Source organism: Ahaetulla prasina, chromosome 2 (assembly GCF_028640845.1).
Source record: "Ahaetulla prasina isolate Xishuangbanna chromosome 2, ASM2864084v1, whole genome shotgun sequence".
Lineage (NCBI taxonomy): Eukaryota > Metazoa > Chordata > Lepidosauria > Squamata > Colubridae > Ahaetulla > Ahaetulla prasina.
Genome location: NC_080540.1, coordinates 250,825,572 through 250,879,690, shown reverse-complemented (window position 1 = coordinate 250,879,690; position 54,119 = coordinate 250,825,572). Strand labels below are relative to the sequence as shown.

General features: G+C 37.3%; 1 protein-coding gene across 1 annotated transcript; it reads left to right on the top strand.

The window, feature by feature from the left end:
- The first annotated feature begins 2,511 nt into the window (after positions 1-2,511).
- On the top strand, positions 2,512-49,038 carry LVRN (laeverin). Its single transcript, XM_058165983.1, is given in 21 exon segments — positions 2,512-3,660; positions 10,841-10,983; positions 13,257-13,396; positions 13,398-13,412; positions 16,198-16,324; positions 19,883-20,037; positions 23,861-23,974; positions 25,128-25,265; positions 25,915-25,980; positions 26,076-26,141; positions 28,757-28,917; positions 30,273-30,346; positions 32,526-32,665; positions 34,447-34,502; positions 38,495-38,648; positions 39,551-39,645; positions 42,733-42,840; positions 43,299-43,469; positions 44,526-44,666; positions 45,299-45,347; positions 48,463-49,038. Coding segments are annotated over 21 exon segments (2,892 nt in total). The 5' UTR covers positions 2,512-3,028; the 3' UTR covers positions 48,610-49,038.
- Positions 49,039-54,119: the final 5,081 nt, after the last annotated feature.

Genomic DNA, 54,119 nt, shown 5'->3' with positions numbered 1-54,119 from the left:
TCCCCTATGTCATTGATAGGTAAAAATAAAGATTTCTTTTGTCTGGTTTGGTTCACTCTAGGCAGCAGTGGTCATCTCACTTTCTTAATTGACAGACCCAGCATTGTCCAAAGACATTTCCATAGTGATGTGGCCAGTATGACTATGTGCCAAAGGCACATGAAATGCTGTTACCTTCCCATTGAAGTGGTACCTATTTATCTATTTGCATTTGCATGCTTTCAAACTGCTAGGTAGGCAGGAGCTGTGGCAAGGACCAGAGCTCACCGCGTTGCATGGTATTTTGGTCTCAAACCACTCAATACCACTCCATAAACTTTGGATTGATGTGTTGGCTTTAGTCTTGGATCTCTCCTAGTTTCTTTACATCATCCCAGTTGAAATGTGAAGACTCCTTTGAAAACATCAAAGGAATCCCAATATGATCTGGATTTCTCATAATACAGCTAAAACACAATATTAGGCATTGTAGTTATAGTTTCCAAATCCTTCAACAAATATTCTTGACCCAATCAGAGCTTCCATGGACTGCACATGGGAACAGAATAGGAATTAGAGAATAGGAATGAATGATTTTCAATGAAAAGATGTTTAGAATGAAGTCCCCAGGATTCATGTTGGGACCAATATTTTTTAAATTATTCATAAATGTTAGGGGTAGAAAAAATTGTGTAAAGTGAAAACTGTAATATATCTCTCCACATTGGTTGAATTAATCTTAAAATAGGGAATGCTGTTCAATATAAGCAAATGGAAAAGTTGAAGATTAAACATAAAAAGATTAGACATAAAAAGAAATGCAAATTACATATACATATTTAGTAGACAAGGACTGATCGGGAAAGGATTTCAGAAGTGTGATGCTGCTGCTGCTGTTACAAACAAGAAAAAGTTGAATAATCTGGAATATAGTAATTCTATGATGACTGGTACGTAGTATACAGTTCCAGTTATTATACCATAGACTAATAAAAGTCAGCTTTAGAGAATTAAAACATTTCAAATAATCACCTTTCTATATAAACCTATGACCTTCCTGGTTAAATGCTGGACTAGATTATTCTTTAGCCTAGAGGGGCAGGGCCCTTTAATCTCAAGCAATTAGGAATGACTAAGTTTGAATGTTCTGCCAGAAAATGGCCCTGGAAGGCAGACAATAGTAGTTGCCAGTTTGACAAACAGCCATACTTTGGGGTGAAGCACAAAATATTTGGACATTAATGTATTTTTAACTCTTTTTCTTCCAAGAAACTTTTTCAAAAATTCACCAGACAGGATACTTGCTAGACCTTGTGATAAGAGCAAAAAGAGATTATTTTTGAGCACAATACCCAATTGGATGTAAACATTTAAAAAAAAAATGGAGGAGGAGTTCAACTAGAATAAGCCACTAGGGAAAATTGTATAGTTGTATAGTGCCACTTCACTAATAGAATGGTTTACTAAACATAAGGCGTTTCATTTCTGTCAAATCAATGTTTACAGTTTGATTATGTCTGTGTACAAAGAAAAATAGTGATAGAACTTTAGCTAGCATAAGTTTTCCTTCATTTTATTTATTAAATATAAGGCAAATAAATTCAGATGTACCCTAACTAATTTAGAAAGAAAGACCAAAAAAAAAAAAAAAAGGGAGAGAAGAAGCCTCCAATTAAAATTTCCCTGGAAAGAGCCCGTAGCACTTTTCCCTTTATTTCATCATACTGATAATCAAAATGACCCCCTAGGAAACTATGAGATATGGTAGAGTTCTGAAGGTTTAAATTAAAAATCTTTTAAGATGTGGAATGTATAAACAGTCCAACGTAGGTGGAGCATGTATGGCATAATGAAGTAAAGCAAGGACACAGCTCCGGAGAAAGTTTGAAAAAAGGAAGACCCGAGTCATCTCTGTTTGCTTTTCAGGAACGTAATTCTCTCACCAGACTTCAGAGGCCCCTGCCTGCTACATAATATACAAATAGTAATCCACCAGGCATTCAGCTGGAGAAAGCTATTACAGAGATCATTGTTCTCACATTCTTTGTCATATCACATCTTCAATTTCACTAGTAGTTATGAAGCATTTTTTGAAAATATTTCACCTCTTCACAATAAACTTTCTTTACCCAAAGTTCTTGGATTTTTTTTTACCCTCATAAAGCAGAAGGTTTTTTTTTATTTTTTTTTAAATTTATTTTGTCGAGTACATATTAGATAATATATATAAGTATAAGCATGAATTGAATACATAAAATGATTACAATTAAAGGGAACATTAGGACAAGGACGGTAGGCACGCTGGTGCTCTTATGCTCAAATGTTCTTCTCAAACGTTCAAGTTACAGTTTGGTAAAAGCTGTTTTATATGCCGTAGAGCTGGTTTTTAGACCTTCCTGGACCAAAACTGCTCCAGCATCCCTTTCTCTTTCCGTGAAGAGTCCCAGCTGACACGTTTAGGTACATTCTCTATTCACCGTCAGCCCACTTCGCCTTCCACTTTAGGGCGCCTGCCGCCGTTTCTTCCTAAGGAAAGGAAAGGAAGGCTGGCGGATGAGAAGCCTCCCCCGCCGCTGCTGGGTCACAAGCCGAGGAACGCCACCCCCAAAGGCTTCCTCGGTCTTCCGGAGAAATAGGATAGCCGGGGATCCCGGGTGGGGTGAGAGTGGGGTTGTTGGTACTACAGAGGCGTTGGGATGGGACTATGGGTGCGGCAGGATTTGCGCCGTTGAGCGCTTAGTCAAAGAGCGCTCTACTTCGAGAAGATCTCGGTCTGGAAGCTCCGCGATGCAGCCCAAACTGAACCGAACTGAATACTTTCTCGGCCAAGTGTGGTTGCCGATGCCTTCGGTCCTAAGTTTCTAAAGAGGCCCCGAGGCGCTCCCCCCCCCACACTTCTCGGCTGTTTGGCGAAAGAGGCGCCCCACCTCTATCCCTCCTCCCTCCCTCCCTCCGGCTTTTATTTCGCCCCCCGCGTCTTTCAGGCGCAACTCTTCGCTTTTTTGTCTTTCTTTCTTTTCCCCAGCGGCGAAGGAAGCCAGGCGTTGACATGAGCGCCAAACTGCGCTCGGGTTTCTACCTGGGAAAGAAATCGGCGCTGCTGCTGGCCCTGCTCCCGGCCGCCTTGCTGGTGGCGCTCCTAGTGTTGGCGATCCTCTACGGGCGTTGCGCGCGGGGACCGAAAGAATTCGAGCAGCCGAGCCCAGCCGTTCCGACGACGCCCTGGGCCAACGCCAGCGCGGAGCCCACGGCCCGGCCCCCAGGACCCTGGGACCAGCAGCGCTTGCCCCGGCACGTCACGCCGATTCACTACTCGCTCCTGCTCTGGCCTCACCTGGCGCCCGGCCTCCCCAAGCCCCGCACGCACTCGGGACAGGTGAACATCACGGTGCGGTGCCACGAAGCCACCTCCGCGGTGCTCCTGCACAGCGCCGAGCTGACTTACCGGAGCGCTTCAGTGTGGGGTCCGCTGGAAGAGGCGGCCGCCAACTCCACCCGCAGCATCCCGCTGGGGGAGGTGTGGACGGCCCCTGGGAACCAGTACCTGGTGCTCGAACTGCTGGAGACCCTGAGAGCGGGCAGCCTCTACGAGCTGCGGTTTGCCTTTCAGGGGAAGATTCAGCCGGAGCCGGAATACTTCGGGCTCTTCCTGAACACCTACAAGGACGAAGGCGAGAAGAGGTAAGGTCTTGTTCCCAAGGATGCTGCTTGAAGGCTTATAATAGGGCCGGTGAGAACTCGCTATTTTGAACCCTATCCGGGAAAGAAAGGCAGAATGCACATCTAAGGAGTTATTCTAAGGCCACCCTACCATTATCGTCAAGAAGATAAATATAAGAAAAAGGATGCCCTGTTTCCAAAATAGAATGAAATGAATTTCGGTGACAATGCATCCAGCTGGTTGACTGTTTTTCAATAATAAAGGGTATTAAGTAACACTTCTGTGATCAGCTGATACTCCCTGTTATTGCCCAAGACCTTTTGTAACTGCTGCGCTGTTGGCTACTTCTTGTTCCTTCTTGGAAGAAAAAGATACAGGATGGGACAATGGTACAGATTGATCATACAGGGCCTGCATTTAATGTATGTGTGGTCCAGCCAGCTGTATTGATTCTGCCGTGAAGCACCCAGTTTAGAACATAGAGAACATAGAATAATAGAGTTGGAAGGGACCTCAGAGGTCTTCTAGTCCAATTCCCTCGAGCAGGAGACCCTATATCTGTGATGGCGAACCTATGGCACGCGTGCCAGAGGTGGCATGCAGTGCCCTCTCTGATGGCATGTGAGCCATCGCCCCAGTTCTGCGCTGCTGCGGATGCATGCACACCTCCCACCAGCCAGCTGGTCTTTGGGTCTTTGCTGCGCATGCGCAGGGGCAGACTGCCACCGGGGGTGCATGTGCATGGTGCATGCAGGGGTGTGCATGCATGCACAGGTGTGGGGCACATGCATGGGGCCATGCACAAATTGCATTTTGGGGGTTCGGGCATGTGTGCTTTGGGCACTCGGTCAGGAAAAGGTTAGCCATCACTGCCCTATATCATTTCAGACACATAGTTGTCCCATCTCTTTTTGAAAGCCTTTAATGATTGAGCAGCCACAACCTCTGAAGGCAAGCTATTCCATTGGTTGATTGCTTTCACCTTTAGGAAGTTTCTCCTCAGTCCTAGGTTGCTTTTCTCTTTGGTTAGTTTCCATCCATTGTTTCTTGTGCCTTTGGAAAATAGATTGACCCTCTCATTTTTGTAGGAGCCCCTCAAGTATTTTATTGTGAGTTGTGAGCGCTATTTTATTGTGAGTTGGGAGATGTTTGGCAAAATTGATTAAACGGAAAAATGGGCATGCTTGAATTTGCTTTTTAAATCCTGTCAGCACTTCTCTAGATAAAAAGTGAAAGATTGTCAAAAAGGTCACCAGTATTGTAGAGCTGGGGCAATTTTTGCACTGTCAGTTTGAAACTATCTCAACATTTCCAATGGAAAAAGCATGTTAAAGAAATGTTGGAAGAAATGTCCATCTGGGTTCAGTTCCAAGTGGGGAGAAAGACACTGGAAACATGGAAGCTGTTTGGAAAGATGGTTTAATGGTGGACAGGACCACATGGTTTGAGGTCCTGGGCAATCAAGCACCTGGGTAAGAGAGGGAGAGAGATGTATACCATCTCTTGGGCTTTGAACTTGCTTCCTGTTCCTGTGGCAAGAAATGTATCCTGATTGGTTGTCATGGGGCCATGCAGGGGTAACTTTGTAGGTTGTCTTGAGTTCCAGGCTTGGTTGAATCTTACTGGGTGATGTAATGAAGGGGCTTTGGGCAATTCCTATAATGGCTTAATGGCTTTGTCCTGGTTTGGATCTTGATTGAGGGTTAATTATATCAGCCTGGAGCTGAAGGTCTTTTGTAGATAAGATGGCACCAAAATATCTGCTGGGCTAAGTTTCTGTGTCCCTGAAGATTTCTATTTCTCTTTTAGGGGAAATATTCTGCCTCTTTAATATTTCGTAGAATATTTCATTCTTCTAGGAGAGGGGTGGGTGCTAACTTTCTACAGAGGCATGGATGACTTTCCTATCTTTTTGTAGTTTGGTTGTACCAGTAGGATGAAAGGTGGATGTCTCAACTCTCTTCTCCCTGAGATCCTCTGCTATTTGCACCCTGGTGCCCCCACAATTTCTGTCCTAATGTAGCTGCTTAGTGATTCCTGCTGCCATTGCCTGTCAGTCACATGGATAGATTTACCTGATGTTTTCCCACAAAACCCTTGCATGTGAGACAGGTAAGAATTTTACAGGCTATGCCATCGTTGAAGAATAAACAAAAAAGTAGAGAAAAATAAAGTGGATAAAAATGAAATAAATTCAGTAGTGTAAGGCATGTGACAAGGCAGTCAGCACCCTTTCTCATTTAGAAGGACCTCATTCTCACAAATGAGGTATTTATTTTGTTAGATTTTTATGCTGTCTTCATTTTATAAGGAACTCAAGGTGGAGAACTTATCTAATATTCCTTCCTTCTCTTAGTTTCCCGACAACAACAAGAACCTAAGAAGTGGTTTGGGCTGAGAGAGAGTGACTCACTCTCACTCTGCCGCTTTTTCAAGCATGAAATGGGACTAGAACTCAGAGTCTCTTGGTTTCTAGGCCCACACCTTAACCACTACTTGGTTTAAAAAGGAGAAAGGAATGTCAAAATAACTTGTAAGAATTGCATGCAAAAACAGGGCTGGAGGAAACAAACTTGTAAAGCTGCAAGCATTGCAGATAACATTTCAGAATAATCTCCCATGGAATGTTACAAAAGACAAGAGCGGCTGTAGCAAATTACAATCTGGGATGGACCTGGTAGTAGGAAAGGAGGCCAGAATGAGCAGTGACACATTGCAAGATGCACCAAAGCTGAAGTCAAGATGTTTGTTATTTATTTGCACAAGGCGAGCATTCTTTTTATTTGAAAACTTGTTGAAATTAAAATAAATCGGCTTTCTTTTTCTGCAATGCCCTTGACAATCCATGTTGTTTTATCTTCTGAGCAATGAGACATAAGGTCAACTCCTCTCCTCATTTGGCAGCATGCTTGCTGTCCAAATAGCAGCGTGTTTTGAAACATGTAAAAAACTAATCCACTCTTTCCTATCCTGGCACTCTCTCTGACTTGTGTGGTTATTCTTTCCTGGAATTGTCATCTAACACATCTGGAAAACACTAGGTTGGACCAGGCTCATCCTTTACTTCCTTGAACAAATAGAAATTGTGAAGTATTATAGGTGGGGCTCATATATTCTGCTAAATCCTGGTGCATTGAGCATGGTGTGTTGACTAATCTAGAGTTGACCGGATTCCTGTATAATGCTAATACATAAAATGGAACTGGGTAACTTTTTTGTAATCAAAAGTAATACAGGTACTCCCTATTTAACAACTATCCTGCTTGACAATTGTTTGTGATCCTGCTGAAAAAGTTACAGTTGTTGCAGCATCCCTACCATCATGTGATTGAGCTTTGAATGCTTCACAACTGGCAGGCATTTAGCACCATTGAGGCATCTTGCAGTCATATTATTGGGTCCTTGAGTGGCTCAGACTGCTAAGACAGTCTGTTATTAACAGCAGCTGCTTGTAATTACTGCAGGTTCAAGCCCCACCAGGCCCAAGGTTGACTCAGCCTTCCATCCTTTATAAGGTAGGTAAAATGAGGACCCAGATTGTTGGGGGCAATAAGTTGACTTTGTATATTATATACAAATGGATGAAGACTATTGCTTGACATAGTGTAAGCCGCCCTGAGTCTTTGGAGAAGGGCGGGATATAAATGCAAAAAAATAATAAATTGCCGTTTGCAGATCTTCACAGCTTCTCAAAGCAAAATCAATGAAGAAGCTGGTAGTAAAATTGCAAAGTATGTTCATGTGATGTTTCGCTTAATGACCATGTCACCAAGCAACGGTCTTGCTGGTCCCAAATGTAGCAGTTTAAGGGAGGACTACCTGCACTAACATTTTCCCCCCCTGAAACTGAGAACCACAATTTAGAGCAAATCATACTGCATACAGTATGTGGAAAGGGAGTTGGTGTTTTGAAGGAACTTTTGGGAATTCCTAAGAGAGAGAGAAAGGAGGAAGAGGGAGAGAAAGAAGGAGAGAGAGAGAGAGAGAGAGAGAGAGAGAGAGAGAGAGAGAGAGGGCGGGGGGGGGGAAGTCTGTCTACACAACAGTTTGATGATGTTTCTCACATCAAGATGGTGGAAAATTGTAACTTTATTTTTCAACCGTCAGGGTAAGATGGGTGATGGTGGTTTCCAGGACTGCAGCTTAACCACTCCTCTCATAAATCATGATTTACAAATGACACTTTCTGGGTTTATGCAACGTTACACTAAAATCAGACACAGCATGGGAGTTTCCTGCCTGGGGACATTAAGCATAATATTTATAGCATAACACTTATTAAAGCTGCTCTGAAAAGAGCTTAACCATGTAAAACATAATCGCCATGGTGTGTGGCATGTAAAATATGATTTATAGTTCACCGACCTGTCTTTCCTACTGTAATTTAATCAGTGAAGCTGCCATGCCTTACTATGCAAAGCTTCAGAACTCCAGATGAATACAAGAAACTTCCTATATATGAAATTGTCAGGGAGCCCATTAAAGTACATTTAAAACTGGGTAAGTTTCAACTATAACATGAACCATAAGGCGTATGGAACATATTGCAATGGAAAAATAATGACTTGAAGCTACAGATTGTCTCCCCCAGCCCTCTGGCTCTCCCACTTGCACAGATAAAATAAGATCAGCTTGAGTGCTGCAAGATCAGTGAAGTTTCTGCTGCCCCCAAAGCCCTTTTAATGCTGTTGCAGCAAAAACCATGAGGAAACCCTAATCTCTTCACATACAAATTGGTGTGGGTGTGAGTGGAGGGGGTGGGGTTGGGGAAGCCTCAACAAGGAAACTTTGCTAATAAATTGAGAAACTGCAGGCATTCCATGCTAATCCAGCACTCGAGTTGCCAGTTTATCTTCATGTTCCATCCTCCTCTTTAACAATGGAACCCTCAGCTGGTCTGTCTTGTTGTGAGGGTGTGGCTTTGGTTTTACAATAAAATAACTTTTTTTTACTTCCACACAAAGCTTCCCTAAAACTTGTTCATGAACCAGCTCTCTTAGATTTCCCACCCCGAACCCCAAAGAATCTTTTTTATTGGTCGGTGTGTGTGTGTCCTGTTTCTTGGAAAGAATAAAGAGTTGCAATTGATGTACTCCTTTCTTTGGCAAATTTCCATGACATCTTTATCCATAAAGCTGTGTGTCTGTGTGTATATATACACACTGTATATGTGTGTGTGTGTATATAATTTATGACTAAAGAGAAAGTAAAAATAAGAATGAAAAACTGGGGCATGTTTAAAAGACTTTGCATCAGAGGTGGGTTTCAGCAGGTTCTGACCAGTTCTGGAGAACCGGTAGAGGAAATTTTGAGTAGTTTGGAGAACCGGTAGTAAAAATTCTGACTGGCCCCACCCCCATCTATTCTCTGCCTCCCAAGTCCCAGCTGATTGGGAGGAAATGGGGATTTTGCAGTAACCTTCCCCTGGAATGGGGTGGGAATGGAGATTTTACAGTATCCTTCCCCTGCCACTCCCACCAAGCCATGCCACACCCACCAAGCCACACCCACAGAACTGGTAGTAAAAAAATTTGAAACCCACCACTGCTCTGCATGTATTTTTTTAAAAAAACCTTTGTCCTTGATTACATTTTCTCATTTTTTGTATTGGAATTAAGATTGAAAAGTGAGGGTTTTGACCTAAAAAAACACAAGTAGGTATATTTAGCTTGAGTCCATATGCTTTAAAGCATCTCCGCTTTCCATTCACCTAAAGAGAAGTAGCATTTCTGAAACCAAGAAGGACTCTTCATTTCTTTAGAAGAATTTTTAGTTAAACTAAGGGTTAACAAATTTGCTTTGAGAAATAGCATTCATAATGCCAAATACAATGGCATGTGCATTGTAGAATACAGTATTTCAGCAGCCTGGATAGTAACTCCCCTTGGACTTTATTTATATAATGTTTCGTGCCATCTACCATTAGAATCTTCAAAATAATGGAGCATGAAACCTTTGTATGGAACATGTTCATTTCTTTGGGTGGTAAATTAGACTTGAAGTGGCAAGTCGGGGGAGACAGGTGCATTCCCATCTCCAACTTGGGACTGAACAGGCTGAAGCTGAGTGCCAAGTTAGATGCACTGTTTGCCCACCAATGTTCTCGATCAATTCCTAGGAGATTTCCTACCTCTAAATTGGTAGGAAGGGAAGCAGGAAGGCACCACCCCTGAAGGGATAGGGCTATGATTTGAGGGTCCTTGTGGATCCATGGTTTCTGATACAACAGGTAAAAGCCTATATAAAAGGGCCTTTGGTTGGTATAACATTTAAACCTTACCTGGTTCCCATCACTGAAATATATTGTACTTATACTATTGCCCTGTGTTTATAGTTATTTATAGTTTTGACCAATAAACTATACTTTCACGACTACCTGCTCCATCCAGAATCACTGCAACCTACTGGATCATATATGAAAAAAATATTTCTAGTGGCCACCATTCATCAATCAATGCAATCCCTGGTATCATTCTCCTGTTGTTCCTTGTTGCTTCTGAGGATCTGCTTCAAGCATGGTCCAGCTGCCCATTGCCTAAGAAAGCTTTCAGTATTGCCTATAGCAATAGGCAATCATGCATTTGAATGCCTTGAGTTATGACAGGTGATAATCAGTGGTGTTTCCTGTTCTGTTTCTGTGATCTGTCTTTTAATATTAAGATTGACTCAGCCTTCCATCCTTCCAAGGTCGGTAAAATGAGGACCCAGATTGCTGAGTGCTGACTCTGTAAAAACTGCTTAGAGAGAGCTGTAAAGCACTATGAAGTGGTATGTAATTCTAAGTGCTATTGCTATTGCTATCCCCTCCCTGGAAATTATCTGGCTTGACTGTTTTATCTTTTGTACTTGATGGTGGCTGATTCAGTCTACTGAATGCCTGATTTAATTTCATCATTGGGTTAAGTGAGTCAGAACAAATGTAGTTGTAGTGTAAAGGCTGATTATAGATGGTAGATTAGGTGATTTGGAAGCAAGTAGGTATGGATGGCAGTCTGTAAGTTTCTTGCATATTGGGATGTTAATGTCCCGTGTATCATTTTATGATGACATCAAGGATGTAAGGCTATGTGTGGATAACTTCATTGGCTATTGGACTGGATTAGAGGAGCACCACCTTGAAGGTATCTATGCAAATATCTGGTTTTGTTTGCATGACTGTTTTAAAATGATTAAATTGATTTCTATTTGTATTTTAATTAGGTGGATGATTGTTTCACAGCTACAACCAACAGCTGCAAGGCATGTTTACCCATGTTTTGATGAACCTGCAATGAAAGCTACTTTTAATATCAGCATTGTTCACCATCCCAGCTATGTTGCACTTTCCAATATGCTAGCTTTAGGTAAGTAAAGATTTAACATAAATAAAGTCTTATTGAAAGTGAGCACAGCTCATGCTGGTTTCATGAACATACAATTTTGTAGCTTTCTTAGTACAATAGGGAAGTGTTAACACTGTACAGTAATTCTTCTGTAATGTTTTTTCCACTTCCATGTTTGGACTATAGTTATGGAAAATCTCAATCATCTCCCATCCAAGTACTAATCAAGCCCATCCCTGTTTAGCTTCTGAAGCCGAACTAGATGGCAATATTATGTTACCCAGGTTGTAGCAACAATAGTACCATAACTAAACAGTAAGATACTCTGGATATGTAAAATCTGAATGCTAGCACATTAAAAACTGAGCTATTTGCTCAGCTTTGATTCCCCCTCCCCTTTATTTTCATTTGTTTTGCTTGCCCAGTTTTTCACAGCAATCACATCTGGAACAAATTCTATCTCAATGAGTTCAGCTACAAATACCAAAGAAACTTTGCGGCTTGATAATCAAGTAGCACCAGATTGGAAAATTAAATATCCGTCCAACTTGATGTTGCTTATAACAAGTGTTTCCTGCTGCTATACTAGAAATATAAATTGATAAGTGCAATAATATTCATACGCTTTTGGTGGAAAATAGAAGCTAGATTTACACACTATCTACGACACAGGAAGCACTTTCATATATGATTCTGAATTCACTCGCATCTTTTGCAGATGCTTCAAGTTGGCTGTGTATTCCAGAAAGCTTTGGTTTTTTGCCCCTAAGAAGATGAAGGTTGCTTTCATGAGAGATGGAGATAGGGGAGTCTGCTTTCATATTCTTACCACATCAGTGGAGAAATTCAATTTTTTTTTTACTACCGATTCTGTGGGTGTGGCTCGGTGGGCATAGAGTGGCTGGGTGGGTGTGGCAGGGAAAGGATATTGCAAAATCCCCATTCCCACCCCACTCTGGGGCCAGACAGAGGTGGTATTTGCCGATTCTCCGAGCTACTCAAAACTTCCGCTACCAGTTCTCTAGAACCTGTCAGAACCTGCTGAATTTCACCCCTACATCACATCCACCATGAGGTTGGGCATGGTGAGAAGAGTGATTGATCCAGAATCACCTAGTAAAGTTCCATGGCTGATGGCGGATTGTAATGTTACTATCTATGTAACCTTTATATCACAGTGGCTGTCTTGGAGAAATGCGTTTATGAAGGAGGTTATGAATTTCATTGCAGAGTTTGAAGAGACTATGAATTATCCTAAGGAGTGGATTTCAATTTTAAATCTTCTCTGCTAGAAGAGAGAGTATATAGAGAGTATTGGTGTATTATTGGTAGAAGCAAATATATTGTGCCTATCTTACCCATCAGTATGCAGTATGATAGAAGCAAGCCAATTTTTTTGGTAGTTGCATTACTGGACTTTTGAAATTTTAAAAGTGCCGACTGGCGACACCCAGGGGAAGGGCCTTCTCTGTGGGGGTTCCCACCCTCTGGAATGAACTCCCCCTAGGACTTCGTCAACTTCCGGACCTTCGAACCTTCCGCCGCGAGCTTACAACACATCTATTTATTTGTGCAGGACTGGATTAGAATTTTAACTTTAAATTTAATTTTAATGGGGTTTTTATCATTTTAATTGTAATTTTAAATTTTGGGCCTAGTTAAATAAGTTTTTTAATTAGTTTTTATCTTGTATTATATTTGTATTTTTATCGGGCTGTAAACCGCCCTGAGTCCTTCGGGAGATAGGGCGGTATAAAAATTTGATAAAATAAATAAATAAAATAAATAAATTTAAGGAATTTCAGGCTTAGCCCATTATTTTTGACTGACTTTATTTTAAAAAGATGATGTTTTATCTCTCCCCTCCCATAAGAGCTGAAAATCTCTGTTGCTGAACTTGATAACTATAATGTTGGGATTGTTGGAAGTGAAGACCTGACATGGGCTATGGATTCCTCAATTCTGCAATGCAATATGAAGTATATGGAAAGTAATAAACTACACTATTTATTTATGAAATATGGTATTTTATGTACGTAGCTGATATAAGAATCACTTTGGCGTAGAGATTAAGGCATCAGATTAGAAACTAAAAGACAAATTCTAGATGTACAACCAGCTGGGCGCATTTGGGCGAATCAGCCCTGAGAAGAAGGCAATGATAAACCACTTCTGAAAAACCTTGCAAAATAGTTGGGGACTTATGCAGGCAGTCACCAGAAGCCAAAAAGTGAGTGGAAGGTACAAAAAAATTAGCTAACATATATTTGGGTTGCTTCTTTATTTTTAAATAGATGTATCTGAGTACAAAGATGTCAATGACAGTGCACTGAGTGCTTTGATGAATGAAACAACACCAATTAACTGGACTATCACAACATTTGAAACAACCCTGAAAATGTCTACGTATATCACTGCTTTTGTAGTCTGTAACTGAAAGAGGCAATCAGGTAAATAAAGCTCTTGAGATTACATTATACTATCAGTATGTATTTGCATTTGTGATTAAGTTTTGTGTTACAGCAGACATTCCTGAATTTAATTGATTTAGTAACACACACACACACACACACACACACACTATTGCTGATGAAGAAATAAAGGGGGATTAGTATAGATCTATTTTAAGCTTTTTAGCTTTCATCAGCTAGCCATACCCTTACTTGGATTCGAACGTGGACTGCCTGGATATTTAGCAGTAGTATTAACCTCTGAGCCACAAGTTCTCCTCCGTTTATCAGCTGAGCCAGGGGAGAGATTAAGTGTTTTTCTGTTGAAGCACCTGGTCTGCCCCAATGTGGGAGGCAGGATACTGCTTCCCTCTTGCCTTTCAGCTCCAATCCAGGAGCCCTCAAGCAGTCACATTTATTATTAGCAATATATATTTGGTATAAAATGGTTTGTCATGAATGCAACTGCTTGAGGGCTACTGGATTGGAGCTGAAAGGTGAAAAGGAAGCAGTATGCTCCCTCCCACATTGAGGCAGACCAGGTACTTCGACAAAAAAACCATATATATATATGTGTGTGTGTGTGTACATACACTCACACACACACACTCACACTACTGGTATATAGGTCAATGAAAAGACACAATGCAACCGTGTGCACGAAAGTATTCCTGAGATTTCCCCTTTATAAAAAACATTATAATAAATGAATAGGTAGATAACATGTTGTAAAGCAAAGCACCAGCCTCTAAAACAGGGGCTGGCAACTATGGCAACTTCATGACCTGTGGACTTCAACTCCCAGAATTCCTGAACCAGCCCGAAGTCCACAGATCAAAAACTTGCCATAGTTTCCCACTCCTGCTCTAACTTCATCTTTATTTGCAGCAATTGCAAAAGTCTCACTTGCGTGATAGAATTTTGAATAGTTTACCTGTGATAAACATGTTTGCATGTTTGCTTTCGGCTCGGCCTTGTCTCAGATTAAGACCAGATGATGCCCTAACCCTGGCTCACCAATGTTGCCCCCCTCTCAAGCCAAGAGATGGAAACAAATGTATTATCAGACAACACCTTCAAAACGAATGTTTAAACTTTTTTTACTCCCTGTGTGAAAGAAATATTTTATAACAATGCAGATTAAAGTTGAACACAGCAAATAAGGACAATTACCGGTACATTTTTTTTTTACTGAACTTGAGTGTGGCAGTGAAAGAGTTAATAGTATCATAGCCAGAGGAAAAACTGTAATACCTTCCCTTCCCTTGGTGCTCTGAGCAAGTGCTTATTTTTCTTAATGATTAATTCAGGATTGTCTTGCCAGTTTAAATATGATTGGATGCAAACTTGATTTTTACCCACGCTTAAACTGGAATCATACTTTGCGTTAAACTAACATTTAGTTTGATACAATTGCCCTATCTCCAGGATCATATTTTTACAGTTTTATAAATATCATAAGGGTGAAGCCATATAAATCTCTGGGGAGGATATGGTTCTGGAGAGCTGGTACTTCAAGAGAAAAAGCACATTTCTTGCCTCCTGTAAGATTAATTACAGTTTAATCACAGTTTAATCAGTGGGACTTGCACTTTACCTATCCCACTTGATTGTACCAGATGGGAAAAACAGTTGGCATAAAACAGTCCTTCAGGCCTTATGCCATGCAGAACTGTTATTGTATCTCAGACCTTTGTAAAAGGTCTTTATGGTTCAGATAGTTAGCTGAACCCACCTTCTTATAGTTCATTCAGTAATTAGGATTACTTATGCCTTAGTCACAATTCAGTTGGGCGTCTGCAATTTGCTGTACTTGGAAGAATCTGCTGGAAGTTGCAGTTGGTTCAAATAGAACAGCCTGAGAAGTTAATTAGAAATGCCTCTTGATTTCACTGAATGAGGCCATCATCACACTGGTTGTCATTTGGTTTCCAGTGCAATTCAAGCAGCATCAGAGCTTATCTTAAAAGCCCTACATTGTTTGAGACCTATATACTTGCAAGACTGCTGTCTCCTAGAGTTTTTTTTCTATGCAATAAAGTCTAGTGGAAAGAGCACTTTTTGAACCCCATCCACGTGGGGTTGCCATCGCCAAGGACCATGAGGTCATACCTTTTCTGTTGCTGTCCTCTTCTTTGGAATTGTGAAGGTAAGCTCCAACCTAATTGGCATTCAGGAAAACCACTAAGGCCTGATTGTTCCAGAAAGCTTTGGGGTTTGATAGTGTAGTAAGTCTTTTCTGTGTAGAAGGCAGTAATAGTTGTTCCTGATTTGGGGATATATATTTTTTTTAAATTCCTTGTTATTCTTTTTGTATTATTTGTGAGCCACTCAGAACTTTTTTGCAATTGAGCAACATAAAATCATAGTAGACATAGTCAGTCACGTGTTATTCTAAGCTAAAATGTGAGTATCCTAATTTTAAATTAAATACTGCAGTCAGCCATTGTGGTTTGCAAACCTTAATATGTAATTTACTGTGTTATGTGAAACCAATCAACGGTTGCCTTTATTCGTTTACATTTATATATTTATCAGATTTGCATGCTTTCTGACTCCCAACAACACTAGTTAGTCACAATAGTTAAGGAAACTGCAATGTACATAACAATAATAGGTAGATAAAAATGCTAAATCTAGTCTAAACATATGGCTGACTATATGAAAAAACTAAAAGGTATCAGAAGATGTAAAATATAAAATAGACATACACTAAAGGAAAAAATGGGATAATTATGGGCTTGATTCTTACTATCTGAAATAATACTTCTGTTCTTTCTAATAGATACGTATTTGGGCTCGGAAGGATGCAGTTAAAAAAGGATTTACTAATTATGCTTTAAATATCATAGGGCCAATATTTTCATACCTGGAAGACTTACTAAACATCAGTTATCCTCTTTCAAAAACAGGTATGCTAGCTTGTTAGCTTTTAAAAATGTTTAAAAGACTATTGTGACTTGCAAACATAGTAGCTTCAAAAATACTGTTGTATCTTATTTCTGACCTTAATTTAGTAATTTGTAATGTAACTATTAAAAGCCTGCATTACTATTGTTCAGAGAGTCATTGGTTCTTTGACAATTAACATTTTGATGCATACCATATTTTATTATATTGTATTTGGAATATTTATTACCTTGCTTCTCTGTTTGAAAAATGGCTAGAATGACTTACAATAGATCATACAAAAGTTTTTCAAACAGACAGTACACAAATGCCTATGGCAGGGATCCCCAACCCATGGTCTGTGGCTCAGTTCCAGGCCGCAGCCTGTTGGGAACTGGGCTGTGGAAGTGGTGGGCTAGTGCACATACATTAAGATGCATTTGTGAAAGCGGCGCATGCGCGAAACCATCCCCTCTCCCCTCCCTGCCTCTACCAGTCTACCGAACCAGAAAGGTTGGAGACTGCTGGCCTATAGAGTATCACCAAACTTGTGGGAGTTTGATATTTCTGGATTACCAGAATGTTTAAAAGATGGCCAGATGCAGCAGCAACTACAGTCCTGCTCATCAAAAAAGGCTCCGCTGAAAGATGGGGGTGAAATACCAGGCCTTCCTGTAATAGTCTCCATTTTATGAGGGCTGTGAAAATATTTATAGACCCCTCACATCCTGGACATAAACTGTTTCAACTCCTACCCTCAAAATGATGCTACAGAGCATTGCACACCAGAACAACTAGACACAAGAACAGTTTCTTCCCAAATGCCATCACTCTGCTAAACAAATAATTCCCTCAACACTATCAAACTATTTACTAAATCTGCACTACTATTAATCTTCTCATTGTTCTCATCACCCATCTCCTTCCACTTATGACTGTATGACTGTAACTTTGTTGCAGTCATATCCTTAAATAAATCGTATCCTTACGATTTATATTGATATTGTTTCCTGATTGCTTATTTGTACCCTATGACTATCATTAAGTGTTGTACCTTATGATTCTTGATGAATGTATCTTTTCTTTTATATACATTGATAGCATATGCGCCAAGACAAATTCCTTGTGTGTCCAATCACACTTGGCCAATAAAAAAATTCTATTCTATTCTATTCTATTCTATTCTATTCTGTTCTGTTCTGTTCTGTTCTGTTCTGCTCTGCTCTGCTCTGCTCTGCTCTGCTCTGCTCTGCTCTGCTCTGCTCTATTCTATTCTATTCTATTCTATTCTATTCTATTCTATTCTATTCTATTCTATTCTATTCTATTCTATTCTGGAGTCCTCTACTCTTATCCAGAGGTTCCATATCTTGGTAATTTTAAGATGCATGGACTTTTAACTCCCAGAATTTCCCAGCCAGCCTCCATGCAGCTCCCATCTTGCTATAATTACTGTTACATTTCAATGGATTTTAGTTCCAGCCGACTGAATGTGAATACTTTTCATTTGGGAATTTTTAAAATACTGCTCAGGATTTAGCTATTTATTATTAAGGGAATATTTTGTTTTGTTTTTGTTTGATGTTGTAAGCTGCCCAGAATCCTTTGGGGTTGGGTTATAAAAACAAACAAACAAGCAAGCAAGCAAACTGCCCAGTTTTCTGGGATTCATGTTGTCAATGTCTTTAGGAGACTATGGAAACTCATGCTAATATGTATCAAATTATTACATGAAGCTTCTGCTAGATGCTATATATTGTTTATAATGTCACCCCATTGAGATAGGCTAAGTCAAGAAAAATACACAACAGGATTCCAGGAATCTTATAAGGTAGAACAGTAGAAGTTTGGAAGCCTCCACAAGTTTGTCCCATCTTATACAAAATAAAACCAAGGCATTATAGATTGTTATGAATGAATAGTACATATTTTGTGTGTATAAATTTCAATCCCAGATTGAATCTTGAAAAGGCCTGGGGAAGTTTTGGGTTGAAACACTGTTGAGAGAATCATTATTTTCAGGCTCTTGTGCGAATGCATGTAAGACATTCTTCTAAGTTCCTGTGTAATTCTTAATGTGAGTGACTATGTGTGGACCTAGCATTGTGGTTTATAAATCTTGCTTTGTGGTTTACCACTATGTGTGAGGAGGCCTCTAGACATGGTTGAACAACTCAGTCGTACTCACTTAGCATAATATGTGAATCTTGCCAGAGATAATAAAGTAAACATATTTGAAATTGAAATTGGCTAAATTACATAAAGTAGAATTTGTAGATTTAAGTGAATGATATTATTAATCTTGAGTATCTTGTGGTATGTAAAAAGGATTTACAGTATGTAATATGGATATAATGGAATGCTGTCGATATAATTTACTTGGACTTCAGTAAAGCATTTGATAAAGTAGACCATAACCTACTACTAGATAAAGTAGAAAAATGTGGGTTAGACAGCACCACCACCAGATGGATTCGTAATTGGCTGACCAACCGCACTCAACGTGTAGTCCTCAACGGAACTACATCCACATGGAGGGAAGTATGCAGTGGAGTACCCCAAGGCTCTGTTTTAGGCCCAGTACTCTTCAACATCTTCATCAATGACTTGGACGAGGGGATAGATGGGGAACTCATCAAATTTGCAGATGACACCAAGCTGGCAGGAATAGCCAACACTCCAGAAGATAGGCTCAAGTTACAGAAAGATCTTGACAGACTTGAACATTGGGCGCTATCTAACAAAATGAAATTCAACAGTGAAAAAGTAAGGTTCTACATTTAGGCCAAAAACAAAATGCACCAGTACCGTATATGTGGTACCTTGCTCAATAGTAGTACCTGTGAGAGGGATCTTGGAGTCCTAGTGGATAACCATTTAGATATGAGCCAGCAGTGTGCAGCAGCTGTTAAAAAGCCAACACAGTTCTGGGCTGCATAAACAGAGGATAGAATCAAGATCACGTGAAGTGTTAGTACCACTTTATAATGCCTTGGTAAGGCCACACTTGGAATATTGCATCCAGTTTTGGTCGCCACGATGTAAAAAGATGTTGAGACTCTAGAAAGAGTGCAGAGAAGAGCAACAAAGATGATTAGGGGACTGGAGGATAAAACATATGAAGAACGGTTGCAGGAACTGGGTATGTCTAGTTTAACAAAAAGAAGGACTAGGGGAGACATGATAGCTGTGTTCCAATATCTCAGGGGTTGCCACAAAGAAGAGGGAGTCAGGCTGTTCACCAAAGCACCTGAGGGTAGAACAAGAAGCAATGGGTGGAAACTGGTCAAAGAAAGAAGCAACTTAGAACTAAGGAGAAATTTCCTGACAGTTAGAACAATTAATAAGTGGAACGACTTGCCTTCAGAAGTTGTGAATGCTCCAACACTGGAAATTTTTAAGAAAATGTTGGATAACCATCTGACTGAGATGGTATAGGGTTTCCTGCCTGGGCAGGGGGTTGGACTAGAAGGCCTCCAAGGTCCCTTCCAACTCTGATGTTATGTTATGTTATGTTATGTTATGTTAATATGCTAAGAATTAAATTGTTAAAGTGATTCTTTTTATTCAAATTCCATTAGATCTCGTTGCAGTACCCCTTATGGAACAGGGTGCAATGGAAAACTGGGGACTAATGACTTTCCATGAAACATCCTTACTGAATGATCCAGAGGATAAATATATAGCAAATAAAATGCAGATTTGCCGAGTTGTTGCTCATGAGGTAGCACACCAGGTATGCAGTAAAATATCCTGTACAATACTTTCATTGAGCATTACAATCCAAATGTGACAGTGGTGGGTTGCTACCGGTTCGCCCAAACTGGGGCGGACCAGTAGCAACCCACCACTGTAACATTTGGGCGAACTGGTAGCAGCGAGAAGCTTTGCCCACCCACCTGGACATCATCAAATACGACCTGTACATGCGCAGAAGTGGCATGCGCGCGAGCGAAGCAAGCGAACCAGTAGCAACGGTAAGTGAAACCCACCCCTGAAATGTTACTTCCTAATTACAGACAAGCCTCGATTTACAACTATTCATTTAGTGACTGTTTGAAGTTACAACAGCACTGAAAAAAAATGACTTATGATCGTTTCTTTTCACATTTATCATTATTGCAGCATCCCCATGCTCACATGATCAAAACTTGGGTACTTGGCAACTAGCATGTATTTTTGACAGTTACACTGTTCCAGGTTCATGTGATCACCATATGTAACCTTCCCAGAGGGCTTCTGACAAACAAACTCAATCGGGGAAGCTTAAGGAACAACTGATTTATTAAATTGTTAAATGATTTGCTTAATAACTCTGGGGGGGGAAATCGTAAAATGAAGCGCAACTCACTTAACTGCTGTGTTCCTTTGCAACAGAAATTTTGGGCTCAACAGATCTGGAGAGTAACAAATTGGAAATATTGATCAAGCACTGTAAACTAGTGTTTCTCAGCTTCAGCAATTTTTCGACGTGTGGACACCGATATTTTCTAGTATGCTGGGGAATTCTGGGAGTTGAAGTCTACACGTCTTAAAAGCTGCTCACATTAAGAAACACTGCCTTAAACATTAATCAGGGGAAAAATACTATGCTTGAAGGAGAAAAGGATTCTACAAGAATGAAAGAAGCAGTTTCAAAGCTATTTTTAAAAATATTTGCTTGTATTAACAGCCTCATAATAAATTGTATTACTTATCCTAACATGCAACTAAGATTCAAAGTATATTAAATGAGAGGCCAAAACAAAAAGAAATATAATATTAACATTCAAAAATAATAATATAAAACTAAAATAAAAGTAACAAAAAAAACCTGGTTGTCAGTAAATAATTGAAAAATACCTCCACCGGATTATTATTGTTTAGAATTAATGAAACAACTAACAATATATTGTCTTGATATAAATACACCAGATGAAATAGTCTGGTATTTTCAGTGAGATAATTTTGACGTTCTTTATTGTTCCCTGGAAAAGGATTGTTGATATGTGGTAGATTACAATAAACCACATTTTGCTCTCTGTGAAGCACACAAAGTGTAGCATGTAGGCAACAATTATTGGAAAAGTGGAAAGACTGTTTACATTAAGAGAAGGAGTCTTTGCTTCTTTTGTGACTTCTTCATCCCAAACTCATTAAGAAGTTGTAGCAAGTACAGGCTACTAAAATGAATCTGATTTTTAAAAAGCTATATGATTTTTTAAAAAGCAAGAATGAATGATATATGAAATAAATCAGGACTGTTTTTGTAGGACCAAATGAATGAAACATTACCATATGGAAATTAAGTCTTAAATCTTAAGAAATTAGTGTCTTTCTTCAAGACACTAAAAATCATTAATATATAAATTCTAATTCTACTATTAGATAACAAACCAAAACCAAAATGATTTCCAGGTCTTTCAGATTAAGCAAAGAAGAACTTGGATAAAATCAGATACAGGATTAATTCCTTGGGTGCTGTTAACTTCCGTGTGTGTGTGTGTGTGTGTGTGTGTGTGTGTATAGGTCTTTGGTTGTTCGGGTTTTCTCCCGTGTAAAATTGGAAGTGTCTTGGCGACGTTTCGACGAAGTCTCATTCGTCATCTTCAGGCTTCAACTTCGTGCTTCTGGGAGCAATGTGTGATCACAGCTGTTTCTTCCTTTTAACTGCTAGTGGGGGTTTGAACTGATTGGGTGGGAGCTTGGCTGTGCTCTGATTGGATGGGGGTTTGTGCTCTGATTGGCTGGGGTGTGTCCTGTGTTGGTGGGGGCTTGTTTGTGCTCAGTTTAGTCTGTGTTGCAGGGGGATTTGAGCTGGTGAGCTGCATAGCTGTTGTTTGGCTTTGTGGTCGTGCTACATCTTCATAGTGGGTGTCAGTCTGCTGCATGTATGGATTGGAGGGTTTGAAATGGCTAATGTTGCAGCTGCGGTCTGGCTTCTGGTCCTTGGTCGTGCTTCATGATCAGTGTGGGTTTGGGTCTGCTTTCTGGGTGGATGTGCGGTGGTGACATCCTGTGTGGACCTCGTGAGTGTGGGTCTGGTGTCATTCCTCGTGTTAGGGACTCGTTTGTCAATAAGGGCGGGTTTCCAAATGGCTGGTAGGCGGGAGGTGTCATCTCGTTTGTTCATGCTGTGTGGGCGTTTTTCTATCTCAATGGCTTCTCTGATTATTCTGTTGTTAAAGTGTTCAGTTTTGGCGATAGTTCTGGTCTTTTTAAAGTCAATATCGTGTCCTGTGACTTTAAAGTGTTGGACCAGGGAAGAAGTTGGTTCCTCTTTTTTGAATGAGTTCTTGTGTTCTTCAATGCGTGCACTTATTCTTCTGTTGGTTTGTCCAATGTATGTGGTGGGGCAGGCGGTGCATGGGATTTCATATACTCCTTGATTTTCTAACTCAGTTTTGTCTTTGGGGTTTCTTAGGATGGTGGATATTTTTCTGTTTGTGCAGAATGCTGTCTTGATGTTGTGTTTGTGGAGGATCTTGCTGATTCTGTCGCCAAGACACTTCCAATTTTACACGGGAGAAAACCCGAACAACCAAAGACCTATATACAAACACCCGTGAAAACCTCAGAAAACATATATATATATATATATATATATATGTATGTATGTATGTATGTATGTATGTATGTATGTATGTATGTGTGTGTGAATTACTCCCAAAAGCACGAAGCTGAAGCCTGAAGATGACGAATGAGACTTCATCGAAACATCGCCAAGACACTTCCAATTTTACACAGGAGAAAACCCGAACAACCAAAGACCTACATACAAACACCCGTGAAAACCTCAGAAAATAAATAAATACACACACACACACACACACACACACACACACACACGTATGTATGTGTGCACGTGCGCATGCATCACACACACACATGCATACAGAGCACCTGGAGTAGCATTTGAAGAGATTTATGTAGGAATATAGAAATAGCAACTTGTGGCATGGTGCCTTAGTGGTGAAGTCACTTGCCTTCTGCTCAGAAGGTTGACAGTTTAATCCTAGGTAGCAACAGATGTTTTTCTCCTAGGATGCAAAGAAAAAAAAATGTGCTGGGAACTCCATGTGGTGTCAGGAAAGGCATCCAATCAATAAATGTTCAGTTCCATCCGGTCATCCTGGCTCTACCCTGAATTAACGGATTACAGGGTCCTAAAAAGGGAGACTTGGAATAGCAGCTTGGGGAGGAGGGGGAAGCAATTTTTGCCTTGACTGTAATTAAATTTATCTTGTCAGTCATGGTTTAGAAACTGATAATTACACTACAGAAAATGAGCACATTCATTGACACCCTAATTTTGCATTTATGGGACCCTTTCAAATAGTTGCATTGGATTATGTAAGAAAAGCCTAGATTCCTTTTTCTATAACTCCCTATTTTAATCCTTGTGGCATCTTTAATGTATTTTCTAAAACTCCTATCAACCTATAGATATTGCACCACTCCTGCATGACAAGTTGTGCCCACTAAGTAAAACCTTGAACTGCTCTCTTGCCAGATGAATGAGAACAGCAGTTGAAAGAATGCATTTAAAGACTCTTCCTCCCCTCCCTTCCTGTTTTAAGTGGTTTGGAAACCTAGTTACCATGGATTGGTGGAACGACTTATGGCTTAATGAGGGATTTGCAACTTACTTTGAATATATAGGTCTACACTACATTGAACATATCATGCCACTGGTAGGTGTGAATTAAACCAACTTTCCTGTGTCTCTTTCATTCAAACTCTGCCTTTACTTTTAAGTGCTTTTAAGTTAATGAAAACTATGTAATAGAGGCTCTATGCTCAGAGAGACCTCTGTATTCGGCTACTTTATTTACTATGATATGAAATGGTGAATTCTTCCTCGGTTTTCAAATAGCAGCTGAATGGTCATCTGTTATGGTAGCAGTATTGTATTTGAATCTATATTGAGCACGCAATTGGATTAGCTTCCTTCCAACTTTATAATTCTATACGTATGAGCTTTGTCACAACTTTCTCCCTGCTTCTGTCATTGCTGAGTTGCTAGTGTTATGTGAGTCCTTGTCTGCAGCCTGGTACAATGCAAATAGAAGCTTGGTATGCCTAACTTAGTTTTGTAAACTTTACCAATTTGCACATGCGTTTTTGCATCAAGTACCATAACTGATTGCTTATCAAGTAATTTATAGTCATGGTGTACTACTACTATTTATTTATTTATTTATTTTATTTTTTGTCACAACAATATACATAAGCATCACACAAAATGGTTATATAGTATATAAACATATATATGAGGAAATATGAGGAAGTATAAGCATATATGTATAAGAATAAAAAAAACAATAGGACAGGAATGGTAGGCACGTTTGTGCGCTTATGCACGCCCCTTATGGTCCTCTTAGGAATGGGGTGAGGTCAATAGTAGAAAGTTTTTGGTTAAAGCTTTTGGGATTATGAGAAGAGACCACAGAGTCAGGTAATGTGTTCCAAGCACTGATTCCAAGCACTACTCCTTGTCTTAAATCACACATATTCTCTCTGTATTCACTGCTATTTACTAAGTGCTGTAAAGCAGCACTTAATAGATTAGAACCACTTTATGCTTTAGAGGTGAACATGAAGGCTTTACTAGATGGTATAGTAGGTTCAGTGAATAAGTGGATTGATTGAGAGGGATAGAATTAACATTTATGCTTCCTTTCGGTATAGATTTCAGTTTAAGTAAGTTTTTTTGAGTTTGAAATGAACAAGATTAATGATGTTAGAAAGGAATGCAGAGAGAACTAAATATATTTGTGAATGTTACCATAGAATTCTAAAATTGGGTTTGTATGAGTAAAATTAACATTTGATGGTTATTTGCAGGATAAACTTTTTAGCAAGCAGCTTACACTACCTGTGTTGGCTAAAGATATTCAAGTATTTAATCAATCTCTATCAGATTCAGAAACCCATCAAACAGATTCATTATTAGAAGTGTTCAATGAAGTCCCTTACTATAAGGTAAATCCTGTATTATTGTAAATTTCATATATGATTCATAAATAGATGTAATGGAAAAATATTTTTACAGTGCATGAGAAAAGTAAAATTATCTCAATTTTATAAGACAGAGTTCCCCAACCTTGCTGGGTTGGCGGCCCAGGGAGCGGGGAAAGAGAGGATGATTTTGTGGGAGGGACAAGTGCATGTGCACATGCATGTGAAAGCGCTCATGACGTTCATGGTGACGTGAGCGCGAGTGGGGCTGCAAGCGTTCATGATGAGCCTTGCACAAGTGGGGCCATGAGCGCCCGTAATGAGACTTGTAAAAGTGGGGCCAGGAGTGCTGATGACGAAGCTCACATGAATGGAGCTGTGGGCACCCATGACGATGCTTGCATGAGTGGGGTTGTGTGTACATGCAATGGCATATGCACTGGCCAGCCACTCACATGGCCCAGTGGCAGTTAGCTTGTGGCCCGCCAGTGGGCTGCGGCCCACAGGTTGGGGACTCCTCTTATCAGATCACATAATCTGTATGAAAGTGAAACAATTTTGAATCAGTGGGTACCATTTTCATTCAGTGTATGTATTTAAAATATTTTGAATGTAATGTAAGTAAACATCTTCCTAAGTTTATTAATCTTTCCTCTCTGGGTGTCTATTTTAGGGGGCTGTTATCATCCGGATGCTTTCCAACTTTATGACTGAAGGATTATTTATCAAAGCACTGAATGTAAGTTTAGAAAATATTATAAATATCTTATAATACATTACATTGTATTGAAACTTTACAAACTAACCAATAATCATATTCTTGTTTTACTACAGTCATATCTGAGTGCATTTTCCTTTTCCAATGCCGTCCAAGATGATCTGTGGACTCACCTTCAAAAGGTGGTTAAATTTACAATGCATTTGCTAGACTTTTGATTTTAATAACTTGGGAATTGTTGGCTGTAAGTAAAAGTGGTTTAAACTTCAGTAATGACCATTGGATGCTCTATTCTCTGAAGTCAGCATCACCAATTGTTGCCGACAAATCTCCTTGAATCCCTTGGTTTAGACACCGAATGCTAAAACTGCATGCGGGCGCATGCCCAAACAGAAAGGCGTGCGCACACATGAACATGTGCATGTGGCAATACATATGTGCACATGTATGGATGTGCACATGCACATGCATGCATGTGTATGCGTGGATATGCACCAGTGCAGACATGCACGCATGTGCAGCAGAGACCCGAAGACCAGCTGGCCGGCAGGAGGCAGGGCATCCCACTGGTAGCGTGGCAAGAAGTAACATCTTTTTTCTTTCGTGAGCTTCTGTTTCATCCTTTGCAGGGAAACAGAAGCTCACAAAGGAAACACCACGGAGATCTGACCTGCGGCGACAGCGTGTTTGCCAGCAGAGAGGGGTCTGCATGCCACCTCTGGCACGTGTGCCGTAGGTTCACCATCACGGATATAGGAGATAAAATACCCATAGGAAGAAAAGTGCTCATTTGCACAAGATGTTAGTTGCTATGCCCATGTGACTGCAAATAGGTAGATAAGTTTTGCTACCTAACATGGATAGGAAAAAAAATGGTATTAGACAAAATTAGAACTATCTTAATAATATCTGGGGAAGTTAATTCGGTTAGGATATAATGAGGAGTTTAGTCTCACAGAGGAAACCTGTGAATATAAGAACCAGCATTGGCTCATTATTGACAATCCCATTATCCAGACTAAAAAAAAAGTGAGGGGAGAGGGAGATTATGGCTAATTTTAGTAGGGCTTTGTAGAAAGCAAAAGTTTCAGGATTTTCTTCTTAGCCATTTCTTCATCTTCTAAGTCCCAGCTGAATTTTAGAAAAATGTTCCTTCAAGCTTAATTTTCTCTTTTATATACTGCCTCTCAGATTGTATTAATTCTAGTTTCCATTTACCCTCTTATTAAAATTGTCCCTTTTGTAAGAGTAAGGAACACATGTCTGTCGTGTGGCAGTAAGATTTATGTTCCTCTGATAATATCTCCTTATGGTGGGCAGTGCCATGTATTCATTGTTATGTTAGTGTGGGGACTGGAGCAAACTATTCTGACTTTACCCATGTTTGTTCTCCCAGCCTTAATATTGCACACATATTCGTACTTGGAGTGTTTCTGTTGTATTGGATGTGAACAATAACATGGAAGCCTGTTTTTAAACTTTGAGACTCACAAAGATCCTCAATTATTTTTCTAGGATTTCTTCTGTAAGTGTATCAATAAAGGAGAATATTTGTAGCTCAGGCTTAAAATGAGGGATTGCTTGGTACTCTCTGAGTTTACTTGTTTTCTTGCAGACATTTCATTACTCAAGCTAGGTAACATTATCAGTGCATCATCACAAGAAAACAACCAAGCTCAGAGAGCACAAAGGACCCCTCATTTTGTGGGTGTAACAGATAGGGAAATGCACACAGTTTTTAAAGCTGTGTAATATTGTATATGGGAGAGTTAAAATATTTAATAAGCATAAATATACCTTTGACCTGCACAACAATGACTGAAAATTTATAGAGCTTGGATAGTGTCTGAGAGTGGTTTGTCATTGGATTAATCCTTGTTTCTGATTAGTGGTTAGTAACTATAATAGTGTTTTTATATAGTGACTACAAGGTGGAACACAAGTTACACATAGTAACTTTAAACTGATTTATAGAAATATTCCATTACCTTATTCATGTTTAGTTGATTTGTATCCTGCTTTTCGAAGTGTCAGAATCCTTTTCCAAATATCTGTCCTAACAACATCAACTTTATGTTGTAGCTTGGGTAGAGAGACGGTGCTACATCACCCAATGAGTTTCTGCAACTAAGTATAGAACTTAACCTCACACTGACGCAATACAGTCATACTGAAGCGTATAATTTGCTTGCATCACATTGGCCCTTAAATATACCTTTTTGTGCCTCTAATAAATCGGTACCACTTCATTTGATTGGTACCAAATGAAGAATATGCCCTTGTAACTATGCATTACAATTAACACAGAGCTTGGCTCTTTATTATGCAAGATAGAAGTCTAAATCATAATGGAATTTCAGAACCTTGGATAGTTCCAATAATCAACTATCCTCTGATAATATATTGAGCTGATTTAGAATATCAAGATTATGTTCCTTTTTTGAAGATCAAAGTGTTGATCTTCTAATTTGGAGATTAGCCTTTTATCAATTTTCCATCAGTATCTTGTGTGATGTTGTAGTTCTGCAGAAAGTCTGAATCTCTGCCAGTACCTAAGGAGATTCTTGCTTAAGGGTGCTTTCTTTGACTAAAGTTCAACTCACAGCCATTGATTTAGCATCTAATTCAGCACTTTCATTGCTTTCATATTGCAAGAGACACATTTGATGAAAATTGATCTGCAACGTGGACTTGATCTCAAAACTGCTGGGATCTGAATGATTCATGTTTATTGAAAGTTTCTATATATGTTTTTAACATAAAAACTGTATTTTAATCCTGAACATTTCTTTGGAAGGTGATAGATGAGCAAAATGACTTCCAGTTGCCAACATCAGTAAAAATAATAATGGATTCTTGGACCTGCCAGAAAGGCTATCCACTCCTGACAGTAGATTTCTCAACTGGCAATATTAGCCAGGAACCATCTTTTGCTGAAAAAGGAGAACACAACTCGGAGTACGTGGTTTTTAAAATAATAATTAGAACAATGTAAAGACTTTAAATAGAGATTGAGTGAATGTGTAAAAATAGGGCGCAAATACTAGTTGATGTGTTTGGTGCCATTCCAAAAAATTTGGAAAAGTTTTTGAACACAATAGCAAGGGATAGAATCTCATCAATTACAAAGGTTGCATTACTTGTAACAGTGTGGACAGGTGTGTGTGTGTGTGTGTGTGTGTGTGTGTGTATGTGTGTAGACAGACACATAGAAAGACATATATTAACTTTCCTAGATCCTTAGGAAAGAATCAATAATCAAAATTACAAAATCAGTCCGAACTGTGTGGTAAACCATATGTAAATACAGATGATGGTAATAAGTTTTGTGTGAATTTTTTAAATATATGATCTGCAGGTTTTCAACGATAGAAATAAGTTCAGTTGGCACACTTTCCCAGTACAAACTATTTTTTCTTTGAACACAATTTGTTATTTTCTGCAGCTCCCAAATCTGCAAACTATGATTTGAGCTTATCCTCTGAAACAAAGTTGGAAATTTGTTTCTCAGACATTACTTATAAATGCCAAAATGAATCTTATATTGCATCTGAACAGGAATATGGGATACTTGGCTATTCTTTTATTGTACAAACCATAAATTGCATAATCACCCAAACTGAGTTGATTTATTATGCTTTAAACTGTAGCAAGTTATTAGAGGGGATGTGAATTAGAAATAAAGTAAACAATGGAGTTTAGAGCCAGGGCTTAATCTGAGGCTAATAAGTATCTATAGTACCATTTATTTTTTAAAAAGAAACTATAAGTGTAAATATCCTTCAGCTGTCAGGCCATGTTCTGAAATGTTTATTACTATCACAGACCTTATTTTCAGCAGCTTGCATTGAATGTGTAAAAAATTATATGAGAATGTAATCAAATATCAGTTGCTATGCTAGACTATGCTAGATGGCCTTAGGGAAGTTACAAAACCGGTTTTCTAATATTCTAGCTGGAAATATAACTTTTTAAAACAAACACACTACAGAAATATAAAGCAGCTTATGTTGTTGGGTTGAAACCTAGAAAAAGCTGGCATTAATAGATTTGTCTCAGCTGTGTCATTGGAATGCAGCATGTACTCAGCTGAACAAGAATTAAAATTATACAGTAGAGCTGGGGTGTCCAACCTTGGTCCCTTTAAGACTTGTGGACTTCAAGTCCCAGAATCCCTCAGCCAGAAAAGCTTCCCCTCCAAAAAGAGGTTTTTTTTCTCAGAACTTTTTTTTTCTTAATTTATGTAATAGCATTTGAATGGTATTTTACTTCGATTTATGGATTAATTATCAATTGTTATTTTTATTAAGTAGCACATGGATTATTCCTATTTCTTGGATAAGAAATGGAACATTACAACCTTTAGTATGGCTTGATAAACGTAGTAGTAAGTATGTTTTCCTAAATTTAAGAAAGTCTTTACTGTCTGGAATATATGAGTCTGAACCTTTGAAGGAAGCAAATTACAGCCAAAATATTGATGATGAGTTATTGCAATTTGCTTTCCATATAGGTTCTTTAACAGAAGAACTGGGGAAGTGGGGTGGGGGGTGGGGAAGCAGGAATAATAAACAATTTTTAAAAGCATGTTTGAGAATGGCAACAAGAGTTTGATTAAAAACCATTTGAGACTCCTGGTAGAAAAGAAACTGGAAAGCAGCTGAGAAGCGAATTAAATTGGTAATTAGAAAGGCCCTTTAAGAGAGTAAAGCTTAGTTTAGGACAGATATAGTGAATCTCTGTTCTATGGTGTTGATACAACCAAGGAACTGTGGCAGTTCTGTCCTTTTCTTACCAAAAGCCAATTCTGCCATCTTTGGCTAGGGCAGGGGTCTGCAAACTTGGCTCTTTTAAGACTTGTGGACTTCAACTCCCAGAGTTCCTCAGCCAGCAAAGCTAGCTGAAGAACTCTGGGAGTTGAAGTCCACAAGTCTTAAAGGAGCCAAGTTTGCAGATCCCTAGTGTTGTGCCTCGCTCGCCCCCCTCTCCGCAGCCGGGCCCCTCTCATCTCCTGCCAGACACTGATAGTACAGAAGAATGTCCTGGCATGCCTCCAGCCCCCAGACTTGGCACCATGCCCAGACAAACGGAGCAGCTGGGCCCCTCCCCCACAGCATGTGAGCCTGGGGAGTGTGAAGCCAGTCACGAGCTGGAATTGCCGGCAGCTGGAGGCTGGAGGGACCCACGCTTCCGGAGAGTGGAGAGGCGACATCAGCAAAAGGAAGGGAGGGACAGGCCTGGATAAGTGCTGAGTCATGGAGCCACACCCCATAGCCTATATAAAGGATCTGTTTTCTGGCATTCTTTGAGTCAGGCAAAGTTTAAATTGGATTGCTGAAGTCACATCCTGGTCTCCTGCCTGCCCTGAGAACTCTGACAGAACTTTGGCAAAGCTGCAGAGGCACGCTTGATACAGACTTCCCCGACCCGGTCGTCAGAGAAGGAGTGGGACACGACATCTGGGCTAGGAAAAGGGAAAAAGGGAAAATGGATGCTTCAATCAGCAATCCATTTATTACACTTTTACATCTTTCAAAAGATGGAAAAAGAATTTCAGTACTCTAAACCAGGGGTCTCCAACCTTGGTCCCTTTAAGACTTGTGGACTTCAACTCCCTGAGTCCCTCAGCCAGCAAAGTTGGAGTCCCCTGCTCTAAACAGATCCAAATATTTTAGTGTGATATGATTATGAAAAAAATTGTATCAATGACTTTCATCAATGTTATGGTTTTGAGAGCTATACAGTATATGTGTGGGCCAGTGGTGAAATCTGAACCGGTTTGCTACCGGTTGTCTGGCCGCTCATGCGTGCTGCACGCGTGCATGTGCAATTCACACCAAATGTGCACTGCGTGTGAATGCACTCTCCACACCAAAAGGAGGCTTGGGAAGGTAAGTAGAACAGCTGGGGGGGGATCAGCTATGGTGCAGGATTTTGGGAAACTTTTAAAAAACTTTTTAAAAGCATTTTTTACTACTGGTTCGGTGAATAGGTAGTAAAAAAATGCTTTTAAAAAGTAAAAAAAAGAGGTTCTGACAATCACAGCTGTGCTGCGCGATCGTCGGAACCTTTTTTAAACTTTTTAAAAGCATTTTTTACTACCTATTCACCCAAACCAGTAATAAAAAATGCTTTAAAAAGTTCTTTTAAAAAGTTCCCAAGATCACGCGGCACAGCTGTGATCTTGGGAACCTTTTTTTTAACCTTTTAAAAACATTTTTTACTACCTATTCGCCCAAACCGGTAGTTAAAATGCTTAAAAAGTAAAAAAAAAAAGTTCCAATGATTGCGTGTCATTCAGCTGATCATCTGAACTTCTTTTTTTTACATTTTTTTACTACCGGTTGGGCGAACCAGTAGGATTTTTACTACCGGTTCGGGAGAACCAGCCTGAACTGGTAGCGTTTCACCCTGGTGCGGGCAATGTGATAAGCTGCACTTGGTCTATTTGCTTCTTTTTCTTACATTAGAAATTATGCAACATGTTATCATGAGCATACGTAGATTTTCGGAAGGGCAGTATTAAAAACAACGTGCTAAGTTTTCTTCCTTTCATGTGCTTACAGAAATATTTCCTGAAATGAAAATATCAGATTCAGTACAAGATTGGATTGTTTTAAATGTGAATATGAGTGGTTATTATAGAATCAACTATGATCAAAACCACTGGAGAAGATTAGCCAAAGTGCTGGAAGATGATCCAAAGGTATGATAGTTCTCAATCATGAGTATGTAGATGATTATTATAAGAATGATTATGTTATTCTGCAGAATAGCATTTTCTCAAGACACATTGGATCATGATTTTCCTTCATGGTGTTCTATCACTGGAGGTTTTAAAAAAGAGATTGGACAACCACTTGTCTGAAATAGAATAGGGTCTCCTGCATGAGTAGGGGATTGGACTAGACATCCTGCAAGGTCCTTTCCAATTCTGGTATTCTGGTATTTGGCTAATTCTGGTCATAGAGCCATATTCCTAAAGTAGATGAGCCTAGGGATAATTCTTGGAATGTCTGGGAATTTTAGGAGTCAAAGAGCACAAGCATTTGCAAGGTGTAAGGTATCTATTTTACTCTTAGTCTCCATTCCTACACAAAAATGTCAACTTTTGATATGTATTAAATCCATATTCTAAAAGGCAATGAAGAATATAATCTCTTCCAAAATGTCTTAAGTGAAAGGAAAGTTCAGAAGAACGTAGTCCTGATCAATAGAATAGAATAGAATAGAATTTTTATTGGCCAAGTGTGATTGGACACACAAGGAATTTGTCTTGGTGCATATGCTCTCAGTGTACATAAAAGAAAAGATACCTTCATCAAGGTACAACATTTACAACACAATTGATGGTCAATATATCAATATAAATCATAAGGATTGCCAGCAACAAGCTATAGTCATACAGTCATAAATGGAAAGAGATTGGTGATGGGAACTATGAGAAGATTAATAGTAGTGCAGATTCAGTAAATAGTTTGACAGTGTTGATGGAATTATTTGTTTAGCAGAGTGATGGCCTTCGGGGAAAAACTGTTCTTGTGTCTAGTTGTTCTGGTGTGCAGTGCTCTATAGCGTCGTTTTGAGGGTAGTAGTTGAAACAATTTATGTCCAGGATGCGAGGGGTCTGTAAATATTTTCACGGCCCTCTTCTTGATTCGTGCAGTATACAGGTCCTCAATGGAAGGGAGGATGGTAGCAATTATTTTTTCTGCAGTTCTAATTATTCTCTGAAGTTTGTGATTTTCTTGTTGGGTTGCAGTACCGAACCAGACAGTTATAGAGGTGCAAATGACAGACTCAATAATTCCTCTGTAGAACTGAATCAGCAGCTCCTTGGGCAGTTTGAGTTTACTGAGTTGGCGCAGAAAGAACATTCTTTGTTGTCCTTTTTTAATGATGTTTTTGATGTTAGCTGTCCATTTTAGATCTTGCGATATGATAGAACCTAGAAATTTGATATTCAGCTATATATATCTTGATATTCAAGATAGCTGAGTATAATTTAGGGATTGAGCACATGAATGAAACTAGTATATAGTTTTATACAACCATGGATTTGGCTTCCTACATGTCTTATCGGAGGAAGGAAACAGAAATGAATCAGGAAAAAACATACAAATATACAGCTGGGTTTAATATACCCATTTTAATTATATTGTTCCAGCAGGCATGTTAAGGTCTCAGCAGCCTGGCACATTTATCTTACAGGAATGAGGAAATGGGTAGCTGTCTTTGTGCATGTATGTAATTTAGAGATTCCATCAATTGGTAAAGTTTAGAAGACATTTATGAGTGACTAGCAATATTACAATTTCAAATTGGAATCTGTCATATATTTGTTTAAAATTCACATTGAATTGCAGATCAATATAATAAATGTTTTTAGGAATCTGAAGAAGTATTGCAGATACTTTGAACTACTACTGTATAAAAACTTGAAGATAACAGTTTTAAATAAACTATAATACATGGGTATCTTTGCAGGCTATTCCTTCTACCAGCAGATTACAATTAATGGCAGATGCCTCTCATTTGGCTTGGTAAGTTATGCACTATAGTACATATGTACATTCTACATGCACTATAGTTGTTTTTGTACATTTATAATTGAGTTCTGAATTCATTCTGCATCTGATCTTTTTAAAAATCTGATATTTTTTTCTCTATACTTTCTTCTTGCACCATCTTTGAGTTTCAAGTGCAGGTAGCACAATGTACCACATTCCATGGATCCTTTGATCAGCTGGATTAATCAACAAGAGTTGAGGAAAGAAATAGGGTTTTGAAATACCTTTCCTAGCCTTGGTGACTAGAGAACTCAGCACTATGAAAGGATCTCTTAATCTATGCCCTTTCCCTTAACTTAGTCCCTGAATTAGTGTGAATCCACAAACAGAAGGGGTGCATGGGAATGTGAACCAACCTTTGTAGCCATATGTGATTTCTTCCTCACCACTTTACTTAGGAGATTGCACTTGTGTATTTGAAAAAGTGGACATTCTTTGGAGGCTGGGCAACTCCTACAGAAATTTTTGAAAACAACACAAGTGCAAGATGTTATATAGGGCTACTGTATAGTACTTATTCAGAAAAAAAACATTTTTGTACAAATACTATGAATGCATAGGAGAAAGGAAAAAGAAATCTTTAATAAGCTTGCTGGGAACAAGGAAAGTTTATTACTATCTCTTTACCCACTTTTCTGCTGCATAGTACAGTTTTTTCACTATAAATGGGTAGCAAGAGCCTGCAGTTGAAAATAGGTCACCAGCACTGGTGGAAAGGACAAAACTGCTACAGTTCCTTGGGCAGCAGAAAGAGTGACAAATGGGTTAGCCAGTTATCGTCACCTTTACACTGAATGGCCTCTTGCCTGATCACACCCAATATACATGTTCACGATACATTCCAGGTTTTTATTGTAGGAACAGATCCCTCATAATTCAGTCGTTTTACTGTTCAGCCTGTGTGGAATTGATGCTGTGTAATGCAGTCCTAAGTATTTATAGTCAGATGTAAATCTCATTTAGGACTTCCTACTAAAAGTATTTAAGACTGCAGCCTTGGCCATGCACATGCCTCTCCTGCCAATCATTCTTACTGGCATTTTTGAATCTGCATTCCAAATGTGTACTTTCTATCCTGCCTCTATCCTGTTTCTTGCTCCTGCCCTTTTTCTGCTCCAGCTCTGACCCCAGACCACCTGCCTTCTCTGGCCTCTGCCTGCTTCCTGATCCAACTCAAGTCCTCACCATTCATAAGCTTTTGAACTGTGAGTATACCTTGAATTCTGCCAGGGTTTTCTTCTATCTGGCTACTGACTCAGAAGCAAATTAAAGATGAAGTTAAGAGGTATTTCCAGATGGAAAACTCCCGAACTAATAAAATATATTGTGTTCTTTTCCTATCTTTTCTTCACTAATAGCTTTTCTGCTGAATGTCTCAACTTGGGAAAGGTTGTGATAGATAATGATACCTGGACATCTCTAAATTCTGTGAATGGGACAGGGAAACTGCCTAATACGTTTTTCCTCTGCAAAGACCTCTAGTGTCATTACGGTTTTGAAGGCAGTTTAAACCATTGCAGATGCAATGCATGTATGAAGTGGTGCTCTGTGTAGCATTCTGAGGTTGACTGCAATCAAGTAAATTGGGAAGGTGCTTTGTAGAATTTCTTACATTATTTTATTTACAAAAGGTTATTGTGTCAGTAGTAAGGTTATAAACAAAATCCAGCAGGTTCTGACAGGATCTGGAGAACCAGTAGTGGAAATTTTGAGTAGTTCAGAGAGCTGGCAAATACCACCCCTGGCTGGCCCCAGAGTGGGGTGGGAATGGAGATTTTGCACTCCTTCCCCCAGGAGTGGGGAATGGGGATTTTGCAGTATCCTTAACCTGCCATGCCCACCAAGCCATGCCAACAGAACCAGTAGGGAAAAATGTTAAATTTCACCCGTTATAAACTACAAGCAGTTGTTTTATTTCTGCAATCCCTATATTTTCATTTGTGCTTTTGTTTTCCTTGTTCCCAGTGCTGCTTCTACTTTACCCCCAGGTGTTCATCAAAATATTTGTATATATCTTAGTGTTTGCAGATCAATAATCTGATTCATCCCGAAAGTTTTCTAATGTAGCAAGAACTGAAAAAACATGTAGAACGGGACAAGATCGATTCCAAAAGTTGTCAGCCCACTTAGTTTTACAACTCCTCTTCTTTTAAAAGACAGTTCTCTGATATAAGTTTTGATAGCTTTCAAAGCCATGCCCTAGTGAAATCATATTGTCTAAAAGGAATATTCATTTCAGCTCATTTCAGTTAACATGACATGGAACGTTAGCTTTGTATGTGTTTGTGTGTTTTGAAGCCTTTTTTTCTCAAACGCCATTACTTTGGTTGATTATAATATCATTGAAATTAATTATAAATGCACTCTTTTTCAGGATTTTTTTTTTTTTTTTGCAAAATTTTTTTATTTTTCCATAATAATTCCCACAATTTGACCAGTGTACAATACAATCACTTATCCAACAATCAGTCCTATACTCAAATTATACTCAGTCAGGGCTGCTCGACTGCCACTCCCCCCTTTAATCCTTTCTTCCCTTCTCATCCTTCTTAAACTTCCCCCACCACCTTCTCCTCGCTTTCCTACTTCCTCCTCTTCCCACTTCTCACTACCATCCTTTCTAACCCTCTATCTCCTTCTTCTCCTCCTCCTATCCTTTCTTCTCCTCCTTCTTTCCTCCCTACCCACCTACCTACCTACTTTCTTCCTTCTTTACTCCTCTTTCCTTACCCTTTCCTTCGGGAGTGTTTGCGAGCAGTCCCGACATTACACCATTCCAACTTGTTTAATTCTACCATTATTCCTGTACAATGGCAACCAATCAATTTATAGTCTTCCCCTTCCCCGCCTCCTTCCCCCCCCCCCGAGACTTCCCAGAACAGAATACAGGGTATTGTAACTAACAAACATAATCTAAAATATAACATAAAACATATTCCATTTCACACCATCACACTATCAATTCCCTTCTTTCTTAAACTAATACATAATAATTCCTAACTTCACTCAAAAACTAATTGATATTTTTTAATCTGATACTTATTTTGAATATAATCAATCCACTTCCTCCATGTCTCATATTATATCTCATCTGTCTCCCCTTAATAAATCCTGATTGGTCATTATGAATTAATTGATTCATCAGTGGCATCAATCTATTCGCTAGTATCTTAGCAAATATCTTATAATCAGTATTTAAAAGCGATATTGGCCTATAATTCTCTGGTTTAACACCATCTCGATCTTCTTTAGGTATTAATGAAATAAAAACTGTCCTCCATGAAGGAGGAGCTTCTCCTCCCCTTTGTATTCTGTTAAATAACTCCTTAAGTGGTACAATCATCTCATTTTGTAAATTTTTATAATAAGTAGTTGTCAAGCCATCTGTACCTGGTGCTTTATTCGCTTTAAGCTGCTTAATTGCAAACACTATTTCCTCTGAAGAAATTAATTGATTCAACTCTTCCCTTTGATCTACTGTAATTTCTAAAATACCGTGGCCCTGTAAATTCTTTTTCAGGATTTAAAAAACTCTCCTAAACTATGGTAGGACTAGCAATCTCTGCTAATTACTAAAATTTCAGAAAGTACAAATGTTCACTTCCAAAGTGAACTATATATATGTTACTCCTACCAAACAGCTTTTTTTAATGTCACTGCTCTTATTTATAATTTCTTGTGTATGTGTGTATGGATTCTGTTTTACAAACTTTATAAGTCCATGTAATACTTGTTCATGGTTAATATATATAGAAGGGTTGTCTATAGCAGGGGTCTCCAACCTTGGTCCCTTTAAGACTTTTGGACTTCAACTCCCAGAGTTCCTCAGCCAACTTAAAGGGACCAAGGTTGGAGACCCCTGGTCTATAGGATTCTAACTATGGTATTCATCTAAAAGAATATTAATGAGTTTTATTGAAAAGTATTTGAAAACCACAGAGCTAAATATGACTTGTTTTAAATAGGTCCAATTTCACTGGATATGAAACTCCACTGTATTTAACTAAATACCTTGAAAAAGAAGATGATTCAATAGTGTGGGCAATGGCATTGCATACACTGGGCTTTTCCGAGTGGGATTTTCTTCTGAGAGATCCTGAATTATTTCCAATTTTAAAGGTAACTGAAATGAATGCTGAAATTGACTATATTCATTCTAAATATTCTCAACATCCTAAGAGGGAAGAAAGTAGCGATCTGTTCTGTTCTGGGGCATTTTGAAAAATGTTACAAACTAACATTCATATTTTGATAAAAATTATACAATCAGAAGCTCTCTCTCTTTGTGTGTGTGTGTGGGTGTGTTTTCTTTTTTTTAATGACCCTGTAATCTTTTAGTCAGGGCAACTGAGTGGAGCTGAGCATTTACCGGTTGGATGCCCTTCCTGATGCCTATGTGGAGATTGCAGCAGATATTTTTTTCTTTGGGCCCTAAGAGACACTACTTAGGATTGAACTCTCAGCCTTCTGAGTGGGAGATGAGCATCTTTGCCCCTAGGCCACTCCCCCAACACTTATATATTCTCCTAAATTCAAGTACAGGGAAATGGAGGCACATTTGGTGAATATATTGGAGGTGGTGATCCTTTGAGAGCTGTATGCAACAAAATTTCATTTTTAATATATGCCAATTAGTGTATATTCAAAGTGACAATTAAGTTATTCTATTCTATTCTATTCTATTCTATTCTATTCTATTCTATTCTATTCTATTCTATTCTATTCTATTCTAGTCTAGTCTAGTCTAGTCTAGTCTAGTCTAGTCTAGTCTAGTCTATTGTAGTGTATTGTAGTCTAGTTTAGTCTATAGAAATTATTTTCTTTGAGAGAAATAGAATAGGAAAGTGTTTTTATAATAAGAAATATCAAACCTATAGTTAAGGAATAAGTTTAATAAGACTGACCATAATCCCTCAAAAAAAAGTGTTCTTTCCATATTTTGAACATTTGATTTTCTGCTGGTCAAGGATCAGTGTCTTTTCCCAATTTTAAAATAATGATGTCTTTTTCTTTTCTTAAAGCGATATTTATTACCACGAATAACACCAATATTTCATCACTATGCAAATCTTCTTCGTGAGAGCCCTGAAGCATTGGATAAGAACCCATTCACTAAGTAAGGTCTTTGATATGATTAAAATGTCCAAGACCTTGTTGTTAAATACAAAGTAATAATGTGTTTCACTGATATCGGTGAAATTCCTTTCCAATCAATATGTTCAAATAAATGTAATTTATATACTTCATACTGTGTAATAGCTACACTCCGTTCTCCTATTTTTTTTTTTAGAAAATAGCCACAATGTGTTTTTATTTCATGGGAAATCTTGCTTAGATTAGGGATTAACATTTCTTTTATTTACTTATATTTTAGTGCTTTTAAAATAACAATAGAAAAAGAAAAGGAATAAAACACAAAAATAATTATAATGCAGATACAGATATACTCAAAAAAGAACCAGTGCTTTTTAAAAAAGCACTTTTTTAAAAAATGAAAAAAATACGACAGAAAAAAACTGGACATATATGTTATAACAGTTACAATTCTATATATTCTTATCTAATGTAGGCATTATTCAAGTACATGTATATTTATTTCTAAAAAAATAGTATAAACTATCATTTTGTGTTTAAACTATTGCGCTTGTATAAATGAGTTTCAGATTTTATTACACAAATAAAGTTCTCCCTACAAAATCTACATCTAGAGGCAATCCACTCAGAGATGGCAAGTATAATCTGGTCTTCAGTCCACTGCATAAATGGGGCCGTACATTTATCATTCAAATGCTGCAATATCCGTCTTTTGACCACAGTAAAGAACAGAGAATCCACTTACATTATACAGATGTCCAATTCTGCATAATATGCATGTAATTGAAAGAATATTGTCTTCTGAAAAAATTAACTTTTGTCACAGTCATATTGATATAATCCACTACTTTCTCCCCAAATTTAGTAAGTGTAGAACATTGCAAAAACATGTGTTTAAAAAAAATCATTGCCCATATAACATTTCCAACAAAACCTGTCTATCCAAGTGTAATGGGGTTAATAGGTTTTTTGATGGACAAGAGGGTCTAACACTTTTTTTTTAAAAAATCAGAATTGTATACATTGGTGAAATCAGTAATTTATAGATTCCATCCCCCCTTCCAGGTTTTTGGTGTGTGTTTTTCCCCCCCTTTTTATTTTGCAGGCTTAGAGGTATCCTTGTTTTTTTTTAACCAAACATATCTTTTCCTTGTGTTAAAATGGCATGAAATTATATTTTCCAGTAATGGTTGGAGAGAGGTTCAGGCAGAGCAAAGAGCATTTAGCCCATGGGCCACCCCCTGTTTATATCTTACAGCTGTGTGTATATGTGTGTTGACTGTGTGTAATAGTGTACGATGATGTTGCAGTGTCTTTCCTTATTAAGTGCTCTTTTATTGTATTTGTGGTCCTTGTTTGTATAGATGTACAGTTAGTCTTGTAAATAAACAGCGTATATCATTATATTTGTTTAATTCAATTTACATGTTGCCTGAGTCCAAACTGAATCCAAACTGGCTTACAATAAACTAAGTAATAAAAACACATTACAAAACAAAGCAGAACTGATCATACCAGAAAGTGAAATGTTTTATTTATTTTGTATTGCTTTTAAAAAGCACTTTTTTAAAAAATGAAAAAAATACGACAGAAAAAAAACTGGACATATATGTTATTATAACAGTTACAATTCTATATATTCTTATCTAATGTAGGCATTATTCAAGTACATGTATATTTATTTCTAAAAAAATAGTATAAACTATCATTTTGTGTTTAAACTATTGCGCTTGTATAAATGAGTTTCAGATTTTATTACACAAATAAAGTTCTCCCTACAAAATCTACATCTATAGGCAATCCACTCAGAGATGGCAGGTATAATCTGGTCTTCTGTCCACTTCATAAACGGGGCGTACATTTATCATTCAAATGCTGCAATATCCGTCTTTTGACCACAGTAAAGAACAGAGAATCCACTTACATTATACAGATGTCCAATTCTGCATAATATGCATGTAATTGAAAGAATATTGTCTTCTGAAAAAATTAACTTTTGTCACAGTCATATTGATATAATCCACTACTTTCTCCCCAAATTTAGTAAGTGTAGAACATTGCAAAAACATGTGTTTAAAAAAATCATTGCCCATATAACATTTCCAATAAAACCTGTCTATCCAAGTGTAATGGGGTTAATAGGTTTTTTGATGGACAAGAGGGTCTAACACTTTTTTTAAAAAAATCAGAATTGTATACATTGGTGAAATCAGTAATTTATAGATTCCGTCCCGCCTTCCAGGTTTTTGGTGTGTGTTTTTCCCCCCCTTTTTATTTTGCAGGCTTAGAGGTATCCTTGTTTTTTTTTAACCAAACATATCTTTTCCTTGTGTTAAAATGGCATGAAATTATATTTTCCAGTAATGGTTGGAGAGAGGTTCAGGCAGAGCAAAGAGCATTTAGCCCATGGGCCACCCACTGTTTATATCTTACAGCTGTGTGTATATGTGTGTTGACTGTGTGTAATAGTGTACAATGATGTTGCAGTGTCTTTCCTTATTAAGTGCTCTTTTATTGTATTTGTGGTCCTTGTTTGTATAGATGTACAGTTAGTCTTGTAAATAAACAGCGTATATCATTATATTTGTTTAATTCAATTTACATGTTGCCTGAGTCCAAACTGACTCCAAACTGGCTTACAATAAACTAAGTAATAAAAACACACTACAAAACAAAGCAGAACTGATCATACCAGAAAGTGAAATGTTTTATTTATTTTGTATTGCTTTTAAAATGACAAAAAAGTAATATAAAAACAAAACACAAAGGTAATTATGATAAAATGCTTCTTTACTTTAAAAAAAAAACACTTTCTCTGTATTTTTCCTTTCCTTTGACACTGTCTCTATTTTTGTCATAACAAAAAATAAAAAGTTAATGAAGGAGGAAAAATCTATAAAGTTCATCTTCATGATGAAAGGCAGAAATATTAACTCACCAATTTTCCAAATTATTTATTCAATCAAGACCAGAGAAAATGGACTACAAATATGACCTTGCAAACAAGTCCAGGTGCTAGAAATATGCATTAAATAGTATTGAGTCTTCGATGTAATGTACTGAATTTAATATATTTCTCTTTGTTTCTCATTTTTGTTTTTCTTTGGAGACATGATGTAGAGGAAATTCTTGGAGCGGCATGCTGGTTTGGGCTTCGCGACTGTTTAGACCTAGCTTCTGAATTCCTCAACATGTGGATGAACAATTCCAAACATGAGTAAATACAATTTATCCCCTCATCCTTATTATAAAATATGCTCTTTTTCCATAAAACATGTTCTAAAGCTGTGTAAATACTAGACAATTATTGTAAAAATAAGCACAAAATGTACAGAGAAGAAAAACAAAAACAAAGCATTGGGACAGAACAGAAGTAATAAATCCTAAATAAAATCCTAATAAACCATATAGATAGAAGCTGAAAAGCAAAACTGTGTACTTTAGGGATTCTGTCATTTTCACCACACAGGGACAGAAAATGCAACTCATAATGCATATCCATGTAAATTTATTTTGTGCAAGAAGGATCTAATTGGGTATGGTAATGACTACTATTGGAATAACTGAAAATATGTATTTGTGAAAACACAGAATGATCTCTACTTAGGACTGTATTGATTACAATGATTAATGTCATCTCTTTATATTAACATGTTGTTTTATTTATAATTGCAGGATTCCTGTTTGTTTTAGCTCAACTATTTGTTGCTATGGTGTTTGGCTGGGGAATGAGGAAGAATGGGAATTTTTATGGAAAATTTTTAAAAAGAATGAGACCAAAGATGCATACAAAGCCAATATATTCTTTGCCTTGAGTTGCACTCGCATTCCATGGTTACTTCAAAGGTGATTTCATTAATGTTTGCACTGACTGAAAAAATAATGCATGATTTCACAAGCCAAAGGCAATAACATTACAAGTTCATTCACTTCTTGCTAGATATGGACTTAGTGATTCCTTAAGTTCATGATTGTATAATTATTTTTTTTAACAAAAAAATAGTTGTAAACATGAATGTTTGCTTAATAGTTGACGTATGTCTATGTTAACATTCCTTTCTCTTGATAAAACATAAAACCACAAAAAATGCTGCATGTTAAGGCTGGAGTTCCATTTTTCAAATTTCTATCACTTTTCTGAATAGAGTTATATTATACATATCTAGAAATTCTCACTTTGGTACATTCTTCAAGAATTTATTTTCAAATGATTAAATTGGCAAAACCAAAACTTTTTTAAAATCATGTCTCCAAGATAAATGTAACAAAAGTAACAAACATGAACAAATTCATGTAACAAATCTCACAGCTGGTCTTATCTACATCATCCTGTGCATTTTTTGATTGTCTTTCTTAATCTTACTGTTTGACTGAAAATAGAAATCTGACTATAGCAGTATTTTTCAACCTTGGGAGCTTTAAGGATGCTGACTGGAGGATTCTGGGAATTGAAGTCCATTCATTTTAAAATTGCCAAGGTTGAGAAACACTAGAGTATAATTTTAAAAGTTCTAAAACAAGGATCCTTTCTATTTCCCCAGTTGTCTGTATTTTAGAAGACACTATCTACAGCGATGTTCCATAATTGGAGGTGGCAGTAGTGGTTCATATGCTTTTAAAGGAAAAACATTTTTAGTGACTCTGTGAATGTATCAAAGCTTTGGTGGGTCTTGCTCTCAGTTGTTCAAGACATAATACTTTATAATAGCTTTCTCTGAAGTTTCCAAATGTAACATTACAAAATGCAGCTGTAATTCCTATAACAATGGTAATTTTATAGATTCCCCCCCTCCATTTTTTCCGTTATTTTTAACTGATCTTAATTATAATTGTATGTTTAGTAGCGTTTTAGAAATGAATTTTCTTCTTACAAATGTTTATTGTAAATAAATCTCTGTGCAGATACTTGAATTATATTCACAATGATGTCACGAATCCACCAATTATTACAGCCAGAGCAGTTTACCATGTGGTCAAGAATGAGATTGGATATTGGACAGCATGGACATTTGTATCAGAAAATTGGTCAGATTTGTCCATTAGGTAATGACAGTTAAGTTCTATGTCTTTGGGATTGGGGGAGAACATTTGCCTTGAAATATTTTATTCCATTATGCATGATCAACAGAATTAGACATCAACATTTAGCAACAAAAAACCTGTTTGTTTGTTTGTTTGTTTATTAAAATATAAAGAGCTACACTATAGTTAGGCAGCAACACTCTGGTATGAATCCAGAAAAAATATTCTATATATCCATTTATACTCGGACTGTAAACTCACAAAAAGCTAGGAAGTAATTTTTATTAATATCTTTTCTATGCAACCTGAACCAGTTCTAAACTGAGAGTGTTATTCTTTTCTTCTCCTATTAGCATTCCATGAGATGAAATCTAGATGCACTTAGGCTCGCTAGATTTACTCAAAGCTATTCAAAGGAAGAATCAGATCAAGTACAGTGTGAACTATCCTTACAGATGTTTGTTTATTTAGAAAACCTATATAGCTGCCTATCTTAAGTGCATAACCCTAAATCAACCTGTTTTAACACTTCAGTTTTATTCTTTCAGAGTAAATTTGAGTAAAAATTGAAAGGTGAAAATATGACAGCATAAACTTAGCATCTTTTCAAAATACTTTTCCTTTATAAAAAGTAACAATGCTCTTGGTTATAGGTTTACACTGCAGGCTCTTATGATCACTACTGACATTCAAATGCAAATGGTAAGTGGAATATAAAAATATAGCACAATAAGATAACAAAAAGTATTTGCCCTGAAATGGAAGAGTTCAATTATTTTTATGCCAAATGCTGCACTTAGCATTTGATGGTATGCTGGGGCTATATTACCCTAAAACAGGGGTCTCCAACCTTGGCAACTTTGCTGGCTGAGGAATTCTGGGAGTTGAAGTCCACAAGACTTAAAGTTGCCAAGGTTGGAGACCCCTGCCCTAAAATATAAGCCAGTTTGGTTTAGTGATTAAGCTGCTGGTGTAGAAATCAGGAGATAGTGAATTCTAGATCTCCATTAGACATGAAAGCCAATTGGTGACTTTAGATCACACACTATCTCTCAGCCCAAGTCACCTTACAGGGTTGTTATTGTTGGGAAAATAGGAAGGACTATTACTGTATGTTTGCTGACACAAAACAAAAGTAGGATAAAGATCTAATGATCAATAAATAAAACACAACAATAACAGCTTAGAGATTGAAAGTTTCTTGAAAGGAAACCAACTATGCAACACTGTGCTCAGGGCAGGATTTGCTAAAGCATTTGAATAAGAGAGATGGAAGGGACCTTGGAGGTCTTCTAGTCCACCCCCCTTCTTAGGCAGGAAACCATATACCATTTCAGACAAATAGTTATCCAATCTCTTCTTAAAGACTTCCAGTGTTGGAGCATGTACAGCTTCTAGAGGCAAGTTGTTTCATTGATTAATTGTTCTAACTGTCAAGAAATTTCTCCTTGGTTCTAGATTGGTTCTCTCCTTGATTAGTTTACATCCAACACTTCTTGTCCTGCCCTTAGGTGCTTTGGAGAATAGCCTGACTCCCTCTTCTTTGTGGCAGCCACTGAGATATTGAAACACTGCTATCATGTCACCCCAGTCCTTCTTTTCATCAAACTAGACATACCCAATTCCAGCAACCATTCTTTATGTTTAGCCTCCAGTCCACTAATCATCTTTGTTGCTCTTCTCTGCACTCTTTCTAGAGTCTCAACATCTTTTTTACATCGTGGCGACCGAAACTAAGGCATTATAAAGTGATATTAACACTTCACATGATCTTGATTCTATCCCTCTGTTTATGCAGCCTAGAACTGTGTTGGCTTTTTTGGCAGTTGCAGCACACTGCTGGCTCATATTTAAATGATTGTCCACTAAGACTCCAAGATTCCTCTCACAGTTATTACTATTTATTGGATAGCTGGCTACCATACTTCAGTTGGAAGACCTCCACTGAACGTAAACATACCACTTTGTAAGACAAGCTATTTCAATGGCTGACTCTTAATGTCAAGAAATTCGATCTGTGATCTTAACAGATGGACAAAAATGAATCTACTTTCCAGTAGCTTTAGTCCATTGGTTGTGGTCCTGATATCTGGACTAATGTATAAGTCAGTTACCTTCTCTGTATCTGAAGACTATCATTATCTGCCCTAGCTTCTTGCAGTTGTGTTAATTGGTCATCATTGTTTCCAGCCCCCTTATTATCTTGGGCGTCCTCCTCTGAACTTGTTCCAATTTTCTGGTGTTCTTTTCAGACTGCGGTGTCCAAAACAGGACTCAATATTTCATGTGGGAATTGACCAGGGCAGAATAAAATAGGTCAATTACTTTCTGAGATCTGGATTCTACTCCCAATTCATCCAGGTGGTTTTTCATGCCTAAGGAAGCATCCCAGTTTCTAGCCTGTTGCCTTAGCCACTAGCCCAACACCTGTTGTATAAATCTTGGATGTCTGAACTTCCACCTAATACTTAAAGGAGTTACTTTCTGTGGTCAACTTTTATCTTTATAAAATATTCCCATTTGAATTTCTCGCTAACTTACTATGTGAAATCCCTTATACTTTGTGTGGCATTTAGAAGCAGTTTTGGGCTGTTGGGGAAGAAGAGGGAAAGCAAGCTTGTTAGACTTTTCCCCAGTGAAAAGTTTTACCTCTATTTTCGTCCCCAAAATTACTAAGAACAAGAGTTAAGCCATTTCCATTTATATATTTATTTGAGTTGTATAATCACTTGTCTCACAAGAAATGGCTTTGAGTGGGATGATGATGATATTATTCATTGAGTCATGTCTGACTCTTGGTGATTGCCAGGTCTCCCCACATCTTTCCAACCTTGCACTACTTCTTTGAATTTTTCTAGCCAAAGCTTAGAAAAACAATACAATAATCAAATAAAAATAATTATGTAAAACAATTATAAAATATAAATCAATCATTACTATAAATTAAAGGATATTAAAAAGATATTAATAGAATTGAACGTGTCCAGAAATATTTCACAAGAAGAGTCCTCCGCTCGTCCGCTTGCAACAAAATACCTTATGCCACCAGACTTGAAATTTTGGGCTTAGCAAATTTAGAACTATGCCACCTTAAGTATGACCTAAGCATAGCTCATAAAATCATCTGCTACAATGTCCTACCTGTCAATGACTACTTCAGCTTCAACCGCAACAATACACAAGCACACAATAGATACAAACTTAAGGTAAACCGCACCAAACTCAATTGCAGAAAATATGACTTCAGCAGCAGAGTGGTCAATGCCTGGAATGCACTACCTGACTCTGTGGTTTCATCCCCAAACCCCAAAATTTTAACCTTAGACAGGCTACTGTTGATCTTACTCCATTCCTAAGAGGTTTGTAAGGGGCGTACATAAGAGCACCAGTGTGCCTACCGTCCCTGACCTAATGTCCCCTTTAATTGTATTCATTTTATGTATTCAATTCATGCTTATACTTACATTAGATATTAGATAATATTAGATATTATATTATCTAATACGTACTCAACAAATAAAATAAAATAAATATAAATATACAAGCCAGAGACATGGAGAGAATGAATAGTTGACCTATCTTAAGATATTGTTGGTTTCCTGGGATCCAAGCTTGGTGATATAACCAGGTCTGGAAGGACTTTTGGAACATTGACAAGGATGGCAGCAACTTGACTTTCCGTTTATTTGTGTACAGTTCCTTCTACACTGTAAAGGATTATGTGTATCTGATATATATTATGTTAAATTATGTCATAAAATATACTGTTTAGATCAACACTTGTTAACCTTATTAATCTTCGTCTGCTTTATTTTAGATACAAGTTTTTGTTAATAATACCCTTGAACCTGAAGAAAAGATAATGGCTACAGACATAATGCTGACAGAAAAATCTAAAAATGAAAAAAGAAAAAAATCAATAACTAAAATGATCATGTGGTTAAAGGAAAATATGGACAATTGACAGCTGAGACTTTTTAAAAAAAGTATCTTCATAGCAATTAAAATTTCCCAGTTTAGAAAGATGTTATTTTGGATATACAATTGTTTTTCTGTGCGAGCAATAAAATACATTCAATGCAAAGCTAACTACTGGTATTAAATGAATTGTTTTCTCCCAGGACAATGTCTACAAAACCGTTTGCATATTTTGTGAAATTCTTCCTCTGTAAAAATGCACTTCCAAATGCTATGTAAAAGGAGCTTCAAGGAATATTATATATTAAGAAAATTGAACAAAGGAAACTTTTATGTTTGAAATGAACTGAAAACTAGAAGACTGTTCTCCGATGTGCCTTGGAAATGGGACTCAAATATTTTCAGAACTATAGCATTTTTATTTTTTAAGTGAAAATGATGACAATAAAAATATAAGAATTTCATTAAAAGACTATATCACCTGAAAATGTGTTTCTCTGTAGTGAGGTATAAAAGATCTATGTATGTATGTATGTATGTATGTATGTATGTATGTATGTATGTGTGTGTGTGTGTGTGTATATATATATATATATATATTATTATTTTTCAAAATAAACTATAGTAAACATTCTTTTTGAAAATTTTCTAAAAGTTTTAGTTTTGGAGCTTAACTTTTGTTTAATTTAGTAAAATAGTCAAAAAACAAAGGAAGGACTCTAATGAAGTTAAGCAATAAAATGTTTAAATAAAGGCAGTAATACCTTCCACATTGTATAAGCCACAGCATTTTCTTTTCCCAAATTCTCTTGTTAGAGAATTGTCACTTGTCTAGTCTAGTGGGACTAAGGGAAGGACATCCTGCATATTCACAGTGAAAAACTGAATGGAAGGGATAAAAATGGAAATGGAGTGGCCTTAAAGAGTCTAGTTGGCTCTGTTAATATGAGGGGTCCACATTTACTTATTTGCTGTTGTGACCTTAAATACTATTGCTGTACTGCTCAGGGAGACGGTGCGCAAACTGGAGATCAGAAAAGATACCTTGAGCATTGATTTTGATATTCATTCTTTCGGTTACAGCGGCTTTCTAATTGGGACAGTTGTTCTCTCTCTCTTTCCCTCTCTCTCTCTCTCCCCCCTCTCCCCTCCCTCCTTCACTCCCCCCTCCAAGAAAGATCTGTCAGAAATAATCAATCAGCATTGACAGAACATTGGAATGTATGTCATGTTGCCCAGAGAAAATTTACTTTGTGCCTAATTTTCAGTTTTCAGATCATAAAATATATGGTATTTTATACCAACGTCTTTTTAAGCATTGCCTTTTCAGGTGTCTTTTTTTTAAAAAATGGTCAATTTATATATATAGATTAAATGGATTTGAAATGTTTTGGAACTATGGAGGGTTTTTTTTAGTACGATGCTGTGTGAATGCTCCAACACTGGAGGCTTTTAAGAAGGGACCGGACAACAATTTATTGCAACTGGTTATAGGATCTCCCGCTTGAGCAGGAGATTAGACTAGAAGACCTCCAACGTCTCTTCCAACTCTGTTATTCTGTTATATTGTTTAGGGCTCCTTCTTCTTTAGCAAATGTACTTTCAGAAATCTTTTACAGCTGAGGCAGGAACATTTTGTCCTTAAAATCCTAAGGAAAGCCAGACTACATGTGCCAAGAAAAACTGTGTGAGTTTAACTCTCCTCATCCAAGTCTCTTCATGGTTAGACATAAATACCATTGCATTCAGTGAGCTTTTTTTCCAAATATGCATGCACAGCCTGCACATCTAAATATGTGTATGCGATAATATATCCAATTATATTCTTTTGGTATAATTTACTTTTTTTTAATTTGCATTTATATCCCGCCCTTCTCCGAAGACTCAGGACGGCTTACACTATGTCAAGCAATAGTCCTCATCCATTTGTATATTATATACAAAGTCAACTTTATTGCCCCCAACAATCTGGGTCCTCATTTTACTTACCTTATAAAGGATGGAAGGCTGAGTCAACCTTGGGCCTGGTGGGGCTTGAACCTGCAGTAATTGCAGGCAGCTGTGTTAATAACAGACTGTCTTACCAGTCTGAGCCACAGAGGTAGGTCTAGGATTGTAGTGTACATAGTGTGTGTTTTTGTTCTCTGAAGATTTATGTGAGAAACTCCTTAATCTACTGAAATTCCACTAGATAGAAGGTGGGAACCTGAAATATTGAAATGAAGCTTAGTTCCTAGGAAGTTCTGGTTATCTGGCCAGTATTTAGGGATACTGAGAGTTATAGTTCTGCAACAGCTGGAAGAAAAAGCTGGACGAGAACAAATTTCAATTGCTAGCCTTTAGTGAAGAGAATAACCTGCTTAAATTATTTTGATTGTACTAGATTTTAAAAATCAAACTGAGAGGTGACCATTATGCTCGTTTTCTTTTCTGCCACCATTGAAATATCTATTAAAAATGTGCCAATTACAATTAGTTAATGGGTTGCCTTAGCCATTTCAGTCAAAGTGCAAAATCTGAAGCTATTTGTTTTTTATGCTTATTAAAGAATCTCGAACTTGGGACATCACTGTTCAGGAAATTTGTTTATAAATACGGAGTATTCCCTTCTCTCATGGAAGATAGCCTTTTAATTGCATTTGACTGTTGCTGAATTTGGACAATTAACAATTCAAGATATCTTTTTAAATTTGAAGATCAAAGAAATAATTGAAGAAAGAAAAGACGAAAAGAAAAGAAGAGCAGATATAAGAAAATTAAATAGATTTTAAATTTTGGCTAATTACAAAGAGATACAATTGGGAAGGTTTTAGTAATCTTTTAAATTGCTACAAAATGGAGTTGCAGATATATGAAGAGTTAAGTTTGATGTTTAAAAGTGTGTGTGAATCTTTATTAGACAAAAAAGAAACAGAAAATTCACGGAAAGATATAGAAAAAGAAAGTAAAGAGGAGTTTGAAGGGGGAATTGTAAATAAGAAGCAAGAAGTTAATAATGTTGAAGAGAAAATATTAAAAAATAAAAATCAGATAGATGATATTATAGAAATTTTTGGGAATGTAAAAGGAATAGAGAGGAAAGGGGGAAAATTCCCCCTAAAAATAAACAGTTAAAAGGGGAAAAGGGAAATATTTGGGAGAGACAGGAGAAAGTCTTGGTGAGGGATGCTCAAAAAGTACAACAACAACAACAAAAAAAGATAAAAGGAATCCAGAAGATGAAATGTAAGATATATAAAAAGAAAAAAAAAGAGAATTGAGAAGTTAGAGCGAGATAAAGGGTCAAGCAAAAAACTATTAGAAAATGGGAAAAGATTGAGAGATGATGGTTAAAGATGAATGATGATGAGGTAAATATTAGTAAATATATATAATAAAGTAGATTAATGAATGTGAATGGGAAAGTAGACAATATAACAATAATAGTGATTTTGATAGTCTTGAATTTAAATTGTTAATGTATTGGTAAGAAAGAAGAATTATAGGATATACTATGATGTTATTTAGGTGAAAGCATTGAATAGGAAATGATAAAGAAGTATGTAAAGAGAATAATATGGCAGAAGTTAAAATAATAAGATATCGTGAAAAATGACTATAAATGATTATATCAAAAAGATAAATGAATAGAATTTGTTTATATTAAATCCCAGCAGGTAGAAATATGAAAATAAGTAATTTGATAACATTATTAATTTTGATAACAATGTAAATTAAGATGAATATTTAAAATATCAATTGTAAAGAGAATAACAATATTGAAATCATATAACTGATTATTATTGTAAAGAAAAATGAATAGAACTTCTTTGTGATAAATCTCAGCAGATGGAGATGTGAAAATAAGTACTTTAACAACATTATTAATTTTGATAACAATGTAAATTAAGATGAACAATGCAAATGCTAATGATTGGGAAAAAGGAATTAGACACATACTTCTGGAAAAGAAGAAAGATGGTAAATAACTGGAATAATTGAAACTGAGAAGAAATATAAGGCATAAAATGATCTTATTTGTAAGTAAAATTGAAAATGATAAAGGATTATGGAAAGAAAACAGCGTGGTAGAAGTTGAAATAAGATATGGTGAAAATGGACTAATTTGTGATAAAGGATTATATGAAAGCGATGACTATTGGAAATAATGGGAAGATTAAAATACAGTATAACTAAAATTATGATTATGTATAAGATGTATAAGATATGACCCAGTCAACATTCTGTAAAATATGTATGATGAAAGAAAAAAATTAATAAAATTTGTATTTATAAAAGAAAATTGTTTGGAATGTACCAACTCTTGCTCCCCAAAATACATTGCAATATGTCAATAAAATTCAATCTTCGTTTTCAGCAGTTTTTCAATAATATACAAAACTCTCCACTGCTATAGAATATCTTGGAATTGTTATGAAGGTGGTGGTGTTTTTTTACCTCCTGCGAGTTTAAATGTTTAATTCAACTGATGGCTTTGTGCTTCACCTGCCAAGGTAAATCAGAAAAAACTCATCTGGATCAGAAAATCAAATTAAAAACTTAAATCCTAGTGCTAAAAGTCTTACATTCATCTTCTGCATGAATGTATGGTAATTATAAAAACTTGAACATTGTAAAACTGCAATTCTTGATTTTAAAGGTGTTTTTTTTAATGAAGCAATGTTCTTCTTCTCATGTTGCCTGCAGAATCCCTGGTTAAATGTGACTCAGGTGCAATAGAAGGTGCACTAATTAGCACAGTCACATTGCCCATTGTGCCCAATTACGTTTGTGAGCAAACAAGTAGCATTGCTACTGAAAGACAATTAGCAGGATTTCAGACCATGTACCACTACTAACAGTTGAATTTATGCAGTGTCAACCTCTAACAGATATTCGCTATCAGATTGTTCATTGCATTTAACAATCTTGTTAGGTAAGTTTTGAAAAAAGAATCTTGACATAATAAGAATTGCTAGCTTGATCAATAATTACCTGAAAGAGAACAGTCAAGTGATGTTTCATTTGTTGTAATTTTTTGTTGTTGAAGATGTGAATCAGCATCTTGATTCTTAATTTTACACCTCAAAAAGAGACCTTTAAGATGATGCTAATTTTAATACTGGTCATTTACTATCTGTCATTGAATTCATTGAATTAAACATTTATTTCATGCTTATTTATATTAACTATTGTGTATTTTCCTCTTTAGAGCAAGTAAACAGAAAATAATTAGCTGAAAAAGTATAAACAACGTAGGTTATGCATAAGAAAGATTTTTAATTCTAACATTGGTATAGTTTTAATACATTCTTTGCCCAAAACTATTAGGCAATAGAATATTCATTGTGGAATATGTGAAAAAAATTAATTTAAGAATCAATGTTTATTTTTTTACCAATGTTGAAAAGACGATATAAGAAATACCTCTTTCTTCTATACATTACAAGGAAGTTCAATTTTACATTTTAATTTTTACAGTAAACCACATCATACAAAATTCTTAAAATTTTAAGATGGATTCACTCATTGTCCAAAAGATTTTATTGCAGTAAATATTTGAAACTATTTGATGCA